Here is a 72,089-nt window from a genome sequence, read left to right as displayed (position 1 = left end):
GTGCCCTAGGAAAAATAGGGAGGCGTTGGTGCCCAAGGTGCTAAATTAATCAGTGAGTGAATGCAGAAATCAAGAATGAAGCTTGGCAAGAGCTTCTGTTTCCATCATAATAGGATCTGTAAATACAATCACAGAACAAACAGAAACCCAGCTCTTTTCACTTGGAAAGGTGAGAAAGGGTGCTAGAAACCACTAAAGAAAGTGGTGCCTGATGGGAAGTTTGGAATCGTGCCAAGATGCCCCACTCTCTATTCTGATATCCTGCAACACCTAGCAACAGATGGTGTCTCCAGGCACTGTGGGATACACACCCACAATGCATTGCTTCTGCTACCAACCCAGGAGCTAAAGATGTGGACACAATCTGTCAACAGAGGGAGCAAGTGTAAACATGCTTTGATGACTTTTTTGGCGACTTCTACGTGTTGACATTAGTTTCCTGGACAAAACCTGGTAGAGTAGACATACACAAAGAGGGTGCCAATGATAATCTGATAATGCCCTGCTATTATCCACAGAAGCACTAAATTAAAGGCTTCCACAAAGATGCCTAATTGAATGTATTAGGAAATGCATTACAATAGGATCTTAAATACAACCACAGAAAAAATACAGAGACTTGGTTCTTCTTCCTACAGATGTCAAAGGCAAAATTTCCATTATCTTCAGAGGGGAAAGAATCAAGGCCACAGTCAGAAATACTGCTACCAATGTCTCTTCAAATTATCAAGGAGCCATAAGCCCTCTGGGCCAGCTTCAAATTGTGCAGTCTCCATTTTTTTATGTCTCAGTAGAAACCCACTTCCAAAGGAAGGAGTCATTCAGATGCTGCACAGATGACAGAATGAGGAGCAATGGTCTCAAATTACAGTGGGGGAGGTCCAGGCTGGATATTAGTGTAGAAGCTATTTTTTGTTTAGCTAGAAGCCATCTTGTATATCAGAAACCATTTCAGCTTTTCTCTCAAGCACGTAGACCAGAGTGAACTTTCTGTCACCCCGTGAGAAGAGGCCTACAGGATGGGCTATTGGTATGTGTTAATTGGGCTGGTTGGGACAGGAGATGTACTCCCTCATACCTGTCCTCCATCTTGTTGATAAAGCTTTGTTTTTCCAAATTTAATTGAGGATTTCTGTAATTGAATGCCCTGACGTCAGACTGTTTGGCTAAGGGTATAAAGATACTAGGATTGATTGTATTAGCAGCTTTACTGGGCCCGACTGCTGGGACCACGTTTGGCTCACTTTGCTTTACTGATCAATAAAGGAAATCAGTTGTTAGCCACCTAAACAGAGAGGAGCGTGTTTTTGCTTCGACATTAGGAAAAGCTATTTCCCTAGGAGGGTGGGAAAGCACTGGGATGGGTTCCCTAGGGAGGGGGTGGAATCTCCATCCCTAGATGTTTTTACGTCTCGGCTTGACAAAACCCTGGCTGGGTGGCCTAGTGCTCATAATCAGTAACAATGCCCCCTCTCTCTCAGGGAAATATGGCCTAGCAGCTGGAGTCTATGAATGCCCCTCTCTCAGGGCTGTGTGGCCTACTGGCCAGAGTCAGTAACAACAACTCTGTCTCTCTCCCAGGGTAATGTGGCCTAAGAAACCACAGTTGGCCAATTACACTGATTTCATGTTTCCTTTGCTCCGTCACATCAGTCATTAGGAAATGGACAGGAACCTAAGGCCTAGCAAATCAATTATAAAGATTCCATTGACTTCCATCCTTGTGTTCACAGAGGGTGTGACCAAGTACCATTGCTGATGTGGAGACTTATGTTCTCTTATACAAGATCATTGAGATCACACTAAACTTGTCTCAACATTGTCCCTTGATCAGATACTGCACCCACCCTCCCTCTTGCCACACCCTCAGGGATAAACTATTATGACACCTGTGTGAAAATGGGCAGATATTTCTTACTTTTCAATACACTGGAAGCCTTCCAGAGTCCAAATGCTGTGTGTTACACTGATTAAGCCAGATAACTAGGTCACAAGATAGAGGAGGAAATGTTCAATTGTGACTCAAAATCTTGGAGACAGAACGGTTGGCTAAATGGGAGATTTACAGACATGAGGTTTAACACCATCTAGCTCATATAATTAGTGCATTTCCAAGCATTTATAGTATTAATTCTCTCATTTTTTAGATTGAGAAACTGAGGCATGGTCTAAGTGACTAGTTCAACACCATCCAGCAGGCCAATGAAAGAGCCAGAAAGAAAGCCTGGAGATTTGCAGTCACATTGCCCTATACACCCGGCAATACATCTTCACTACAATATAATGATTAATAAGGGATGTAAAAAGCACTATAGATTATTCATGTGTGTGGCTTTAAATATATTCCCCCTTCGCAGGAACATGGCTCCATGAGAACTCTCCCTTTTGGTTACCTGCTTACCTGTGTACTTGTTCTACAAAGTGAAGCTGAGTTGGGGAACTGGTCCATCCAGGGGACTGGGAATCAGGGCTATGGAGCTCATTGTTTTTGTGTCACTGACTGGATCCAGCCCGGGACAACAGGAGCACAGCAAGTGAAGTAATAGGCAAGATCTCTGGGTCTGCCCTTTGTGCACCCAGATCAGTCCCAGCTGACCAGAGCATGTGGGATACGGTGGATTTAAACCATTGTTGCGCCCATCGTGGCTGGGGTTGGCCCGCATTAGTCACTGTTAAAGTCATCTAAAAGTTATACCGGGAGGCTGTGGTCCCAAGGGATCATAATGACAGCCGAAGAACTGCAGGGCCAGGCTCCTTTGAACTAGACACTCCCTTTTGTTGGGACCCAGGATCCAGGGTGAAAGTGAAGCTTCCATGTGAGTGGATGTGCAGTAAACCCTGAACTAGGTGGATGAGTAGGGTCAGGACACTTCCAAGCCAGGACACTAATGCAAGGCTGTTCTAGTGCTGGATGGGATCTGAGCTAGTTTCACAACCTTATCTGGATCTCCAAGGCAGCATCTCTCCCCTACCATGTTTACACTCCTTTAAAATGCATGAGCAGACACAGGAAAGGAAGCTCATTTACATGAATTCTTGGGTTCTCTTGTGTGCCAGACTGGCTTCTGGCACTAACTTGCTTTAACTGCTCCAGAGGACAACAGCCTCAAGGTGTCAATACAGCAAATGGGGATTGCTCATGGGGGGTTAGGAAAGCCTTGATCTCCCAGTCACATCCTCTTACCCTGTGGCAGAGAAGAGAGCCATGGTACAGGAGCAGTTGAGCTCTGTATTGTGCCTTGTGCCCATACACTGAGGGATCATCCACTTTCACCCGATGGAGTTGCATAAAGTTGCCAGAACAGAGCCTAAGACTGGAACCTTAGCAGGGACTGAGTCACTCCTAGCAGTTAGGCAAAGTATTTTCTTCATTCCACCTTAGTTTCACTCACTTCTCACTCTATGCACTTAATAATATATCTAATTTCCACAAGCCTGATGTGGTGGTGCTCATGTTTTTCCAAGCAAAATACTAGGGTTTGTCAATTGACCTGTGTTAATGCCCACGATTAACACAGGACAGGATTAACGCGTTAAAAAAAATAATGCGTTAATCGCAGGCGTTAATGCTGTGCTGCCACTTTTTAAGTGCTGTGCTGGCATTTCAAAGGGACAGGGCAAGTGGAGCCGGGGATCAGCAGGACTGCCCAGCTGATCCCCAGCTCCCTGTTGCAAAGGGCTTTGCATTATGAGTCGGGGATCAGCTGGGGACTGATCCCTGGCTCTGCTGTTGCAAAGCCCCTTTGAAGTGGCACTCCGGCACTTCAAAGGGGCTTTGCAATGTGGAGCCAGGGATTAGCTGAAGTCGCCAGCTGCTCCCCGGCTCCACTTGTGTTGCCCCTTAGAAGTGCTGCTCTGGCGCCTTAAAGGGGCAGCGTTGCATAGAGCCCGGGGTCAGTTGGGGACTCCAGATGACCCTGGACTCTGCCTTGCACTGCCCCTTAGAAACACTGCCATGGCACTTCCAAAGGGCAGCGCTGGCCCGTTGAAACGCCGCTGCCGTGTTTCAAAGAGGAGTTGCATGCGATTAACAGCAATTAAATTTTTTAATCGCTTGACAGCCCTACAAAATATCCTTTTCAGAAATGACATAATCATTGCCAAGGCCTAACTGAATTCCACCACAACAGCTGCAGGAAATAATCCACTTGGAACATGAAACAAGAGCGGAATGAAAAGTTTTCCAGGGTGTGGTGAAACGAACACAGTGTCAGACCAAAGTAGTTGCACTGCACTGAGCACCTTTGTCCAAATGGGGGAAAAAATCGTTTACTTAGAGTCATTTTCTCAGTTTCCACACTCCTTTCTCCCCTACACACATTTTTCTGTAGTGCATGGGAAATTATCTAGCTGTGCATAGCATCTTTGGGAATGGTATTCAAATTGTGTGACATTCAACAGTAAACAGGGCACTAGTTTCAGTCCATGACTATTTGCTCTTGCTGAATTTTACTGCGTATTTTGGGTTTAAACGAGTCTCCAATATTTAGAATTTCCAATAAAATACACACACACACACACACACACACACACACACACACACACACACACACACACACACACAGACACACAGACACACACACAGACACAGACACACGACTCATGGAACCATAGGGCTAGAAGTAACTGCAAGGGTCATCTAGTGCAACCCTCAGCCAAGATGCCACAATTTGTTGTATCTAAACCAGGTGTGGGCAATAATTTTTGGCAATTATTGCCCACACTTTATGTGGCAATAATGTGGGCAGTAACAAAGCCCATGGAGACCCTTTTGCCCACCCCGATCTAAACTATACAAGACAGATGGGTGCCTACTCTCCTCTGGAAAACCTCCAGTGAGGGAGATTCCAGTTTGCTCCATTGTTTTAATATTCGTACAGTTAGGAAGGTTTTTTTCCTGAGATTTAATCCAAATCTGCTGTGCTGTCATTTGAACCCTTCACCTCTTGTCCTGCACAATGTGTCAAGAGAGAACAATTTTTTTCTCTATCTGTTTTATGGCAGCCTTTAGAGCTCTGTTATGTCCCCCTTTAATCCACTCTTTTCCAAGCTAAACATACCCAGTCCTTTAGCTTTTGATCATATGGCTTGTGTTCCATCCCTTTGTTGCTTGTCTCTGGATTCTTTCCAGTTTCCCTAGATCCTTTCTATATACTGATGAGCAAACTGGATACAGCGCTCCAGCACCAAGTACAGTTGTGCTCTCACCTCCCATGACTGGCATGCCATGCCTCTGTTAATACAACCTAACACTATATTTGCTTTTTCTGTCACAGCCCCACCTTGCTGACTCATGTGAGACTGTGATCCACCATAACTCCCTGACCATCCCCATTAGTGCCTTTGGTGTTGAATTTCATTGTGTTGTCAATAGCTCAGTTCTCCAATTGATCAGGATCCCTTTGAATTGTAGCTCTATACTCCAAAGTGTTAGGAAGCCCCCAAGCTTTGTGTCAGACTCCATACAAGCCCAAGTGTTTGCACAGCAATTTCACAGATCCTGGCCCTCACCTCCTGAGCCTATGCCAGCAGATCTGGGCCAGTCCCAGGTGTTTAATTGCTTTGTGGATGTACCCTTAGTCCTTCATGCTTCTCAGCAGAGCTGCAGAGGCCTCCCAGTTCTAGCTGTCATGCTGAGTCAGCTGAATAGCTCCCTCTAGACTAGAGTAAAAGGACGGTCTGAACATGAGCACTGCCAGGCACTCTAGTGGTGGGCTATGGCCATGGATCCACCCTCTGCTGCACTGGCTGGCAGACTGAAGCCAGCACAAGGTGAATGTGCCGCAATACCTGCTTCTTGAAATGAGGAGCCACCTCTAAGCACTGTCCCCCCTGCTGTCTCCAAGAAGCACATGTGCACCCTGGTGGTGGAACTGGGAATTGCTGGTGCTTCTGTGGACCTTGCGCCACCTTCTACTTCCCACTGTGGCTGTAGCTCAAAGCCACATTTTCTGTAATAAGTTACAAGCCCATAACAATTCTGCCTTATTGATTTGGAAGATGAAATTCATATCTGCAATGTTGCTTGTTTGCCCTTTGTTCATTTCCTCTGTTTGCTTTCTTTTATTAGCTGGAGACCAGCACAAGTCTGGAGGATCTAGACAGTGTTGTATAACAGCCCCCTCCTGCAGACTTCAGCACACACATGGCAGCACAACTGCACTGGCTCTGCCATCCATGCAGAACACAGAGAGAACACCGAGGAAGCAAGCTCAGCCAAGCATCATGGCAAACCAAGAGGAGGTGTGCACCTAGCAATAACTGACAAGAGATCAGTACGCCGAGAATGAACAACAAAATTCACAGCTAAATGAAAGTAATTAAAATACACAAAATAAAAATCAGAGCTGCCCTTGTTTGGTTTTTTACAAACTGCAGCAAAGCTACAAACAGTAAACGGAAGGGAAGAATTGGCATAGAATCATAGAACCATAGAGCTGGAAGAAGGCCATCAAGTCCGGCCCCTTGCCAGCCTCCTGATCTCCACGACTTTTCAAAGATAATGGCCAAAGGCTCCTCAATGACATTTACCAACTCCCTCAGTACACTCGGATGTATTAAGTCCGGACCCATGGATTTATGTACTTTTAGCATTTCTAAATAGTTCCTAACCTGTTCTTTCCACACCAAGGGCTGTCCACCTTCATCCCATATTATGCCACTTAGTGCATTATTCTGGTAACTGACCTTGTCCATGAATTCAGAAGCAAAGAAAGCATTAAGTACTTCAGAGTTCCCCACATCATCTGTCACTAGGTTACTGCCCTCATCCAGTAGGGGCCCCACATCCAGTAGGGGCTCTGATCACCTTTTTCTTGCTAATATGCCTGTAGAAACCTTTCTTGTTATCCTTCACATCACTTGTGAGTCAATTCCAATTACACTTTCACCTTCCTGATAACTCCCCTGCATTCTCGAGCTATACATTTAAACCCCTCCCTAGTCATCTGTCCAAGTTTCCACTTTTGTAAGTTCCCTTTTTGTGCTTAAGTTCACCAAGGATTTCTCCGGTGAGCCAATCCGGTTTCCTACCATATTTGCTTCTCTTGCTACGCATTGGAATGGTTTCTTTCCATGCCTTCAATAAGGCTTCTTTAAAATACTAACAGCTCTCCTGGGCTCCTTTCCCCTTCATGTTAGCATCCCAGGGGATTCTGCCCATCACGTCTCTGAGGGAATCGAAGTCTGCTTTTCTGAAGTTCCAGGTGTGTATTTTACTACTCTCTTTTCTTCCTTTGGTCAGGATCCTGAAATCTACCATCTCATGATCACTGCTTCCCAGGTTGTCACCCACCTCCACTTCCCCTATTACCTCCTCCCTGTTTGTGAGCAGCAGGTCAAGCTGTGCACAGCCCCTTGTTGGATCCTGCAGCACTTGTAGCAAGACGTTATCCCCAAAATTCTCCAGAAACTTCCTGGATTGTCTGTGTACTGACTTACACATTGGTTTCCCAACAGATGTCAGGGTGATTAAAGTCCCCCATGAGAACCAGGGCCTGAGATCTGGGAACTTCTCTCAGTTGTCCGAAGAAAGCCTCATCTGCCTCATCCATCTGCTTTGGTGACCTGTAGCAGACACCAAACACAATCGCAGAGCCTGTGGAGAGAGCCTGAAAGCGATTACTTACCTCCGTAGGAATGGTGGATTCCTGTGCTGGCCTTTTTTTCCTTCTAGAAGTTACGCAGGGGCTGGAGCAGGAGGAGGCAGGAACCTGTCCAGTAGGGTCTGGAGGTGACCTCTGAGGGCACGGCTCTGCTCCTCCAGCACCTCCAAACTCCGCTGGCGCAGCCGCAGGTCCTCCCGGACCCAGTGGTCCTGGGTGCGGAGCTGGTGCTCCAGGAGCCGCAGGTGCCGCCGCTGGTAGTCCTCCTGGTTCCTGGCGCGCCTGCTGGCCCGGGTGCGGGTGGCTGTTGCAGGCGGGGTGGTGCGCCCTGCAGTCCCAGGTGCTGCGGCTGTGGTGAAACAAGAGCAGTGGTCAGTTCTCCCTGGGGACAAGGTGGGTGAAACCCAGCCCCCCTCTGCAAGGCCAGGGCCCCTGCATGGCACCCAGCTGCTGCTCCATGGTGGGCAAGGCCCAGGCACACGGTCCCTGGGCTCCCTCTCCCCCCACCCTCCTGTACACAGAAGGGGAGCATGATGGCACTCACATGTGGAGCCCTCCCCGGCCTCGGACGACACAGGCGATGCTCTGTGGGGTGCCTCGTGGGTCCTGGGTCCTGGGTCCTGGGCAGGCTCCCTGCAGGCTCCTGGCTCTCGGCGTCCTCCTGCTCCTCCTCCTCCGTGTCTGGGATGGGTTCCTCTGCCCCGAGGTCGATCACCACCCGGGGGGCATGGACAGCATGAGCCCCCAGGATGCGGTCCAGGGCCTCAAAGTGGGGACAGGTCTCCGGGTCAGCCCCTGGCTGGGAGGCCCTGGAGCAGGCATGCCACAGGTCCTTGATCTTGCAGCGACCTGCTCCCGGGTCCGCACGTGGCCTCTGGCGGCCAGGCTGGCAGCCATGCGGCTGTACACTGCCGCGTTCCTGTGGCTAGTACGGAGATCGTGGAGGCTTCCCCCCAAACCTGGATGAGGTCCACGATCTCCGCACTAGACCAATCGGGCGCCCGCCTCTTGCTGGTTCATCCCGTGCCAGCCTGGTCCCGGGAAGAGGGGGAGGGCTGGGTGGCAGCGGGTGGCTGGTTCATCCCGTGCCAGGTGCAGGGTCTGCTGGCGGAGTGCTGGCAGGCTTGCAACTGGCACAAGCACTGTAGCCAGACCGTGGCCGTTTAAGGGCTCCGGGGCCGGAAGGGGGGCAGAAGAGTTTTCCTGGTTTGGCCCAGAGTGGCCACCAGGGCAAGCTGGGGAGGGCTAGCCTCCCACTAGTTCAAATTAAGTGGCTACACAGCCCTTAATTCAAACTACTTAATTCGAACTAGGCATTAGTCCTCATAGAATGAGGTTTACCTAGTTCAAATTAAGCGCTCTGCTAGTTCGAATTAAGTTCAAACTAGCGGTTTGCCTGTGTAGCGCTTATTAAAGTTAATTCGAACTAACGTCTGTTAGTTCGAATTAACTTTGCAGTGTAGACATACCCACATTTATTTGGGCATAAGCTTTCATTGGCTGGAGCTCACTTCATCAGATCCATGCATCTTTAAAGTGCCACTGGACGCCTCGTTATTTGAGTTGATTAGTTATAGTCAAGGAGAAATGCAAATAAGTCTGTTCAGACGTGCTCATAGAAATATGACATATGACACAACTTAATTCCAGTTCCATCAATAGCTCTCATGAGAAAGAGACGGCATCTCTCACTTCACCTGTCTTCATCCCTACTGATGATTATAATACATTTCACTGATCTCGCTTTCATCCAGGTACCTCAAAATGCTCAATAGACATTAATTAGCAAAGTCTCACAAAAACCTGGGAGGCAGAAGTGTAGTGAGGGTGTTACGCGCCCAGGGGCAAAGGAAAAAATTGCTCTCCCCTCTCCCCCGCCTCCGTGATGTGGCAGGGCCCAGAACCTAGTGCACAGCTGAGCCTGACCCTGGGAGGAGCGGGGAGGGGAACTTGTAACGCATCTTCCCCCGTCCTCTTCAGTTTAGGGCCGGGCTTCCACATTCACTAACCCTATGGCGGAGATGGAGGAGGGTCGGGCTAGGAGCAGAGAGGCAGGGAGGAGGCTCCAGCTGCCGGCGGCAGGCAGAGTAGGAACAGGTGAGCCAAAGGATGACAGGGGGAGCAGAATGGGATTAAATTGGTGCCTCCCTAGCATGGTGCCCAGGGGCAACTGACCCCTCTGGTCCCCACGCTACGCCACTGCCCCCCCTCCTGCAAATCTATCATCTTCTGTATGTGCAAGATCTGTGAGAACCATCCCATGAATCTGCAGTTAGTGTCTGCAGTGCCTGTTTCTGGGGGGTGTCTCAATGCTGCCACATTCTCCTCCAAAGAGGGGGCTTCCCAAAGCAGGTCCTTGCTGCTGACCCCCAATGTGTTCACAGGTCCAGTCTCCTTTCAATGGGCCCACTGCCCAGGGCTCATTGGTCTTGGCTCTGGCTTCCATCCCTTCTCCAACCCTTGCAACTGCCCAGAGGTGTTCACCTTCCGCCTTATCCATTCCCACCTTATTGCCTCACAGGGACAGTCTCTACCTCACTTGTCCTAGGGACTATTCTACCAAGACGTAATACAAAGTTTCCATGTAAAAGGACTCAATACCAAGCTAAAAACTTCAATGAGAGAATGATTAATGCAGAAAAGTGTCTACATCTGCTGCAGGGAGACACCTCTGCCTGCCTCCACCCCTCTGCCCCAGAGTCTACAGCCTCATTGCACAGTGGGAGAGGGGAAGGAAAGGGCTGAGGCCCATCCAATGGGACTGGAGCAGTCATGACCAAGCCATGCCCAGGAGCCATTCCATTGCTGGTGCTGTGTTGCTTCAGGCACGCTGAAATGCAGTCACCTTTGGGGTGGGGCTGGACAGCTGTTTAACACCTGCACAAGGGGTTTCAGGCAGGGGGCAGTGCGGGCTGCCTTCCTGCAGAGCCCCTGTCAGAACCGCTGTGCCCTCCTGGCTAGGAAAAGAATAAACAGGAGGATTGGAAATTAGACAGGGAATGAATCACCCACACTAGGCCCCAACTGGAGTATCGTGTCCAGTTCTAGGCACCACATTTCAGGAAAGATGTGGAGGAACTGGAGAAAGTCCAGAGAAGAGCAACACAAATGATGAAAGGTCTAGAGAACACGAGCTGTGAGACAAGGCTGAAGGAACTAGGTTTGTTTGGTTTGGAAAAGGGAAGACTGAAAAGGGACATGAGAGCAGCTTTCAAGTATCTAAGGGTATGTCTACACTACAGCGCTAATTCGAACTAACTTAGTTCGAATTAGTTAATTCGAACTAAGCTAATTCGAACTAACACATCCAGACTAAAAAAATAGTTTGAATTAGCGTTTGGCTAATTCGAACTAGCATGTCCACATTAAGTGGACCCTGAACCGGGGTTAAGGATGGCCGGAAGCTGTGCCGGCAGGGCATCAGAGGAGGACTTAGAGCGTGGAGCTGCTGCCTCAGGCTAGCCAAGGGCTGTGCTTAAAGGGACCCGACCCCCACCCCAGACAGACAGTTCTCAGGGGTGCCCTGCTTGCAAAGCAGTCCTGGCTTGGAGTGCCCTGAGTGCCCACACTGGACACATCACAGCACTCGGCCATCAGCCCGGCTGCACTTGCCGCAGGCTGCCATGTGGGGAGACGGGACAATTGGGGGGTTGCAGGAGAGCTTCCACCCCCAGAAGCCCGCAGAGCCAGCCCAGTCCTCCCCATCGGGGGCTCGTACCCCATTCCTCCTTCACCTCCTTCCACTTACCCTTCCCTAGCCCCCCTTCCTGATGTACAAAATAAAGAAAACGTGTCTTCCAAAATAGAATCTGTCTTTATTGAACAAAACTGGGGGAGACTGGGAAAAGGAGGTGGGAGAGGGGAAGAGAGAGGCTGGGAGAGGGGAGGGCAACTAAAATGATCAGGGGTTTGGAACAGGTCCCATATGAAGAGAGGCTAAAGAGACTGGGACTGTTCAGCTTAGAAAAGAGGAGACTGAGGGGGGGTATGATAGAGGTCTATAAAAGCATGAGTGGGGTGGAGAGGGTGCATACCCTTGTCCCACCTCCTTTGTGCCCCTTCTCTGAGGCTCTACTCCTGCTCACTCCATCCTCCCTCCCTCCCCCACTTTCACCAAGCTGAGGGTGTGGTCCAGATTCTGGTCTTGGATTAAGGGATCTGGAGTGTGAGAAGGGGTCTGAGCTGATCTTGGAGAAGGCAGTTGGGGTGCAGGAGGTGCAGGCTCTGGGAAGGTGTTAGGATGCAGGAGTGCCCAGAGCTAGGGCAGGGGTTTGGGGTGCTGGAGGGGGTTCATGACTGGGGTAGGGTTTCGGGATGTGGGCTCCAGCTGGGCCCTGCTGACCTCTGGTGGCTCCTGGGTGGGGGTGCAGTGGGGCTAAGGCAGGCTTAGCCACTGGCCTTGCACCACTCCCAAAAGCAGCCAGCAAACTCTCTCCATCCCAAGCCCTCTTGTGTCCCCTCTCTTTTCTGTGGAGATGGGATACATAGTGGGAGGGGGGCACCCTGACATCAGCACCCCCCTCTCTCTCTCCTGCCCAGCAAGCAGGAGGCTCCTGAGGGGACAGCTTCAAACAGAGGGCAGGAGCTGCACAGAAGTGTGGGGAGAGGCAGCTGAAGTGCGGGCACTTGATAGCCTCTTGGCTGAACCAGTCAGGATCACCTGTCAGAGGCTCCAAGATCTACTAGTAGATCCTGATCGACTGATTGGTGACCACTGAGCTAGGGCAACTCAACTTTGGAAGCCCTGGGGGCCTCACTGATACTCAGAGAACATGCTGAGGGCCTCAACTTCAGAGTGGTTACATATACAAGCAAATATATATGCAAATACCTTCTTTCATACTGACAGACATGAATCCAAAGATCAAGGCAAGACTACACAACACACAGGCCCCATTTAAGTCCGTTCTGCTGATATTAATCAAATGCAACATTCCACCCACATTACAGCACTTTTCACAAGCAATGACAGTCCAAGAATTTAACTATGCATCTCAACAGAAGACCATTACATTGACTCCTTTTTTGTTTTTGCTCCCACCCGCGGGACCACATAAACCCAAATCGCACCGCGGTCTGCAAACAAACCAGCCATGGACAGCATGCGGCCAGCGGGTCATGTGTTGAGTAGCCCTGGGTGCTTGGTCCTGCTGTAAGGGCAGGGGACTGGACTCTATAACCTCTCAAGGCCCCTTCTAGCTCTAGTGTTCTGTGATTCTATACTGCCCGCATGGGGTTAGATAGGGGCTGGTGCCCCCTAGAGGGGACGGGTCTCCAGAGCCCATCCATACCTCCGTGAGCCAGGGTTCCTAGGTGCTACAGTGATACAAATAATAATGATCATTATAGTAATAAAAGCAAAGTCCACACTGGCAAGATGTAGCACAGTAAATCAATTCCCTGTGCTGTAACTCCTGAGGTGCCCATATTGGTAAGGCACATGTTGTGCAATACCTCCGCAGATGCTGCGCTCGAGATAAAACAACTCAACAAGAAGCATAGAGCTTGCTGCACTCTGGACATAGTGAAACTTGAACTGTTTCCTGTTTTCACTTTTTGGGCACTTCTGGAAATGGCCCGTAATCCCTCAAGTCCCCTCTGGTCCTTGTTTGGAACTGTCTGTCCTAGAGGTATGCACATATCCCCTTTCAGAGCTCTGTTTGGGACTGCCAGCACGCTGGGTGGATTTGCTCTGGGACACAAAGCAAACCAGGTGGAATGCTCCTGCTGTTGAACACAGAGGCAGGAGTGAGTGAGTGAGTGAGTGTGAGAGAGAAAGAGAGAGATGTAATGAGTTGGGGAGGAGGCTAAGCTATCGGGGTTTCCCCTTCCCCCTGCCTCAGGATGGGTTGTTTCCTGGCAGTGCCTGAGCTTAAAGGCAGCATGCTGAAATTCCCCAAAACACATTGTCTCTCTCCCCAACACACACACATACACACACACACACACACACACACACACACACACACACGCACTCAAGCACACCCTCCCTGTCACACTCTCCACTCTTCTGTGACTTCTGTTGAAAAGCAGCTGACAATGTAGCAGGATGACCATGGAGCAATAGGATTGTGAAACATGCATCATGTGACACTGACTGTCCCATGCAGCATTGTAAACCCTTCCCAGAGCACGGTACAGCCAGTTGCACAGGGGGGTAGCTACCACAATACACTGCTCTCAGTAGAGTTGCAAGCGCTGCTAATGTGCTTCACCCTCGCAAGGAGCACAGTGTGGACCTATAACAGTCGTTTCCCTGCAGTCGTTTCACAGCCTGTGAGCAGCACTGTAACTCCGGTGCAGACATAGCCAAAGTACTCTCTGGCTTGATCTCATTAACTTCTAAAGCTAGTAAAGACAAACCAAGCTGTGCTTCAGCATGTGCTAAACTGGGAAGTCAAAGCCTAAGTCTACAATGCCTACAGTGCTCTACACTCTCCCTCCAAAATTTTGCCACACACCTCTAGCTGAGGTACCTATGTCAGCAACCCCTCTGGTATTGGTGCAATTATCCTGATATAAGAGTACATCTGTTGTCCTATGTAAGGTCCTTTGGGCTGTGGGCAGAAGAAGTGTGTAGCTAAGCTGGCAGAACTGCTTCTTTGGCTTGCACTGGACCTCACTAGGGGTCTATACCAGGAGGAGCTCTTTAGTGTAGGCAAGCTCCTGCTCGTACAAGGTATTCCTTAGAAAATCCTTTCTCACCACAGCCTTTTCAGTGCTTGTAGAGATGAACACTGAGAGCTTCCTTCTCCACTCTGCTAAAACAGTTTTACTTCTGTGTGACTCCACCAATGTGAAATGAGCCACACTGGCACAGTCCAATGTAGGAGAAGAGAGAATCAGTTCCTATAGGATTTTTCAAAGTGAGCCTGTCAGGGGGTACACCCCTGATGGGGGCTGCAGCCCCCCTTATACTGACCCGCGTCTCAGTCCGGTTCTATCCCGCACCCAAAGTCCCCCAAAAGTCCAGGCCCCTCTATCAGGGGATATACAGTATCAAGGGCCTAGTCCCCCTGAGAAGCCTCTCCTGGCCCCAGGCCTGGTTATCCGGGGTGGGGCCGGCGTGGTAGGGGGACCCGGGCCCTCCCTCTCCACCGGGTCCCAGCCCAGGGCCCTTTAGGCAGGGTCTATGGCTCCTGCCGGCTCGGCGGGGAATCCGGCCGATACGCACCGAGCCAAACTTTGTATCCCCTGCCCTGGGCTGCTTCCTGCCGCGCCCCGGTTCCCTGGGGCCCATTGGCCTCTGAGGCAGACCTGCCGGGGTTGTGGGTACGCTCCGGTCTCCCGGGGTCGGGGTCCGCTTCCTTGGTGGCAGGGTCCAGCACTGGCAGCGACTCTGGTCCCAGCGGCTGCAAAAACACAACACTGCACTGCACTGCACTGCACTGCACTGGCCTGGCCTCCTCCCTCACCCAGCTGTTTTCCTGCCTGGTGGGCTCCCTCTGCCTTTATACCTGGCCTCTGCTGGGAGCATGCCCAGCAGGGCCGGAAGGGCGGGACCCTCTCCGCCAGCTGGGCCTGGGCTACTCCCTGCCCTGCAGTGCGGGGCCTGTTCGTCCCGTCACAGAGCCAAAGGTCATTGATCTAAGAATAGAAACCTGGGGCCAGATCCTAGTTTAACCCAATGGAGCCATATCAATTTATCCCTGCAGAGCAGCTGGTCCCAGGAGTTCTTATTCCCAATCTCCTGTTCTAATATTTTAATCACCATCTCCTCTTTCTATTACCATGGCTTGTTTTAAATGGACTCTTGCAGGAAGTAATCCAAGATGATGTGGAAACTCATCCTACCAGTCTAGCAGTTGTTGGGATAAATACTGCTCTTCCCCAAATTCCACTTTCTATCCTGTTCTTTCTTTCACTCATCACTGCAAGTTGCTTTCCCTTTCTCAATGCATAGGAATAATCCTACCCAACTCTCCGAAGCACTGTATCTCGAACTTAGCCCTCACTGTCCAGTATTTTTGCAAGCCTTGGTTTGAATAAATTGTACATCTTTGTAATTGCGATAATGAATTCACATAAGTTACAGTCTGCACAGATTTCTGATGAGATCTCATCTACCAGCCCTTTGAAGCCATTTTAGTTCTGTGGCCTTTAGCAACATTTCTAAGGCCCTAAAGCAGGGGTGTCCAAACTTTTTTCAAAGAGGGCCAGATTTGATGAAGTGAACATGCGTGAGGGCCGACCATTTTGCCTGACATTCTTTGAACCATTAAAATTAAATGCAAATTAACTATTTTATGCAAAGTTTATTGCAAACGGCATACTTTTCATTTCGTCACATGGATGACATCTAAACAGGTGTTAAATCACTCTGCCTTTCATATCTGAAGACCAGATGAAAAAAAATCCAGGAAGCTGAAATATATGTCAGGAACATTGTAAAGTACATTACATATTATTGGTAATAAAGGTTGTCTGTCAACTTTTAAGTTCAAAAAATATGAACAGGAACATAACACCAAGTATACATGTTGTGTCAAATATATTTATAACTGATTTAGACCAACTGACTAACTGAGATTTTACAATGTATTCATCTCAATACATATGGATTCGTTGGGGACCATAAAAGATAGATATTGCCAAATTACCTGTGGGGCCATATTAAACCGGAACACGGGCCGCAATTGGCCCGCGGGCCTGACTTTGGACATGCCTGCCCTAAAGGAAAGGAGCATGGCTATACTTCACTGCCTGAAAATTTGTTTTTAAAGAAAAGGAGCATGGCTATACTTCACTGCCTGAAAATTTGTTTTTAAAAATGGTACTATATGTATTGTCGTCCCAAGCTGCATTCTGCCTCCTTTTGCACCTGATTGTCTATTGTGCACTGCTTTGTGCAGTCATTGACACCAGTACAAAGTGAATGTGCAGTGGGTATAAAGGTTACCTGATTAGCATGGCAGCATTTTACACCCCCAATGCGCTGGTATAAATGTTGGCACACAGTGAAGAGTGGTGGACAATCAGCCTCCATGTTCTTAAAACTCTTTCAATGTTATTTATTTAATTAACCAATACTCACTGGTGATAACATTTGTTGTAATTTTTGCTAATAAATTTAATCAAATAATTGTGGATAAATATTTTCATTATTCAGCCAGCTGTGGCGGTGTTTTTGCATTCCATTTGGAGTTGAATAGTTTGTCTGTATTGCATAATGCTCCTGATTGGAGCTGGTCAGGATTTTCCATCCAAATAGGTTTCCCTGGGAAAATGATCATCGACACCAAAAGTGAAATGTTTCACAATTTCGACACATCTCCGGACACAACAAGCAGGAAGGTTGTACGCCCTGGGAAGTGGAGAGCAATTGTTCCACAGTGCACTCTGGCCACTCACTGCCATTCTCCTACACCCATAGGCTGGGAACAGGGCTGGTGCTGTGCCCATACACAGGTTCCAGAGGGTCATTCTACTCACTGCAAAATCTCTTTACAAGATCAGGGTGGTTTAAAAGGGCTCAGGCATGACTGAGAGTCTGTCCCCATATTTCATATTGTCTCCATTCATCCACCAATGATAATCCCATTCGCATTACGTTTTCATTGACCCACCGTTCCTGCCCACACACCCAGCTTCCCAATTTACATGATTCCTAGGAAAGCTGAGGCTGCCTCCTAGCTTCTTCTGGTTTCTGTGAAAGTAAAGCCTCCTCATCTGCTCTGATCCCATCACTCCATGAGAGTAGAGTGCAATGAAATAGTTTGTATTTGGTTTTAAGTGATAGCATAATAGAAAGTTATTATAGGTTTAATGCTTGAGTCTCAATTTGCATTTTTAAAAGTCACGATCTCATCCACTCTTGGAATACTGCATTTTGTGTTTACTGCTGAGAATGATTCCATGTTTGATAGGTTATAATTAAAGTAGGCACATTAAGGATTTAATAGCGCTTCTTATTGTTACAAAGGATTAAAGGGGTGTTCGAATTTATTCTTTCACTTAATGACTTTGATTAAATGAGAATAGTGAGATACTGGTTCAGTCTCTGACCTTGAGAAAGTGACATGGCACCTCCGTGGATCAATCAATTCCCAATGTAAAAAATGGGCTGTAGCACATCCAGGTCAATGGTTTGACTTAGACTTACTGACCAGGGGCCACGTTGCCCTCTTATGTAATTAGATGAGCAGTGTGTGCTGTGTTCCCCCTCTGGGCCTGACTCCCATCCATGCTATTGGTGCGCTGTCGGTGACTGCAGCCCCGATGTCTGCGACACTGCAGAGAACAGAGCCACCTTTCAGTGTCACTAAGAAGCAGCCCCTTGATTCTTACTAATGTGGGATCTGATCTTGTGGGGTGCTTAGCACTTGGCTCAGTGCTGACTGACTGCCACGGCAGCTGGGACAGGTGAGCACTTCGCAGCAGCCAGCTCTCACTAGCCATTTGTAATTACTGGATGCCAACACATTTTGCCCACGTCGCATTGTTTCTGCTCCATGATTGGATTATTTGAAACGTATTTGCGTAGGGGGAATAATGGGTGTCATTAGTGACGGTGCAATCCACGCCTGCTCAAGGAGCGCCTAGAGCCGTGGTCACCAACCAGTAGATCGCGATCTACCGGTAGATCTCAGGGGCTCTAAGAGTAGCTCTTGAGCCCGCTCTGAACTGCGCACCTGCACAGTACATTTACATTAGATTTCCTCATGTAATGTAGGCGGGGCTTCAAGGAAGGGGCGGGGCAGTAGATCTTCACCTGTTCTGAGACTTAAAAAGTGATCTTGGGTGTAAAAAGGTTGTAGACCACTGACCTAGACCATACAACAGAGGCTCATGTGTTGCGCTGTAGAGCTCCCAAGTTTGATCCCAACCAGAGTCCATCAATTTTACAATGATATGTAGCCAGCGCTGTGGCTGGGGAAGTATGGTGCCTGAGACCACACCCCCTTCTGCCCCAGATCCCAGCCCTTCCCACCCTTGACCTGCCCCCTTCCTCTCCTTTCCCCAAGCCCTGCCCCTGCTCCATCTCCACCCCACCCATTCCCTCTCCTGACACCATTACACCCAAGCTCCGTCATCTGAGCAAGGGGACCTGGGGGATTACAGAGGGGGCTTGGGGCTGGCAGCAAAGGTTGCCCCCCCCCCCCCACATTCACTGTGGTAGGAGGAAGTGGAGCAACCCAGCCCCAGCCTATAATGCTCCCCCAAGCCCAGGGCCCAGCTGCATCGCTCGGGGGAGCAGAGGGAGTGGAGTGGGCTGAGGTTTAGTGCTCTGACCCCCACTTCTGGGATGAAGTGGAGCACCCTGGATGGGAGAGACTGGGGAGGAGCAGAGTGGAGCAAGCTGCTGGGTTGCTCCACTTCCCAAGGCTTCCAACACCACTGGTCGGACTGGGAGTGGGTTAGCACCTGCCCCTGCTGCTGGTGTCAGGCCCTTTCGTAATTCCCAGGCCATCTGGGCCTCGCAGGGTCCCCTAAAGCATGGGGCCCTGAGTAGCCACCTTGAACAGCAATATGGATGGGACGGCCATGCACGTAGCCAATACCAAACGCACACATGCCCTTGGCTTTTATGCAAACCCAGAAAGGACACAGAGTCTCCAACATTCCTGCAAAGAAAGCTGTAAAATTCAGCTGTTGCCCAGATTTCAAAGGGCACACGTATCCCAAAATGTACTCCAGCTAACGGCAACTGTAATACAGGCAGTCGGATCCGCACGTACGAACGGAGCTTTCTCGCCCCGGAAGTCGGGGCGAGAAAGCCCCGTTTGTAAGCTGCTCCGGTGCCCCTGGTCTGCTGGAGACCGTCTCCAGCAGACCAGGGGCACCCAGACTAAAGCCGCAGCCGCGGCGGGGTCCCTCGCCTCTGAGGCTTTGCCAGAGCAAAGCCTCAGAGGCGCGGCACCCCGCTGCCACTGCGGCTCTGCTCCCCGTGTCCCTGGTCTGCTGGGGGGGGGGGGAGGCGCAGCTAGTGTGCTCCCCCCCCCAGCAGACCAGGCTTTTGTTTGGACTCTGGGGCAGAGCAGCTGGGGCGCTGCCGATTGGTCCTGCAGCGCCCGTGGGCACTACTGGACCAACCCGGCAGCACCCCAGCTGCTCTGCCCCAGGTCCTGATTCAGCCGCTGCTGGTCAGTTTCAGCAGCGGCTGAATCAGGACGCCTGGGGCAGAGCAGATGGGGTGCTGCTGTGTTGGTCCAGTAGCACCCCAGCTGCTCTGCCCCAGGCGTCCCCAAGTCAGCTTCTGCTGAAACTGACCAGCGCTGACTACAGGAAGCCCCAGGCAGAGTTGCTCTGCCCCGGGCTTCCTGGAATCAGCTGCTGATCAGTTTCAGCAGCAGCTGACTTGGGGACGCCTGGGGTTCTTAAGTTGATTCTGTATGTAAGTCAGAACTGGCGGTCAGTTTCAGCAGTGTCTGAATCTGGACGCCAGTTCCGACTTACATACAGATTCAACTTAAGAACAAACCTACAGTCCCTATCTTGTACGTAACCCGGGGACTGCCTGTATGTGCATTCAGCCACGTATATCTATCTCATAGAGCTAGAAGGGACCAAAACCAGTCCCCACCCTCATGGCAAAACCAAGTACCATCCCAGACAGATTTGCCCCAGACCTCTAAATGGCCCCCTCAAGGATTGAGCTCACAAGGCTGGGTTTAATAAGTCAATGCTGAAACCCCTGAGTTATCCCTCCCTCTTTGAGAGTAAGAAACCAGAACATCACCAAGTCAAGGGCTAATTTGAAAGACAGGCTTTTACAGACAAGGTCAAAACTAGATGGGAGTTTCTGCTAATCAGAATGGGAGAAGGGGACAGATGAGTAAACAAATGAGTCTGAAAACCTGATATTAAAAGTTTAATATGTAACAATCCAGGGCTATGTCTGCACTGGCACGTTCTCATGCAAAAACTCTTTCAGAAGAGACCGTCTACACTGGCATGTGCTTTTGTGCAGAAGCATCCATGCCAGTGTAGACGCTCTCTTGCGCAAGAAAGCTCTGACGGCCATTTTAACCATCGGGCTTTCTTGCGCAAGAAATTCATGTTGCCTGTCTACACTGGCCTCTTGCGCAAGAACAGTTGCACAAAAGGGCTTATTCCTGAGTGGGAGTGTCAGAGTTCTGGCGCAAGAAGCCCTGATTTCATACATTAGAACGTCAGTTTACTTGCGCAAGAACAAGTGTCGACAGTTTTTGCACAAGAGTGGCCGCTTTTGCGCAAGATCACGCCAGTGTAGACACACCCCAGGAGGATTATTGTTTTGTAGAAAATAGTTACAAAAATAGCTAATAAACTATTCTTTGGAGCAGTCCTCTGATGTTATCTTGAAAGGGGTTTTCCTAACACTCTTTCTCTAGAGTGGATGAGCAACCAGCCACTGTGAACCTGGTGTTAATTATTCACTACATTCCAGATGACGGGTAAATATCTGGACTGTTAAACCTATTGCTTATGTTTGTGTGTGTAAATCTAATAAACTGCAGTGTTGAACAAAGGTATGCTCACTGGCATTACTCCTTAGTCAGACAGAATTGCTGCGTTCCTGTAGTTTTATTCCTTATACTGCCTGGAGTGAAATAACTAAGTTTCCCCTGTTGGGGGTTTTATAACCACCAGGTAACACATTGGGTGGCACCACTGAAATCCCATAATTTGAGGGCTGATGTGTAATTTAAGGAGCACAGGCCTTAGCATGTCTGCCTGCACAATAGTCCTCCAAGGAGCAAAACAAAAGCGTTGTGCTCATGGTTGAATTAAACATCTGTTCAGACTTCAGAAGCATATTTACATGCTCCCCTCACTTACGCTGGTGTAAATCAGAAGCAACTCCACTGAACTCGATAAGCCAGATCCCCAGCTGTTGTAAATCAGAATAGCACCATTGGAGTTACACTATCTGAAGATAAAGACCCTAAGTCAATGGAGCATAACCAGGTAAAGGGAAGGGAATATTTAGCCACGTGTGTGGTGAGCTCACCAGCTGAGTGGTGTGAGGAAGCTACCTCTGTTGCTTCCCAGGATGTCTCTGTCACATGGGAAGACTTAGTTGCCAGAGGCTGATAAACACTTAGCAGCAGTATTTAATTAAAGGGGTGAATAAATATCTTTGCCATAAAAAAGCTGTAGCTGCACCTGAACTGGGCTGTGACTTGGATGCAAAACTTCCTGCATAGCCCAAAATCACAAATGGCCAGATCAGCTCTTTGGCAAACTGCAAAATGCCAATGTCCCTGTTGCTAAACCAATGTCTTCCCGTGCACTTGGAGCCAAGCTGCCAGCTGGTGTTAACTGGAATAGTTCCACTGCAGTCAATCCAGCCACACTGATTTGCACCAGCTGGCTCACTGCATGGCATGCTCCCATTTTCTGATCAGCAACATGGCTGAGCTGCAACAGTCTTGTATTAAATTATTCATCTCCAATAAGGATTTAATTAAAATTTCATAAGACAATTGTTGCATGTTTGAAAGCTGGCTGATTGTGGAGGAAACATTTGTCAAGATCTGACAAGGCTGTAGTGAGATCTTTATCTGTTATGGAGCTTGTTGACCTCCATGAATAATTTTCCATAAATAACCAGTTTGGGGACATAATCTTACAGTCTGTGCCCAGGCAAAAAATACCACTGCCTACTAGTTAGTTCGAGTCAGGACTTGGCTACTTTTTACCAGCAACCTAAACTAGATGGCTGCGTCTAGACTGGCAAGTTTTTCCGCAAAAGCAGCTGCTTTTGCGGAAAAATTTGCCAACTGTCTACACTGGCCAATTGAATTTTTGCAAGAACACTGACTTCCTACTGTCTGAAATCAGTGCTTCTTGCGGAAATACTATGCTGCTCCCATTTGGGCAAAAGCTTTTGTGCAAAAGGGCCAGTGTAGACAGCTCAGATTCGTTTTGTGCAAAAAAACCCTGATCGCGAAAATGGCGATCGGGGCTTTTTTGCGGAAAAGCATCCGTGCCAATCTAGACACGCTTTTGCGCAAATGCTTTTAACAGAAAACTTTTCCGTTAAAAGCACTTGCGGGAAATCATGCCAGTCTAGACTTAGCCGGTGAGTGTCTCTTTTGACGTAATAAGAAAAGGATGAATGAGGATAAGGTACTAGCAACCTACTCATAGGGACTCCAGCTCCCCATTCCAGCCCTTTGAGGCAGGAGAATGGCATAAAGGGGTTAAGTAACTGCTCAAGATCATACACACAAAGTATGTAGCAGAGGAAGGATATGTCTACACTACCCCACTAGTTCGAACTAGGAGGGTAATGTAGGCATACCGCACTTGCAAATGAAGCCCGGGATTTGAATTTCCCGGGCTTCATTTGCATAAACTGGGTGCCACCATTTTTAAATCCCTGCTCGTTCAAACCCTGTGCTGCGCGGCTACACGCGGCACGAACTAGGTAGTTCGGACTAGGCTTCCTAGTCCGAACTACCGTTACTCCTCATTCCACTAGGAAGCCTAGTCCGAACTATCTAGTCCGTGCCGCGTGTAGCCGCGCGGCACTGGGTTCGAACGAGCAGGGATTTAAAAATGGCAGCGCCCAGTTTATGCAAATGAAGCCCGGGAAATTCAAATCCCGGGCTTCATTTGCAAGTGCGGTATGCCTACATTACCCCGCTAGTTCGAACTAGGAGGGTAGTGTAGACATACACGAAGAAACGGAACCCTTGCCTTCCAAATCACTGGACCATCCTTCCTCTCTGCTGAAGAGGAAGTCAAGAAGATTAGATTCAATTTTTGGCTATGCCATAGACTCACAATTTGACCTTGGGCAAGTCATGTCCCTGTTCCATGCCTGAGTTTCCCCATCTATAAAAAGGAGACAGCCATACCTTAACTTGTGAACTGCCTGAGGCAAAGGATGTCTCTTTATCTATGTTTTTATAGCACCTAGCAGAGTGGAGCCCTGATCTTGACTACAGACTGTTTGAAATAATAATAATTAATACTTACCTTTATTGAGTGTTTTGAAGTCTACACTTGTCGGCAGAGCACTCAGCATTATTATAAGTGAGATTATGGTATAATTAATTACCAAAATATATTTGAATAGTGATGTATGAAAATATGTATCTTCTGCAGAGCTGTTTGTCTTTGTGTTTGTTATTAATAATCCCTCAGTATTTATTCAATATGCAAGGACTCTTCACAGCATCATAACAGGCTGTTGGACTGAAACAATTTTCCACTGGCCACATGGAGAGTGTGGAGGCAATAAGCCCACAGCGATAAGCCCTTAATATCAAGGGAGACCATATTGCAGCCTCCGTGCAAAACAGTGGTCCTCTGCAATGCCCCTTGTGGACTTCTCTTACGCCCACAACTGAGGAAAGCCCACAAAGATGACAGCTCTCACAATATACCTTTCAGTCTCATTGGTTCTTGGCACGGGGCTTATGGTTCCCCTGTGGGACCATGGCCATCTTCCTTTCTTGTATGGTTGGTAGGAGGGAGAACTGGAAAGCAGTCAATGTTGTAGCACAAGGTCAAAGTCTGGAAAAGCTTGACATTCTCAGCTGCCTCTCAACCTGAGCCACACAGAGCAAAATGCAGCATTACCTGCTGGGTCCTGGGACTGTAGGCCATGATACGGAGGAGAATGGCTGCCTGTGCACGTGTGGCCCAATGGCTCAAATCAAGCCATCAATGTTACCCCATGCGGTAGCCATATCCCGCTGCCCCTCCCTGGCACAACACTCATACTCAGCATTTTATTTTCAGAAATTCCACTATGTGGCTGCCCACTGAGAGCAATGATGGCTGCATAACTAGTGCAGTTCTGGACTGGAAGCCCACCGTTACAACGGGCAGCCTGACAGCCGCAGTGAACACCCCCCAAAATACAAACCGCCAACGCTCTGGTGCTCATAGGCTGTTCTGGGCCCCAGTCAAGGGACGACACTGGTTCTGACACTAATACATGGCTCTTTAGGGTTGCACATTTTCATGTTCATGAGCAGGGCTGGCCTACAACATTTTGGCACATGAGGCGGGGAGTCAAATGCCCTCTCGCTACACCAGCAGCAGACACAATTTTCTATACTCTGCGTCCTAGTGGTACTTCCCTCCCCCCCCCCCCCCCACAGTCTGGCACCTGAGGCGGCCGCCTCAGTTCGCCTCATGTAAGGCCAGCCTTGGTCATGAGGGATGGCCAAGAACCTGGGGACTAATGGGTTAATTGTACCTAGCCAGGTAGCAGTCAGCCAATAGAAATGCAGATAGGAATTTCAAACTGGGACAAAGGGGTTTTCCCTTTTTTGTCTCTGAGCCACTTTGCTCTAGATACTGAGAGAGAAAGAAGACATGTCTCTCTTCAAGAAAAAGACTCTTCATAATTTGTAAGTAGGGTAAAGTATAGATAAATCTATTAGGTTTTATTTTCTGTTGGGGGACTTTGGATCTGATGTCTGTGCTGTTAGAAATGGGTTTTCCTCCCTTTTGTAACTAAGTTTTGGCCCATGGGAGCCCCCATGAGTATATTAATTGGCGACTTTTTCCATCTAGTCATTATGCTTGCAACAGGAGTATTGTTTTGATAATAAAAGTTCTTTCCTTTTTTATTAACCTGGTATTGGTTCATTTCTGTGTCCTGGAGTATTTGTCTGTGGGATCTGCATGCCTCTGACTAGGAGATAGCAGCCACAGAATGCAGTTTATATTTTCTCTTTCTTTTTCAAGCTCTTTGGAGAAAAGAGCTTGGGTGCCCTGGGGTTGGTTTCAAGGGTCCACCCCTGTTTGTGGGTTCAAAAGCACTTGATGGTGGCAGCAGATTTTATCCCCAAAATCTAGGTTTTTAAAATTTTGGGGGGAAGTTTTATACCAAAGCCTGGAAAGATATTAACATAAACCTCAAGCATTTGTGAGAGTAGAAAACTTAGATTCATCAAATTCTTTGGAAAAGAACCTTCCTCCACATCCAAGGATGCACAAATGGATGGGAAATTGTTTCTTATGTTCCCAGTGTGGAAAGTCAGCAGAAGAATCAAGCCACAGTGCAACTTAATGGCATCAGGAAAAATATTTCATGTGATGATACAAAGAAAGGAGAAATGGAGCCTGTGGGGCAGATCTGAAACTGGTGTAAATCAGTGTGGTTCCATGAAAGGTAACAGAGGTTTGGTTCACACAATTTTATTTGAGAGGTTTGGAACAGCTCTTATTTAATCTAAACTTTTTCATCCTTGTGCCTGACCATGTTTATTGGCTCAAGCAAGATTCCTGCTCATTGGGGGAAATTCACCATAGCATCGGGTTGAGGCATGATTTAATCGTGTGAGAAGTTCTACCCTTCTGCTTTATGGGATTGGATTATGAATATAAATATGCATAACTCAAAGATGCTTTGGACAAAATACCTCATGTAATTTATTAAATTCAATGTTACCATCTGCTGCATCTGTGTATCTTATTTTGGTGCATGCATCCTTCTTGTATGTAAACTTAGAAATAAGAGGAATGAGATTGTTTATGGTTTTAAAGCAAATGACAGAAGAAGCCTTAATGACTGGGCAATCAACTCAATGACTTGTTAACAGCCTTGTTTGCTCTTTAAGTCTGAGCAGTGGTTGGTCCTAGGAAGACATGTGACTATGCCATCTGGTACCAGTTTGGCCAGGTAATTCTCCAGGGAAGAGGGGACAGAGAACATCTGTCTCCATCCCTAGAGGTGTTTAAGTCTCGGCTTGACAAAGCCCTGGACGGGTTGATTTAGTTGGAATTGGTCCTGCCTAGAGCAGGGGGCTGGACTTGATGACCTTCTGAGGTCTCTTCCAGTTCTATGATTCTATGATTCTATATGATTCTATGATTCTATAACAAAAGATTCCCATCCAGGGAAAGTCTATGAAAACAAAGGGAAGCTATCAATCTTTTTGTCTTTGGCTGGCATGACACACCCAAGAGGAGAGCTAGGGACCCAAGTCAGAGACAAAGATCATCTTTGACTTGAAAGCATGCCTAAAATGAGAACAGGTTTTAGGGTGAATCTTATAAATATTTTCGAAAGTTTGTTTGTCCCGAAAGATCACTAAAATGGTAAGAGCTAGAAACACAAAATTTTGAACAGATACTACTGATTTCCTAACTTAAAGAACTGGATTGGTTATAGATCAAAATCAGTTCCCCCAGAATCCCAATTGTGCCCACTGATAATTAGCTTTTAGTAGCGCCTGGTCATAGGCATTTGCTGGACTCTTCTATTAAGCATGTCACATAAACTGCAACTATGAGATCCTTTCCCTATGATAAAAGAAAAAGTATTTCCAATAAAATGTTATGTTAAAGTAATTTACATAGTTCATTCATTACACCTTTTGTAGTCAAGAAATGAGTTAAATGTAAATGAGTTTTGTAAGCACATCACTAGCTATGTTAATTACTTAAAGTAATATATAAGAGAAAAATATTTCCAATAAAATATGCTATATTAATGTAATTGACGCAGTTCATTCATCACACCTTTTGCTATATTTTCCCCGGGCGACGCTGAGTATTTCTGCTAGGGTATGTCTACACTACCCCGCTAGTTCGAACTAGTGGGGTAATGTAGGCATACCACACTTGCAAATGAAGCCCGGGATTTGAATTTCCCGGGCTTCATTTGCATAAGCCGGCCGGCGCCATTTTTAAATGCCGGCTTGTTCGAACCCCGTGCCGCGCGGCTACACGCGGCACAGGCTAGATAGTTTGAACTAGCAAGCCATTCCAAACTATCTGTACGCATCATGGAACGAGGTGTACAGATAGTTCAGAATGGCTTTCTAGTTCCGACTATCTAGCCCGTGCCGCGTGTAGCCGCGCGGCACGGGGTTCGAACAAGCCGGCATTTAAAAATGGCGCCGGCCGGCTTATGCAAATGAAGCCCGGGAAATTCAAATCCCAGGCTTCATTTGCAAGTGCGGTATGCCTACATTACCACCCTAGTTCGAACTAGGGTGGTAGTGTAGACATACCCCTAGTTTGTAATAAGTATTAGTGTATGAAAAATTATGTGGCTTACTTTGATCTGTCTCTTTTCACTTGCAATCACTTAAATCATGCTGTTTGTACTAAATAAAATATTTTAGTTTACTATTAAGTCCAGTGTAAATAATTGTTACTTCTCTTTCACTGATAAATAGGGTATGAGCTTTCTTTGTGTAAAACATTTACTCAGAGAAAAACACATTTATTTGGGTTTTGATCCCTTTTAAGGGTTGGTTTTCTGGGTTCTGTGCCCTGGAACTTCATTCTCCCAGGACTGAAGTGGTTAAGTGTCTGCATTGCTCTTCAGGGGGGATGGTTACTCCAGTTCTGTGCCTTGTCTGAAAGAGACCGAGAATCTGACCCAGCAAGACAGAGCAGTATGGAGCCTCAGAAAACAAGAAGGTGAGTGTCAGTGGCATAATCAGTACACCGGGAAACAATCCCAAAGGTTCTTCTGTGACTGCACCCTGTCACAAATCCCAGTTCAGGACACTTGGTTAGGGCTTTCAAAGGGGCCTATGAGAACTAAGGGCCAGGGAAAAAATTTTCAGAGTCATACAGTATGTCTAGACTGAAAGAACGCGTCTGCTTTTCCGGAAAAAAAAACCAGAAAAGCAGACACGTTTTTTCAGCATCCCTGTAAACCTCACTTTATGAGGAAGAAGGAATATTTTGAAAGCGAGTTTTTTCCCGACATTTGGCCCTGTGTAGATGGGCCAAATGTCGGAAGAGCATCTTTAGGAAGAAAAGCAGAAAAAGATACACAAATTGTGTTTCACAATTTGTGTATCTTTTTCTGATATAAGTCTGCAGTCTAGACAGAGCCATAGAGCAAGGGTGGGCAATAATTTTTGGGGTGGGACCTGAAGAGGAAGAGGTGGGACCTAAACAGGAAGGGGTAGGGCCTAAACAGGAAGGGGTGGAGCTACCCCCACCAGACCATGATTGATCTGGGGGTGAGGGAGCCTCTTTGCCCCCCTTCCCACTAGGCACCCATGCCCTGGAAGAGACCAATCAGGGTCTGGGGGCGGGGGAGCACGGGAAGCCTCCTCCCGCCCTGTGAGGATCACATGGCACTTTGAAGCTCCGCGGGCTCCTTGCAGGGCTGGGGCAGAGTGAAGGAAGCTTCATGCAGCTCCCCTGCCCCCAGGCCAAGATTGGCCTGGGGGAGGGGGAGCATGCGAAGCTTCCTCTGCTCTTCCCCCCCCCTCCCAACCTGTGAGCAGCACGTGGTGCTTCAAAGCACCACATGCTCCTGGCAGGATGGAAGGAGGTTTGGCAAGCTCCCCCACCCTCAGGCCAATTAAGGTCTGGGGGTGGGGGAGCAAGCAAAGCCTTCTCTGCTCTGCCCCCTCTCTGAGAGCCATGCATGGCACTTTGAAGTGCCACGCGCTGTTTGCAGGGCAGGGGCAGAGCGGAGAAGGCTTTACTTGCTCCCTGCCCCCCCCCCCAAGCCCCAATTGGCCTGGGGGCCAGGGGAGCAGCAGGGTTTATGCAGGCCCGATCCACCCACTTGGCAGGCCAGATCTGGTGCACAGAGGCCCTTTTGCCCTCCCCTGCCATAGAGCATAAGGCCAGAATAAGCCACTAGGTCACTCTAATCTGATCTCCTGTTTAATACAGTCCACTACACCTCACTCAGCCACTCCCACATCAAGCCCAGCCACCAGAGTGAGCCCAAAGTATAACCCTGCACACCTGCCACTGCACACACAACCCTTGCAGACAAGTGAAAAGCATGGAGAAGGAAATGGCACTGCAGTATTTGATGGTAGGATTTTTGCTTGTTCTGCAGTCTACAATCTGTATTACGCACCTACTGAACAGCTGGGATTTGTATCCATGCTTTCAGGGAGCTGCTTTTTTTTCCTAGTTACATCAACTCCTTCCATTTCTATTGCAAAATGGTTGCAGCAAAATGCTCTTCAAAGACATTGAAAATGCTATTCCTTTTTCTGTCACTTTTCAGGGTTTCGTTTCATAACCACTGGTTACTGCCCTCCTTAGGTGTTGCACCAGATACCATTTCTTCACAGTTGGACCCAGCATTGTCAGCACAGCTAGTCAATTAAAGATCAAACAGATTTGTGAACATATTGACAAATAGAGGGCCTGATCCTTAGCTGGAGTCAGTTGGAACACAGTCATACAATGGAACCCTGAAAATTACACCACGTGCTCAGACTGTCTGATTTTGTGGGATCATCTTGTTGGGGGTTCTTAAGAATCCAGAAGACCTCTGAGGGCTCCTGAAAAGTCTACAAATACTGAGTCACAGATTCTTGAAGGAGCCATTATTTATTCAGACACATGTGATTCACTATTGGCTATGCTCCTGGTTTAAAGTTCCATCCAGTAAGGGAGAATAGCAGGAGTGACTTAGGAAAGGAATCCCAGGAGAAAGAGTGAGACAGCCTAAGAGAAGCGAACAATCTGCTAGGGATGTGAATGTTTCATTGATTAGCTGGTAAGCCTCATCCCTTAATATTACCAGTTGAGGTTAACTGGTGGGGACTTGCTTCTTGGTATTTGTGCTAGAGATGGGGATGGGGGAGGAACTTTTTTGCAATGCATTCTGTTACTGAGGGTCTGTCTAGACTACATGGCTCCGTTGACAGAGCCATACAGATGAGTTTACTAGACATAGGAAAATGAAGCGGCGATTTAAATAATCGCCGCTTCATTTACATCAAAATGGCCGCTGCACTTTGCCGTTTTGGCAGCACAGCGGGGCAGTCTAGAAGCACCATGGTCGACAAGGGAAGCTTTGTCGACCGCTCCGGTAAATGAGGTTTACTGGAGCAGTCGACAAAGGCTTCCCTTGTCGACCATGGTGCGTCCAGACTGCCCCGCTGTGCCGCCAAACAGCTGATCAGCACAGCGTGGTGGCCATTTTGATGTAAATGACGCGACGATTATTTAAATCGCCGCTTCATTTTCCTATGTCTAGTAAACTCATCTGTATGGCTCTGTCAACGGAGCCATGTAGTCTAGACACACCCTGAAAGTCTAGTCTGCAGAGAAGCTCATATGCAGCCTTCAAGACAGGGCTATAAATTATAACGTAGAAATAGTCCCCTGTGCAAGCAGAACCCCCAGGGCAGCCCCCTTTGCCTCAGACTTTACCATTCCTTCTGTGTAGCTCCTCTTGGAAGTTCAACACAGACTTTTTCACCCACTTAAACTTTTATAGGGCAAGCAAACGCCATTTGCTCTTTCAGGGAATGAATTTTGCAAAGCCGTCGGAGACCCAGCACAAGCAGTTCAACTCGCTAAAATAAGTTGAGTTTGGGTTTTGTCCTCTAGCAATCAGTATTCAGCTGCTCTGCAGAGAAACAAGACCACTTGCCTCTACCTAGCAAAGGTGTTGAGCAGCCCTAATCTTGACAAAATCTAAATAGAGGTGTATCTAGTAAACTGGAAGGGAAAACAATGCCTGTGGCAGTGCTGCAGAGTCCATAAATCTGTATGCTGATAAATTACTTCAGAAAGTGCACCTCCCTGACACCAAATCCTAATTCACAGGGGGGGAGTGAGCAATAATTATTGCACAGGCTGCTGTTATCGGGACCCAGACAGCCCATATTTCTCTTTTATTGCCATCAGTTTTCAGGAATGCATCCATTGGAAAAATCTTTTCTAAATGTTGAATTTACTTGCTGCCAGGTGAGATTCACTGACACTGGGTAAGTTTATGACACAATAACTAACATATAGTTAAAGGATGCCTCCTGTGCTGTTTCTTCCTCTCTACAAGATATGATGGAATGAACTCAGGAGAGAGACTCCCAGCACTACTTACCTTAGCGACTCAAACCCCACCAGTCTGGCTTCACAACTCATGAGACTGGCTTTACAATCAGGAGGGGTTTTTTCTAAAGTGATCCATTTGGGCTTCAGTTGCCAGCTGTCTAATCACACAAACCCAAATACCCTTCCCCCACCCTCTTCCCCAAGGCCCCGCCCCTTCTCTAAGGCCCCATCCTGCTCACACCATTCCCTGTCTCTCCCTTGCTTACTCTCCATCACCCTCACTCACTTCACCAGGCTGGGATTGGGGCTGAGGGGTTCAGAGTGTGGAAGGGGATTCCAGGCTGAGGTGTAGGAGGGGGAGCAAGCTATGATAGGGAGTCTGGGTGTTAGAAGGGCTCAAGACTGGGGGTTGGAGTATTGGAGGTGTTCTGGGCTGGGGCAGAGGGTGTGGGTGTTTGTTCTGAGAGAGAACCCAGGGCTGTGGCAGGGAGTTGGTACCTGGGAGAGAAGACTCCAGGAGGGCAGCGCTGACCTCCGACAGCTCCCTGTCAGTGATGATGAGGGTCTAAGGCAGGCTCCCTGCCTGCAACTGGCATGTCCTTGCGTGCCTTGTGAGGGGGGCCAGGAGGCCTGCAGGCACCACCCCTGAAGCTCACATTGGCTGCAGTTCCCTGTCCCCCAGACATGAAATCCAATACAGCATGGAACCTGGGAGGAGCACAGGTTGCAGGAGAGAAGAGTTTGGAGGAGGCACTAGGCAGTCTTTGTGCATACACATGGCAAGCATGCTGGCTGCAGTTTGCACTGTGAAGAGCTCTGTCATGATTATGAGGATTAGACAGCAGCCTGGAGATTAAGGGGTTAACTACACCTAGCCAGGTGGAGTGACCAATAGGAATGTAGGTGGGACTTTTCAAACTGGGACAAAGGAATTTGTTTTTTTTCCTTTCTCCCCTTTTGTCTCTCTGAGAGTTCTCTGCAGCTACAGAGAGGGACAAGCATGTCTCTCTCTCTCCAAGACTTCATTCTCCATTTTCTGTAAGTAGGATAAAGTTTAGGTAGTTTCGTTAGGCGTTATTGTTTTAAAGGTTGGGTATGAGATCTGGCACTGTTTAAAAGATGTTTTGGCTTTTCTTTGTAACTAAGTTCTAGGCCCATGTAGTTTCTCCATGAGTATATTTTGTTACCGTCCTATCTAGTCATCATGCCTGCAACAGGAATATTGTGGTAATAATAAAAGTTCCTTCCTTTCTTTTTATTAACCTGGAAGTGGTTAAGTGTGTGCCCTGATTTTTATTTTAGGGTAAGATTTCCCAAATGATCTTTCCCCTGGTTTCTTTAGCAACATTTGGGTGGTGGCAGCGGAAGTTTTATTCCCAAGATCTAGGTTTTTAAGATTTTGGGGGAAGTTTTATATCAAAGCCTGGTAGGTAAAGCTTTGGGGTACACTTGCTGGCCCCCACTTCTGCATTTATCATGCCAGAGTGGGGAAGGAGCCATGACAAGCTCTCTTAAGGGAGACCCAGTTTAATTTCACCAGCCTGTAGGACTTTCATGTTATTACCCAGCAAACCACACTTTTGAGAGATCAGAGCCTTGGGGTTGCTGTGTGCAAGGGGATTTTTTCAGGTTGGGGGGGTTGGTTTTTTTGTTGTTGTTCTTATTGTTGCCAATATTTTGAGGAGAAAGACAGACTCTTCACTTTCCTGAAAGAAATGCCTTATACTGTGGTGCTTCTCTTTGATACTTAAATAGCAGGATGTCAAAATTCTCTCCAAATATTTATTCAGGCTCACAACCGCATTTCTTCCCCATTGCTCCATCATAGCCCTCCCCACCCCAGCCTGTGTGGCACTTTGGTATATTAGTAAAATTGTCCCCATTTTGCAGATGGGGAAACAAACTTGTAGAAAATTGAGGTTGAAAGATACCTGGGGGGATCATCTAATCCAACCATCTGCTTAAAGCAGGACCAACCTCAGCTAAATCATCCCAGACTGGGCTTTTTCAAGATGGTTGAAACAAAAATACCGAACAGCCCCCCCCCCCCCCCAAAAAAAAACACCGGGAAAAAATTCTGTTGAAGGGGGGGACCAAAATGGGGGGGGGGAACCAAAGTTGTTGAGCAAAAGAAAAAAAAAGGACTCCAAGGACTTATTAAGCCCCCCAATATTTTTTTTTAAATGAAACAGCATTAAAACAGCATGTCCCCTATAAGTGTAAGGATAGCAACAGGGGAACGGTTGAGCACTAAGACCCAGGGGAAGAATTGCTTCCCCTAGGTCTTTTGGCCGGCAGCCACTTTGTGCCAGCAGCCTTATGAACCAGGTAAGCATGGGGGCTGGGGTTGGGGTGTTGGGAGCAGGGGAGGTCTGGGGGTGTTGGGAGGCCGGGCACTTGAGTGTTTGTGGGGTTGCCAGGTGCCCGGCATTTTCACCTCCTGTCCGGGAAAAAATTCAGAAAATACCGGACATTTTAGGTGTCAGATATTCTCTGAATATTTTTACTGGACAGGAGCCAAAAATACCGGACTCTCTGGGTGAATACCGGACACCTGGCAACCCTATTCAAGCCTCACCTTAAAAACCTCTAGGGATGAATATTCCACCACCTCCTTAGGTAACTCATTCCACCCTCCTTGGGAAATCGTTTTCGCTAATGCAGTGGTCACCGACCATGGATCGGGATCTACCAGTAGATCTTGGAGCCTCTGACAGGTGATCCCGACTGGTTTGGCCAAGAGGCTGTCAAGCGCTGGCACTTCAGTTGACCCTGCACCCACTGTCATGCTGCTCCTGCCCTCTGCTTTAGAGCTGCCCCCTAGGAGCCTCCTGCTTGCTGTGCAGGGTGTGGGAAGGAGAAGATAGGGGCTCGTGTCAGGGTGTCCCTCCTTCCCCACTCTGTACCCCATCTCCACACAGAGAGAAGGGGTTGGAGGGAGGTTGGCAAAGCAAATCTCTGTCACTCTCACATACTGTGTGTGTCTCTGTCAGTCTCTCAAACACGCACTGTCCTTCCCTCTCCTCTCCCGACCCAACACGCTTCTGGGGCTTTGTTGTTACTTCTTTTACTGCTTGCAAAGTGGGTTAGTTTTGGTTTTTGACTGGTCTGTACATTTCATAATTTTCATTTCTCTCTTATGCTTAAATGTAATTCTTTGAGTAGTGAGTTCTAAGATGTGGCTGCAGTAATTATCCCTCTGGAAGTGGCTGGTATGTCCCTGCAGCCCCTGAGAGAGACAGACCGGGGGGGTCTCTACATGCTGTCCTTGCCTGCAGACACCACTCCTGACACTCCCACTGATCAATAACAGGGAATTGTGACCAGTAGAAGCTGTGGGCTCAGTGCCTATAGATGGGGGGCAGCACATGCCACCATGGAGCAATTGCTGTAGATGCCATCTGCTTTCAAGAGTGGTGCAGGGCCAGTGCAGGAGTAAGCGTGCCTTAACCCTGCTGCTCCACCACCTAGAAGCCATCTCAGTTAAATGGTGACACTCAGAGCCTGCTTCCTGACCACACCTATGTCAATAAAAGTCACTTCCTCACATCTGCTGGCAATGCTCCTACTAATGCAGCTCAGTATGCTGTTAGCCTTCTTACCAAGAAGATTACACAGTTGACTCATATCTAGCTTCTTGTCTACTGTAATCCATAGGTCTTCCTCTGCAGAAGTGCCACTTAGCACAGAAGAATCTCAAACACTGCTTACAGGCTGGGGACTGACAGGCTAAGTGCAGGACTTTGTATTTCTCCTTGTTGAACCTCATCAGATTTCTTTTTGTCCTTGTGATGGATAGGAGGAGTGCTGGCCAGCACTCAGAGTGTGTCTAGACTATACAGTTTTTTTTAAAAAAGCAGCTCACTTTTTCCTTCCCTCATTTCTTGATGCTCTTACTAGGTATTTTAGTGTAAACTTTGTCACTTTTAGGTGCCTCAGTGACTAATATAAAACACTGCTACCAATTCTACACACTTTACATTCCCAGAGAATGTGATCTCCCATTTCTTTGCCCTTGCATGTCACACACAGCCCATATCTTTGTATTTATTAATTAAGGACAATTTATTGTTTAAGTCATGGTGTCCTGAAAATATTCAGGGTGCAGCTATCTTGCTCTTTCTCTCAGATTCTTGCAGAGCAGAAGCAATTCCAGTTCTAGAGCATATTGCATGAAATAATTTTCCTTTTGCTCCTTTCATAGTATCATAGAATCCCAGGGCTGGTAGAGACCTCAGAAAGTCATTGAGTCCAGCCCCCTGCTCAAAGCAGGACCAACCCCAACTAAATCATCCCAGCCAGGGCTTTGTCAAGCCAGGACTTAAAAACCTTTAGGGACAGAGATTCCACCCCCTCCTGAGGGAACCCATTCCAGTGCTTCCCCATCCTCCTAGGGAAATAGTTTTTCCTAATATCCAACCTAGACCTCCCCCACTGCAACTTGAGACCATTGCTCCTTGTTCTGCCATCTGCCACCACTGAGAACGGCCTCTATCCCTCTTCTTTGGAATCTTCCCCCCTTCAGGTAGTTAAAGACTGCTATCAAATCCCCCCTCACTCTTCTCTTTTGTAGACTAAATAAGCCCACATCCCTCAGGCTATGTCTACACTACAGGGGGTTTTGCGCAAAAGAGAAGTCTTCTGAAAAAACTTCTTCCGAAAGAGAGCGTCTTCACAGCAAAAGCGCATTGAAAAAATGATCTGCTTTTTCAAAAGATAGCATCCACATTGATTGGATGCTATCTCACATTTAAGTTGAAATTACTATGGATGGAGTGGCCACCAGGGCACCTGTTCTTTTCCCTCTTGCCTCTTCTTTCAAAAGAACTCCGTCTTCTCCATCCACACACACCTTTTTCCAAAAGAGCTCTTTCGGAAAAAGGCTTCTTCCGCATAGAAAGAGGTTTACCAATGTTGGAAAAACCCCTCTGTTCTTTCGATTTTCTTTCAAAAGAACGCGATTGCAGTGTGGATGTAATTGAAGTTTTTTCGGAAAAATGACCATTTTTCCAAAAAAACCTCTGTTGTGTAAATATAGCCTCAACCTTTCTTCGTAGGTCATGTGCTTCAGCCTCCTAATCATTTGTGTTGCCCTCCATGGGACTCTTTTAAATGAATCCACATCCATTTTGTAAGGGGGTATGCAATATTCCAGGTGTGACCTTACCAGTGATGAATAAACAGGAATAATCCCTTCTCTAGATCTGCTGGCAATGCTCATCCAAATGCACTCCAATATTCCATTAGCCTTCTTGGCTACAAGGGCAAACTGTTGGCTTATAGCCAGCTTCCTGCAATTCCACTCTCAGGGTATGTCTACACTACCCCGCTAGTTCGAACTAGCGGGGTAATGTAGGCATACCGCAATTGCAAATGAAGCCCGGGATTTGAATTTCCCGGGCTTCATTTGCATAAGCGGGGCGCCACCATTTTTAAATCTCCGCTCGTTCGAACCCCGTGTAGCGCGGCTACACGGGGCACGAACTAGGTAGTTCGAACTAGGCTTCCTAGTTCGAACTACCGTTACTCCTCGTGGAATACCTGTAAATGCCTGTTTACTGAGAGATCTCTCTGTCATTTCCCTCCATTTTTCCAGCATTTTTTGCTACTTTATCTGTCACCTCATTTTCTGCTATCCTAATATGCACTAGGCTATTTCTCTCATCTGTGCCAGTTCCATGGTCAGACACGGCCTGCAGGATCACCGAGAGGTACCCCTTCCTGTTGATGAAGAGGGAGGCCTGGTGGCCCGGGGCACGGATGAGGATGTGAGTCCCATCGATTGCCGCCCCCCCTGCAGTTGGGGAAGCCGAGGGCGCTGTATCCCTGGATGATACGATCCCAGGTCGGTGAGGCGGACGACTCTACGGAGCAGCACCCTGTTGGTGGCCTTCACCACCTGCAGAGAGACACACAAAACCAAGGGTCATTGTGGTGCCCGTTTGGCTGGGAGTGTTCTTTCCCTGCCACTGCCCCGCGCTCCACTCCCAGGAGCAACCCCTGCTGCATTCCTGGCCACCGCAGGCGGTCTGTAGTGCCGGGGAAGGCACTTATACCACCTTCCCCCCTGTTTTCCCTAGGGCAGCCCCCGTCCTCCTTGCAGCCCCCCCGTCTTGGCCCAATGGCCACTGAGTGCAGTACCTGCATGAGCACTGCTCCGACGAAGAATCTCCCCACGCCGAACTGGTTCCCGACGGATCGGTAGCTGTCCAGCGTGGAGAGCTTCCAGAGGGTGATGGCCACCCGCTTGTGGAGGGGAATGGCGGGCCTCATGCGTGTGTCCCATTGCTGCAGAGCAGGGGCGAGCCACTCGCAGAGCTCCAGGTAGGTGTCCTTCTTCATCCTGAAGTTCTGGGTCCACTGTTGGTCTCCCCAGCGCTCCAGGATAATGCGGTCCCACCAGTCGCTGCTGGTGTCCAGATACCAGATGCGGCAGGGCGCACTGGCATCCAGGCGCCGCTCCTCCAGGGCCCCCAGGGGGGACAGAGGGAGGGCCAGGGGGCCGGCCTGCAGCAGAAGGTGCCAGGCAGCCTCCAGCAATTGCTGCCAGGCTTGCAGCAAGAAGTTTAACATGAGCACCAGAGTTCCCAGGCGTGGCTCTGGCTCCATGGTGGCGAGTGCTGTGGTGTCCCAAACGAGAGTGACCAAAACATGCGGAGAGGAAAACACTTTACTGTCCCTAGGCGAGGTAGGCAAGCAAGAAGGAAGGCTGAGAACTGGCTGTCCAGGGGGTTCCCTTTAAGCACGAGCCTCAGACAGCAACCACACAAAGCAACTACTGACCTGATGCCCTGCTGGAACCGGTTTCAGCTGCCCTTAAATGCAAGCCAGCGTCCAATCAGTGTGGACTCGCTATTTCAAAATAGCAAAATGCTATTTCAAATTAGTTTTTGGGTCTAGATGCGTTATTTCAAATTAGCTTATTTTGAATTAACTAATTCAAAATAAATTAATTCGAAATAGCGCTGTAGTGTAGACATACCCTAAGAGATTTCATTATTCTAAGTGCTGGGAAGCAGAATGCTGTCCCCAACCTTCCCAATTTACTTACCTTTAGACCAATCCTTTTATCACTGCTATATTTAATATCTTTGTTTCCTTTTCCCTCTTTTATTTCCATATATAGTTCCATATTTATCCACCGCTAATGTGTTTTCCCCTGGCTATATATGCTAATTTATTTTAGGTCCTTTTTTTTTTATAGTTCTTTGTCGATACAGGTTGGACCTCCCTCATCCAGCACCCTGGGGGACGTGACTGGTCCCGAACAAGGGGATTTGCCTCACCAGGGGAGGTCCCTCGCAACATGGCCTGTGCTGCCCTGCTGCCCCAGCTATAGCTCCAGCCCTCCCCACTGCTGCCTGCCCGGCCATGGCTCCCCAGGCTGGAACTCCATGGTTGTCCCTGGGACCAGAGCTCCGTGGCCAGAGCTCTGTGGATGCAGCTGCTGACTCCTCTGCACTCCACAGCTAGGGCTGGTGCTCCAGGGCTGCTGCTGCTGGCCCCCCACACTCCACAGCCAGAGGGATCAGAACTTCCTGCTGTGCTGCCTACCCCGCTGTACCCCCCACCCCACATGGGGCTCCCGGCTGAATCACTGGCCCTTCCTGCTGGATCCCAGGTTTTGCCAGACCAGCGAGACCTGGGTAAGAGAGGTACAACCTGGACTCTAATTTTATTAACGTGAGGCATTTTTGTTCCTCCACCCTCCATGCTGTCCAATGAATTCCCAGCATTCTTCATATATAATGTTTAGTGTTTCCATGTTCCCTGTTTCCTATGACTTTTGCCCACATGGGGTAAGTCCTATAATTTCATTCTTAAGGCGACAGGCTTTTCACCAGCAGCTATCTGTGTTGCACACAAAGGGGTTGTGCTGAAGGCACTACATGCAAAGGGTAATGCCTGGGCTTGGTCTTGGTCTTAGGTTCATTTTTAATGCGGAATTAAATGTTTGGCATCTGTATTTAATGACTGATCTTGTTAATTCACTGTAAAGAATTACCATTGCTTTCTTCTCCACACCCCAGCTGGTTCCAGAAATATTCTAAGTAGACTGATTTACCTTTAGTTTTATCTACAGTGTTTTCAGTGTGATCCTTCCGGGTTAGCTTGCTGTCAAATGCTGCACCCAGGATTTTGTAGCTTTTCTCTAGACCTGTTTGCTGTCCATATGTTTACAATCCTACTTGATTTTCCTTTTATTGAACATCATTTCTTTATCATTGAGAATTGAACATTTAAAGCCCCACATGTTACCCCATTCTGCACTTTTTCCAAGTGCTTCATTAACTTTCTTCTCAACTATTTCCTGAAGCCTGTTTTTAGCCCATATGGCACAATTGTCTTTCAATGAGAAGTTCCTATTCTTGTACTCATCCTTTTTGGGAAATCTTTTATCGTTACATTGAATAAAATAGGACTGATGACATTCCCCTGTGGAGTGCCATTTGTGGTTGAAGATATGCTAGAGTAGGTTTTCCCCACTTTGACCTAGTTCTTTTACATAAGAAACCATTTATCTACCCATATATTCTTCTTTTTATGCCCACAGATTGTATTTGATGCAAGAAGCCCTCTCTCATGCTTTTTCATTATCCAGGAAAGTCATTATGCTATATTCTTTATTTCTTATACATTTTTGTGCTTCCATCTCTACTCCCACTAAGGGTATGTCTAGACTACATGGCTCCGTCGACGGAGCCATGTAGATGAGTTTACTAGACATAGGAAAATGAAGTGGCAATTATTTAAATGTAAATAATCGCTGCTTCATTTACATCAAAATGGCCGCCGCTCTGTGCCGATCAGCTGTTTGGCAGCACAGCGCAGTAGACTGGATGTGCCGTGGTCAACAAGGGAAGCCTTTGTTGACCGCTCTGGTAAACCTCATTTCACAAGGCATAACGGAGCGGTCCACAAGGGCTTCCCTTGTCAACCACGGCGCATCCAGACTACCGTGCTGTGCCGCCAACAGCTGATCGGCACAGCATGGTGGCAATGTTGATGTAAATGAAGCGGTGATTATTTAAATCGCAGCTTCATTTTCCTATGTCTAGTAAACTCATCTACATGGCTCCATCAATGGAGCCATGTAGTCTAGACATACCCTAAGGCTGTGTCCAGACTCAGGGGTTTTTTCGGGAAAAGTAGCCTTTTCCTGAAAAAACTTCCCCTGCGTCCAGACTCAAGCCGCGTTCTTTCAAAATTATTTCGAAAGAACGCGGCTTTTCTTTCGATGGCGGTAAACCTCGTTTCACGAGGAAGAACTCCTTCTTTCGAAAGTTCCTCTTTCGAAAGAAGGCGTTCTTCAATGTAAATAGGGCTTCCTCGAAAGAGAGCATCCAGACTCGCTGGGTGCTCTCTTTCGAAAAAGTGGCTTGCTCTTTCGAAAGATCCGCCTGCAGTCTAGACGCGATCTTTCGAAAGAGGCTCTTTCGAAAGATGCTTTCGAAAGAGCCTCTTTCGAAAGAAGCCTGCAGTCTAGACATAGCCTTAGTGTTCAGCTCTTCTCCTTCCTCTTCTGAATGCCCTTTGCGCTTCGTTTGCAAGCCCATTTCTCTCAAGGTGTGTTGTTAATCTTTCAGTCACTACTCTAGACCCTGACATGATGTAAGGCGAAGTGGACTGCGTACATCAGGTCTTGTTCACAGCTAACTTGATTTTCACACTGAGACTACAGCCTAATTTTTCCGCTCCCGTGCTAGCTCACCTTTTCCCCAGATACATTCCCCATCTTTGCCTGGTGCAGAATTTTTGCTTTTTGAAGTTTCCACATACATAAGTTCCATTACTATGATATCCTCATCTTCGTTCTACCTCTTCCAGTTCCCATCATTCACTTCAGCAGTATTTTGTTTCTCACATGGATTTCTATGCTCTGATTTTCACCATTATTAACACTAAGAGATATTTCTCCTAGGGTAGGTCTACACTACAGCGTTATTTCAAAATATCTTATTTCAAAATAGTTAATTCGAAATAAGTTATTTTGAAATAACGTGTCTACACACAAAATGTATTTTGAAATAGCGTTTTGCTATTTTGAAATAGCACGTCCACACTGAGTGGACGCTGAATCGCATTTAAGGCCGGCTAGAACCAGGTCCAGCAGGGCATCAGGTCGGGAGTTACTTTGTGTGGCTGCTGCCTGAGGCTATCTGAGGCCTGTGCTTAAAGGGACTCCCCCTGGACAGCCAGTTCTCAGCTTTCCCTGCTTGCTTGTCTATCTCGATGAGGGACAGCAAAGCATTTTGTCTCTATGTGCTCTGGTTGCCCTCACTCGGGACACCACAGCACTCTGCAGCATGAAGCCAGAACTGCCCCGGGCACTCTGGTTCTTCTCCTGGACATGTTGCTGCGAGCCTGGCTGCACTTTCTGCAGGCTGCCATCCGGGAGGTCCATCGGGGGGCTGTCAGTATCCAGGAGGCCCTGCGGGAGAGTTCCAGCCTGAGGAGTGATAAGAGCCTCCCTGGTCTGCCCCACTGGGGGCTTGTGCCTCATTCCTCCCTCACGTCCTTCCACTTACCTCTCCCTAACCCCCCTTCCTGATGTCAAGTAAAATACACCTATTTTCATGAACACAAACGCTCTTTATTTAACAAAACTGGGGGGGGAGAGGGAATGAAACTCTGGTGAGACTGGAGAAAGGAGGCAGGAGAGGGGAAGAAAGAGGGTGGAAGAGGGGAGGGGCAAACCTGGGAAGAGGGAGCTGGAAGGGGGAAGCAAGGTGAAGAAGGGAGAGGGGAAGCTCAGGTTCAGGGTTGGGGTCTCGCCAGACCAACTTGATTTTCATGCAAACCTGCTCCTAGGTTCACATGTGGCCTTTGGTGGCCAGGCTGGCTGCTATCCTGCCATAGACAGCCACGTTCCTCTGTCTGGTGTGGAGATCACGAACGTTGGGGGCATCCCCCCCAAACCTGAATAAGGTCCATGATCTCCACCCTGGACCAGGAACACACCTGCCTTCTCCGGGCCCTGGCAGGCTCCTGGGAGCTGGCAGACTGCTCCTGGGGAGCAGTGGAGGGCTGGCTGCCAGTGGCTTGCTGGCTCATGTTTTGGGGCCACTGGGTCAGGGGCAGTGACTGCTGGCTCTGGGCTGGCAGGCTTGGAGCTGGCACAGGCACTGCTGTTATTTTGAAATAACTTTGCTGTGTAGTCATAACTCTAGGGCTTTCACTTTTCCCCCTCAATTTTTCATGCCTTGGCGTTCTGCAGTTAAGCCAAGCATCGACTTCTTAGCCTGTATTCCATTTATGGTCCTAACCTGCCTATATACCCGAAAGGCTTTAGTATCTTTATTTTCCCACCATACTTTCTCCAGCTTTCTTTTGTTTTGTCTTTTTATAGCCCTTTGCACAATTGCCTTGTTTCTGTTATATTCAATTAAATCCTCACTATCGACTGTAGTTTTTACTTTCTTATATGCCTTCTTCCTTTCCTTAATTGCGTTTTTATGTTCCTCATTCCACCATGGTACATGGTTTCTACCTTTAGGGTGACTTTATATCTTAGGCATTGCTAACTTTGCTGCCATCGTAACTACTTTAGTTATATTGCTACTCAGCTCCTCAGTGTCACCAGTTACACAATATTTTCATTACATTTTCTTCCAAATAGTTCCCTGTTTTCTTGCTTTTTTACATTCCAAGTGGGGGTGCTTTCCTCAACATTGCCTTTATCTTGATGGTCTATGCACCCAGGGAAGTGCTCACTTCCTATTTCCTCCTCTTTGCTGACTTTATAGCTACATTTGCTTGTGATGCTACTTGATGCAATTTCCAGGTCTAGAATTGGCAGGTTCATTACATCTGGTATTTTTACCATCGTACACTATTGCTAAATTATTTGTATCAATGAATTGACCATTTGCCTTTCTTATATTTTTTTCCTCTTCCCCATAATCTGCTATGGCAATTTATGTCTCTCTCTATATTATATACTAGAAGATTTACTTGGTGCAGCTCAGGTCCTTAACTCATTTTTTTGTTTTTGGGAAATAAAATGGTGGAATGAGAGCTCAGGATGCAGGTTGCCCGGCTGGGAGGAGACTATCCCAGCCCTCTCTCATAATCACTGCTTTCTAGGTTGCCACCCACATCTACTTCCCTTACTAGTTCCACCCTTTTTGTGGGCAGCAGGTCAAGCTTTGCATGGCTCCTGGGTGGTTTCATCAGCACTTGTACCAATAAGTTATCCCCAACATTCTCCAAAATCTTCCTGGACTGTCAGTGTACTGCTGTATTGGTCTCCCAAGAGACATCAGGGAGGTGAAAGTCCCCCGTTGGACCCAGGGCCTTGATTGTCTAAAGAAGTCTTGTGTACCTTATCCATCTGATCTGGTGGTCTATAGAAGACGCCAACCACAGGAAGGAAGACAAGCCTCCATCTTAAGTTCCTTGACTGACCAGCATGGGATTTGAACCCACAACCAGATGAGCTATCTGATTAAACTTTTAATCATTCTTGTGGCTCTTCTTTGAACATAAATGCAAATGAGATTAAGACAGATCCTTGACAGAGACCTCTCCTCACTGTAGTTGTAACTACTTCTCATTACTCTTGTGCTACCTTTGTACATGTCCATGTTTGAACATATGTTTCTGCATGATCTCAGGCACCAGCATATCTGTTCTCTAGGAACTCTGTCACAAGCCTTCTCTAAACACACAAACACTCATACTATTCCCTTGTATTGCTCCTGGAATTTCTCCTACAATACTTGGACAGCAAACATTGCATTGTTGGCCTTCTTGGCACAAACCAAAATCAGGTGCTGCCTAATTGATGCTCAGGTTCCTCACATAATTTTTCTCAAGAATTTATTCCAGCCATTTCATAGTGTGACTCGTCCATTTGCATTCTTGTACATCCCCTTTGTGCTGGGAGACATGCACTTCTTTCACTCCTCAGGCACGTTTTCAGTTCAGGAGATTGAATTGAAGATGTTTGTCATCATCACTACTTCCTCACAGTATAATGAGTTAAATTCTCCTATTGGTCCGTCTGTTCTCACTGCCTTCTGATGTTTTATCATCCACTCTCTGCCTGAGTCTCTACCACAATGTTAGTGTTGTGAAGTTGTTGACCATGCCTGCGTCTGACAGTGGTTTCCTCAGGTTCTTTTCACTGAGTAAAAGTTTCTCTTAAAACTGCAGTCATCTCCTAAGAATTTTGCCATCTTCCAGCAGCATTCTTGCTTTTTCCTCTATGAAACCCCTCATGTCGTCAGAGCTTCTTTGCCGAAGTGCCACTGAACTGCATGTTACCTTTCTTCTTTCCTTCATTTGTCATCCTACATGTCTCACATTGGGTTTCTGCAATGGCTGGTTTTGACTTTTTCTTTACCAGCTTTCATTCCTCATAACTTTCCACTCTTCTCACTTTCTTCTATCATTTGAACCTTTCTTGCCTCTTCTTTGCCACTTCCTGTATATCACTGGACCACCTCCCTGTCTCTTCCCATGACATTTTCCCACTGTTGACTGGGTTGCCTCTCATAATTGTCTCTCCCTGGAATTTAGCCTTCTGCTTTCCTTCTCATCCCAGCCTCTCTTCTGTTCTGAGAAGGTGGTGTGTACACTACCCTCCTCCAAGGACTTCTCTTGATTGGCTGGAAGACAGTGGAGCTCTGCCTGCCATTACTCTCCGGATCTTCTGTTGCCAAGTGCTGGGTTTTTTCCCTATCCAGCTCCTAATTCTCTAGAATCATGTCCTCTCCTCTGCTGCCTAGCCATTTCCTTGGCCTTTGTTTATTCCATCTCCCTGGAGTCTTCTGGCCCCCTCTGCTCTTAATGAGTCAATTCACTATGGGTACATCTACACAGCGGGGCTATTTTGGGATATGGGAACTATCCCGAAATAGCTACCCTACGTCTTTTAAATGCACCCATTATTTTGAAAAATATTTCAAAATAATGGGTGCATTTAAAAGACCATTTCAGCCTCCCAGTAACCCTCATTCCACGAGGGCTAAGGGATGTGTCAGAATAGCATGTTATTTTGAAATTTGCTGCTGTGCAGATGCACCAAATTTCTAAATATGTTATTTTGAAATACAAAATTAAGATCAGATGCACACTTTACGTAGCGCAAATTGCGTATCTTATTTCGAGTTTAGGGTGCTGTGTAGTTGCCTATGCTATACCAACATAGAGGTACAGGGCTCTGTGTGTGTGTGTGTGTGTGTGTGTGTGTGTGTGTGTGTGTGTGTGAGAGAGAGAGAGAGAGAGAGAGAGAGAGAGATTAAAAAACCTGGGGTTATCAAATACAAAAACCCTCTGACTTCTTTCCAGTCATCCCTTTCCTTCAACCAACATTCTCTTCCCTCCCCAGCATTGCTGGTAAGTGATGCTCAGGTGGGCAGATTTGTAGGAAATGGGACTTTAACAGTCTCAGAACTGCTGCTGCTGTGTCATCCATCTAGCTGCCAGCAACTGCTTGCATTCCTGAGCCCCTGGTCCCTTTCACCCTAGATGCTTCCAGAAATCTGTCTCTCTCTCTGGTTGCTCTTCATATGATGATTAGGTTTGCACTGGGAGAGAATCCTCCCAATTCAGCAACACACACACAAATGCTCACCTTTGCTCATCTGCAGGGGGAGAGAAGAAAGCTGTAGGAAGCAGATAAGCCAAGCGGAGAGGTGTAAAATGGAAAGCTGCGAGGGGAAGGGCAGAAATGGCCAAAGGGATGTAACTTTTTTACCTCTCACCAGTTTCTGTATTTTGAAAGTGTGTTAAATTCCCTTTGGGGTACTAGAGGACTATGTAATTAACGATGGCACTATAAATAATAATAATAATAATAATAATAATAATAATAAGCCACACAATAAGAGGGGCTGTGTTAACATAGTAATAACTCTTTCCTCAGATAATAAACTCCCAGGCTGAATATTTCTATAAACAACTCAACCACCAACTTTGGAATTTATTTAGCTGAGGATTTGGTTATTACACCTCATAAATAAGAAGTATCCTCAAGTTACCATTATAATAAAACTGTTACAATGCATTGCTTTTTATATAGGAATTATGGAAAGCACTTTAGTGTGACAGAAAATTTATTCACTGGCTTTTGCTACATGTTCAAGTGCAAAACTGCTGTACTTTGGGTTCATACCTATCTAGCTTGATTGGTACTGCTGTGATGGTCCTGGGCTATGCAGATAAATGAAGTACACTGTATGTCATTAACCGGGTACTTTGGAATCCTAGAGGGAGAAAAATGCACATTTTTATTATATTCTGAATGAATAGGAAATTTCCCCATAGTCTAGTTAACTTTTTTTCATCTTGTAAGGTTGAAGAGACAACAATATGTACCATACTAATAACCTGAGCTGTGCAAATAACTAAGTTTTTGGTTCACTGGCAGTTCAAAAAATTGTTTTGACTGAATCAGAACCAATGTTTTTTAGAATTTTTGGTGAACTGAAAAAGTTGGAAATATTTCATGTCCGGTATTGGCCATGAAAGCAAAGGCATCAAGGGTGAGTTTTCCCACTGCTGAGGAAAAGGCAGCAGTGAAGTAGTGATAGTTCCATGATTATGACTCAACTCCCACCTCTCTTCCCTTCTAGGTGATCCCATACCGGTGGTCTAGGTTGGGGCTTTCTCCAGTTGCAGGTGTTCCTCTCACAGCCACTGGGCCAGATAACAAATGTGAGACTGACTTTAAAGACTTGTGGTGAAGTCTCTCACATGAGATGTGAGAAAACCAAGCTTAAGGGATTTGAGCCTGGACAAGATAAGACCAGGGAGTAGAAACAGGCCTTCCTGAGTATACCTCTGGGACTATGCTACCCACTAACATCAAACAAACTGGGATTTAGCAGCTCTGGAAAGGGGAAGAAAGTGGTAAAGGGACACTTTTCTATTTACCCAAAGGGGATTAGAAACTTCAGAAAATGACAGAAATCTGTTCTTTACAAAAACTTCCAAATAAAAACATTTTCCAAAACATTTGAGAAACTTCACAATTTTCTTCTGCTGCCTTTCTTCCTCCAGCTCTGACACAGATGGACAAGCTGATGCCCCAAACGTTTAAGTGATGGTCCCAAGATCAGAGTGAAAGAAGGTGGGTGAGCTAATATCTCTTATTGGACCAATGACTGTTGGTGACAGAGAAAAGCTTTTGAGCTGCACAGAGCTCTCCTTCTTAAGATCAAGCAGATGATTTAGTAGTGAGGGTTAGAACAGGTCCTCAGCTCCCCACTTTGAGGCTCACCAGCCTCTAGCGGCAAGTACTCAGCATGTTGCAGGATTGAAAACAAAGAGACCAAACCCCTGAGATCAATAGTTCCCAATCCAAACCTTTTACCCTGTTTTCAGATGTATTGCTTTCTGTGATCTCAGCATAGAGGGCACCGTTTTAAAATGGTGTTCTCTGCACAGTGTGACCTCACACACACCGTAAATTTGAGGTCACACTACATGGAGGATACATTTTGTATAACTAAGGGTACGTCTAGACTACAGGGTTTTGTCGACAGAAGTTTTGTGGACAGATACTGTCGACAAAGCTTCTGTCGACAAAGAGCGTCTAGACTACATTCAGTTCTGTCGACAAAGCAAGCTGCTATGCCGACAAAACCCTGTAGTCTGGACACAACCCTAGATGCAATAACACCTTCTGTCGACAGAACTCTGTCGACAGAAGGCGTTATGCCTCGTAAAATGAGGTTTACCAGCGTCGACAAAACTGCTGAGTTCTGTCAATGTTATGTCGACAGAACTCAGCGGTAGAGTAGACTCAGGTATAGTTTTGTCAACAAAAGTCCACTTTTGTCGACAAAACTCTGTAGTCTAGACACACCCAAAATGGTATCTCATGCACACCAGCAGTGTCCTTCATGTAGTGTGACCTCACATGTGCCATGACAGGTATGGAGAAAGTGAATAAGGAAAAGTTATTTACGTGTTCCCATAACATAAGAACTAGGTGTCACCAATGAAATTTGGTTTAAAACCAACAAAAGGACATTTTTCTTCATGCAGCACTCAGTCAACTTGTGGAATTTCTTGACAAAAGATGTGGTGAAGACCAGAACTTTAACAGGGTTCATGAAGGTTAGGTCCATCAATGGCTATTAGCAGGGCTTGACAAACAGCGGCGAAATCTACTCGCCAGCCCCGCACTGCGCATGTGAAAGACCCTCATTGCGCATGCGTGCGCCACCGGTGAACGGAGTGACCGGCTGAAATCTAGTTACCACGGGCAAGTAGATTCACTGATTTGTTGAGCCCTGGCTATTAGCCAAGATGGGTAGGAATGGTGTCCCTAGCCTCTGTCAGAGGCTGGAATTGGATGACAGGAGAGGGATCGTGTGATGATTCCCTGTTTGGTTCATTCCCTTTGGAGCATCTGGCATTGTCCACTGTACTAGATGGACCTTTGATCTGATCCAGTATGGCTGTTCTGATGTTCTTATGTTCTTAAGTGCAAGGTCACTCTGGGTACGTCTAAACTACATGCCTCTGTCGGCAGAGGCATGTAGATTTGTTTGTTCAGCAAAGGCAAATGAAGCCGCGATTTAAATGATCGCGGCTTCATTACATTTACATGGCTGCCGCGCTGAGCCGACAAACAGCTGATCGGCTGTTTGTCGGCTCGCGCGCTAGTCTGGACGTTCCCCCTGTCGACATCAAAGCCCTTTGTCGGCAGCCCCGGTAAACCTCATCCTACGAGAAATAACGGGGCTGCCGACAAAGGGCTTTGATGTCGACAGGGGAAATGTCCAGACTAGCGCGCGAGCCAACAAACAGCTGATCAGCTGTTTGTCGGCTCAGCGCAGCAGCCATGTAAATGTAAATGAAGCTGCGATCATTTAAATCGCGGCTTCATTTGCCTTTGCCTATCTGTCTAATCTACATGCCTCTGCCGACAGAGGCAAGTAGTCTAGACACAGCCTCTGTGGAGAGGATCTCGTTTTACTATCCCGCACAAGTGGGATTGCCATAATGCCATCTAGTGATAGAGCAGCCCCATTTGGGGTTGTGACTATTGTTTGGGAACCAAATCAGATCACAAATAATCATACGACTCACAAGTAAACCTCCTGCTCTTCTCTGGTTGCACAACTCCCAGGTCCACAGTTGTTTGTAGATGTATAGGCCGTATAGCTACTGGAACGGTATTGGCTGGGTATGTGTCTAGAGACATAACTTTTAAACTGGAAATCCTTTGGTAGTTACCCTTGCAATATTTACAGGAAACATTCACCCAAAATGTCCACTAGACATTGTGATGGACCGGGCCAGGTCAGGGCACTGCTAAGGGCGTCAGTTCAGGGCAAATTGCTCAAAACCAGGGCTACTTACAGCCCTCGACTAGAGACCTTTCCCAAATAGGCCACAAACCAGTCACACAGAGTGCTTCAGCTGCCAATTTGGCCAGCAGAAAGCCGCACAAGCAAAACCCCTCAGACACCTCAGCTCTCCCTGTGCCACAATCAGCCCTGGGCCTTAAGCACAGTTAAGAGGTTATAAAACCTGATCTCACCTGATCTCACCAACTCCGAACAGATCCTCCCAGTTCCAAATTACTAGCCACAGTCCCCAGTCAATTTACACTTTAGATCTTTCCCGCAAGGTCACTCTGGGCCAATCTTTTAGAATCTAAAATCTAAGGGTTTATTAATAAAAGAAAGAAGGTTGAGAATAAGATTGTTAAGGAGAATACATTAAATACATCAATTACCAAGTTCTTCATGCGGGCTCTTAGCAGAGATGTTACAAACTTCTAGCTTAAAAGTCTCTGGTGTACATCCTGTGTCAGGATGGGTCAGCAGTCCTTCCCGGCTCTCTGTCCCTCGCAAGGATGCATCTGGAATCAGTAGCAAGATTGAAGACAAGATGGAGACAGCCTCATGGCACTTTTATATTCCTGGTGTACCCCAAACTGCAGCTGGTCACATGATCAAATGACCTATCTCTGTTTCACATGCCAGCAGCCATGAGGTATTGGCTGGTCTTCAGTCTTCCAGATGCATTCCTCAAGTGTATATTGGCCTCTCCAAGAGCCATTGTCCATGAAGCAGTGCTAGTTAGCACAGCCATTCACTGACCAATCCTTCCTCACGATAGGCAGTCCAGGCCCATTGCTCACTCCTAGACAGAACATTTACAATACAAGAACAGAGCCCATATTCATAACTTCACATACAGAAATCACACAAGTACATGAGTATCATACAGAGAACCAGTAGAGCATGAGCTTTTATTTGATACCTCACATGGCCCACTTAGTACCGAATTTGGGGCAAACACCACCTGTGGGTGCACCAGTGAGCTGTCTGCTCACTTTAAAATCCAATAACGTGACAGATGTCTAAAAGGAGATTTATTGTGCAATGACAAAGCTCTGTCTCTATGGCAAACACTGTATAAATTAATGGCCTGCCACTTACGGTCTTGCTTTGCTAAGCTTTTCAAACATACTTTATGCCTGACAATAAAGAGACCAAACATGAGGAAGAACAGTGGATCTGAATGCCACAACTTGCATAATAGTCAGGAGGCAGACGTGTGAGGAGTTTGTAAGTAGTTAATAAAATAGACTACATAATGCAATTTGTGTGTGTGCCTTTTTATTGTGGTCCAGTGGATACTATTCCGATGGGGGAGTTAAAAAACATGATTTCCATTTCTAGCTGTGCCACTGAAATGCGTGATCTTTGGCAAATCATTTAAATTCATTGTGCCTCAGTTTCCTCATTCATAAACTGGTTTTAATGATATTTACCCTCCTTTGTGAGCTGTGAATGAAAAGCACTTTATAATCAAGAGCTGGCTGGAAAATTAAAAATTTTCCTGGCAGAAATGTTGTGGAAATTGGGCCTATAACTCTACCTGGAAGATCATGGGTTCAACTGTAAAAAGTATGTGAAATTTCATAAGATGTCTCAATAACCAATACAAAGAAATGTTGAGGGGAAAATGTAAGAAATACAGAAAGACTGAATTAGTGGAAACAAAAAGGCTCTTGAGATAACTCAAGGTTGTGTTTAGATTATGCCTGTTAAAGAAGTTTGGGACCAGAAATCAGTGTAGTACCTGACTGGTCCCAAACGAGAGAATATGCCAGACCAGGGGAGGTTCCTCCCAACATGGCCCATGCTGCCCTGCTGCCCCAGCTAGAGCTCAAGCTCTGCCCCACTGCTGCATGCCTGGCTGGAGCTCCCCAGACTGGAGTTCCAAGGCTGCCGCCAGGGCTGGAGGTCCGTGGTCAGAGCTCCGGGGTTGCCACAGCCGGAGGGTCCAGAACTTCCTGCGGCTCACCTTGCCCCTCCACACAGGTCCCCAACACGGGGCTCCTGGCTGAGTCGCCGGCCCCTCCTGCTGCTCCTGCCCCACGGCCCACCCTCCCTATGCCTGGGCTCTGTGGTCCAGGAACATCCATGGTCCTGACAGATCCTGTTGCTAGACCAGAGAGTCCTGGTTAAGGGACCTGTAGTAACAGCTCAGCACTGGGACCCAGGAACTGACTCTGCAGCTGATGCATTGGGAGTTGCCTATACTCCATTGTAAGCCCAGGTCTGTGGAGCTTGTGGTGCTGATATTTGCAAGCCCAGACTTGAGAGTCCATGTTGCATCATAAACCTGGGTTTGCAATTTCTATCACATCCATTCTCACTGTGGCAGAGCGTCCGACTTGGGTCTGCAGCTTGAACTGGATCCATGCTGCAAAAAGACAGGGGTTGTACCCAAGTCTCAGTAAGGCTATGTCTAGACTGCAGAGTTTTAAAATTGCGAAACATTATTTGCATATCTTTTTCTGCCTTTTTTTTTTTTGGAAGAGGCTTTTCTGAAATTTGGCCCATCTACACGGGGCCAAATTTTGGACAAACCTCCTCTTTCAGAACATCCCTTATTCCTCTCACCAAAAGGAATACAGGGATGCTGAAAGAACACACCCTCTTTTTCAGAAACTGTTCTGAAAAAGCGGACGCGTTCCCTGGACACAGCAGAGCTTTTCTGCGATACAGAAAAACTCTGCAGTTTAGACATAGCCTAAGACTCAGACTCTGACCCCCCCCCCCCTTGTCTGTGGCCCCAAAAGTTTTCCATTAAAAGCATTTGCGGAAAAGAGCATCTAGATTGGCACGGATGCTTTTCCGCAAAAGCATTTTTTGTGGAAAAGCATCCGTGCCAATATAGATGAGGTTTTGCGGAAGAAAGCCCCGATTGCCATTTTCGCGATCGGAGCTTTTTTGCGCAAAACAAATCTGAGCTGTCTACACTGGCCCTTTTGTGCAAAAGCTTTTGCTCAAAAGGACTTTTGCCCGAATGGGAGCAGCATAGCATTTCCGCAAGAAGCACTGATTTCTTACATGAGATCGTCAGTGTTCTTGCGGAAATTCAAGCGGCCAGTGTAGACAGCTGGCAAGTTTTTCCGCAAAAGCAACTGCTTTTGCGGAAAAACTTGCCAGTCTAGACACAGCCACTGTGTCTGTGAGCTCAAAAGGAAAAGGAACAAGCATCTGTTGCTTCCGCTGCAGAATTAAGCCCTCCAGTTGGTAGCAGTAGTAGATTCAAATCCTCAGGTGACCAGCCACTAGAACACAGAATGATCGAGTGGCACAAACAAACATGCTCTCCTGGAGTACTTAGTTTAGTGCAGACTAATGTTGTGCAATCCTCTTGTTAAAGTATTGGCAGAGCATCACTCATTTGGGCCTTAGAAGTTTTTTCAAACACGTGTTAGAATGAAATCTTTGGATCTGAGTGCAGCCAGCCACGCCTGTAAAACAAAAGACACAACTTCCTGAGCACATCACAGCAGGGTCATCACCAGGCCACAGGAAAACAGAGGAAGGTGAGCCTGTTAGTGACACTGCTATTTCAGACTGTAAATAAAACCCAGAGCTGCGGAGCTGTGTTTGAAGGATGTGAGAAGAGCAGATTCCCTTCTCTCATATCTTACCCTTTTCTGTAGCCTGATGCTTTGTTTTTTTCTCTGATTTTTTCTTTTGTCTTTCCAGTCCGGACAGTTATTCATAGAAAAGAAATGTTAACTTCACAGCTATGCCCAGCTTCCCAATTCTACTGTATGCCTGGCGTACAGCAAGATATCTGCTCCTTTCAGCTTTCATTATTGAAGTTGTCTCCTTGCCCTACCCCCACACCATCTCCCTGGTCTTTCTCAGGGTCTGTTGAAGAGACTGAGTTGTCCATATTTCGATTAATTAATTCCGATGAGATCAAGGGCCTCTTGCGCTAGGTGCTGCACAAGCATACCACATGAGAGGGCTCCTATCCCAAACAGCTTACAGTCGAAACAGGCAAAGGGCAGGATGGGAAAGTGCACAAAAAGGTGAGGTAACTAGCTCATGGTTACATGGGCAGTGCAGAGACTAGAACTCAGCCTCCCGGCTGGTTCACTTGCCAGAATTCAACGGCACGTGGCCATGATCTCGGAGCTATGAATGAGAATTGTGACCCAGTTGCATTAGGCACTACATATGTACATCTTAAAAAGTTAGTCCCTGCACCAGGGTTGTGAGAAGACACAGCAACCCCTCCCCCAAAACCCCACACATTACCATGAGATTTACCAAATATTTGTTCTAGTGGAATAAATGTGTTAAATTATAGATTAGAATCAGTACAAAGAAATCTTTACAAATGTTTAAACAAAAGACAGGACTATGTAGCACTTTAAAGACTAACAAGATGGTTTATTAGGTGATGAGCTTTCGTGGGCCAGACCCACTTCCTCAGATCAATATGTGGAAGAAAATCAGCACAACCATGTATACCAAAGTGATACAATAAAACAAAAAAAAGTGAACGCATGTGAAATTGACAAATCAAATTTTAGAACAGAGTGGGGGTAAGGGGCGAAGGTAAGTTTCTGTGAGGTAGTGACATAGGGGTGATAATAGGGGAAGCAGACAAAGGTGGGTGGCAGGAATGAGGGAGCCATGAAATCAGGGCATGTTTGCACAATAGGTCATTGTCTCATCTTATTCCCACTGTGAATCATTTCCATCAAAACTCAGGCTACATTTTCCATCATTTTGGCTTGGACAGTCTTCCCACCACCCAGATGTCACTTGTCTTTTTATGCCGATGCCTGAGCACATGCTGAACATTAAACATGTGAGCAGTCCCACTGATCTGAATGCCAGCCAAAATCAAGCATGGCCTCAAGTGTTTTGCCTGGTTTCCCTTGGTTTGTGAGCTCTTCAGGTCAGGGACTGTAGAATTAGTCAGGGCCACACTGAAATCAATGGGAGTGTCTGGGCATGTCTACAGTAGGAAATTATTTCAAAATAACTTATATTAATCCGAGGCAGGCTCCATTATTGTGGACCTCAGCTTAGAGTCCCAGGAAGCACTGGGGAGTTATTACTTTGAATGACTCTGGGGAGTAGTTATTTCAACATAGTGATGGCTGAGTGGCCACACTTATTTTGAAATAAGCATTATTCCCTAAGGAAAGCAGGAGTACAGATTTCAAAATAACTAGCACATTAGTTCAAAATAACAGGCTATGTACTGTGGATGCACCACTTGTTATTTCAAAATAAGGGGGATTACTCTGAAAAATCTCTGTGGTGTAGACCTGGGCTCTGTGTTTGTTCAACACTTAGTACAATGAGGTCCAAATCCTGATCATATTTGCCAATTGTAAACTCTCTGGGCAGTGCCCATTGTTTTGTTCTGTGTCTATATAAAGCCTGGCACAACAGGACCCTGGTCCATGAGAGATGCTTTTGCATGCTGTCACAGGCCTCCTACTGCTTCTGGTCATGGTGTGCCAAGCTGTGGGCCGTGGTGTCAATTTTCTGCAACACATTCTATAAAAGGGTCATTTTCACCAGTGGCTCAAGCTGGAGAACTTGGAGGCAGTTCTAGATTTCATAGGCCTCACCGGAGGCACTTTGAACCATGGGCTTGCCTACTTTGGGCCAAAGCTAGGGTGCAAACTTAGCCCCTGGGAGGTCTGAACATGCCCCAAAATTAGGAGTAGAGTGAGGGGTGTGATATGGAAAATGTAAAAGAAAACAGGGAGAAAATTTTTGTTTAAATTTTCCACAGAGAATTTTGGGAGACATTCAAATACCACAAAAATTTGGCCAAAAACCAAAATATTTTTATTTTAGCTATAGGATATTGGGAGTGGAAGCTTGACTTTTGACCAATAATTAAAATTTTCGTTGAAAGCAGACACTTTTCACATGCATACACACACACACACAAATTATGTCAAGGAGCCAATTTTCTATTAAAAACAGTTTTCTGGTTGTAAATCTTTAACCAATCCTAGGTGTGTACTAACTCTACCACACCGTGAATGTTAGGTTCCATGGTCCTGTGTGTATTGGGAGTCTTTTTTAATTTCCTGCCAGCATTTTTCAATAAGCACTAAAAGCTATAAAGAAACACAGTCTGTTAAGGCTGATGTGAACTGCTGAAAGGGCACAGACTGCAGTCACCTGGGAGCAAGGCTGGATAGAGGTTGCCAGCCAGAGCAGGTTGCCTTCTCATCATCCCAATAAAGGAGTAAATGATATTTAGTGGGAATCTGGATGCTGCTTTGTTTTGGATCAGTCCTTGTGAACCACAGACCACAGCCAAGCAGCCATCTCTTTGCTCCTTAATAGCAGATTCTCACAGCCCACCCAGCCTCTCCTTAGCATCATTCAGTGTGGGAGATTAGTGCAGCTGCCTTCATCAGAGCACTGAATTTTAAATTTAGGAGTAGTTCTTCCTGTGGATCTTAGTGCCAACATATTGGGTACGTCTAGACTACATGGCTCCGTCGATGGAGCCATGTAGATTTGTTTGTTCGGCAAAGGGAAATGAAGCCTCTATTTAAATAATCGCGGCTTCATTTAAATGTAAATGGCTGCCCCGCTCTGCCGATCAGATGTTTGTCAGCAGATCAGGGCAGTCTGGACGCTCCTCTGCCGACATGAAAGCCCTTTATTGAGGGCATCCTACGAGGCATAACGGGGAAGTCGATAAAGGGCTTTCAGATCGGCAGGGGAGCTTCCAGACTGCCCCGATCTGCTGACAAACAGCTGATCGGCAGAACGGGGCAGCCATTTACATTTAAATGAAGCCGCGATTATTTAAATCGCAGCTTCATTTCTCTTTGCCGATCAGCCTAATCTACATGGCTCCATTGATGGAGCCATGTAGTTTAGACACACCCATTGATAGGGCCCTAATCACTGAGGGTACGTCTACACTAGCCCCCTAGATCAATCTAGGGAGGCTAATGAGGGCGACCGGAATTGCAAATCAAGCTTGGGATTTAAATATCCCGCACTTGATTTGCATGTTCCTGGCCGGTCGCAGTTTTAGAAATTGAGTAGCCCGAAGTAACTGCCCACACCTACATGTGGCAGTGAAACGGGATTCCGATTTAAAGCCCCTAACTCGAATTAACTGGTAAACCTCATTGCAGGAGGACTACCAGCTAATTTGAGTTAGGGCTTTAAATCTTAATCCCATTTCACTGCCATGTGTAGATACGGGCAGTTACTTTGGGCTAGTGAATTTCTAAAACGACGACTGGCCAGGAACATGCAAATCAAGCGCAGGATATTTAAATTCCGGGCTTGATTTGTAATTTCGGTTGCCCTCATTAGTCTCCCTAGATTGATCTAGGGGGCTAGTGTAGACGTACCCAGAGATATCCAATCTGTAAGTCACACTAACCTTGAACATCTGACAAAAATGAAACACAGTAAATATGGGGGGAATATTCATTGAATAGTTTATCTGAAATATTTTATTAAATCAGTCTAATACATTCATTAATTTAATAGCCTTTGGCCAGCTGGAGTGATCAGTTACAAATTCAGGACAAATACAGTATGTGATAGCAAACAACTCTAGGAACAATTCATAAAAACAGTCTGTACAATTGAGACTAGCAAAACATGTAGGCTATGTCGACACTGGCAGCTTCTTGCGCAAGAACTCTTTTGCGGAAGAGTTCTTGTGCAAAAACTCTTCCACAAGAGAGCATCTACACTGCCATGGGCTTTTGCACAAAAAGCCTCTGATGGCCATTTTAACCATAGGGACTTCTTGCGCAAGAAATTCATGTTGCCTGTCTACACTACCCTCTTGTGGAAGAGATCTAGCGCAAGAGGGCTTATTCCTCGTGGGGAGAGGATTAACTTTTCTGGAAGAAGCCCTGTTCTACAACGCTGTACTGTAAATTTACTTCTGGAAGAACGCTCATGCAGTATAGACAGCCAGCAAGTTTTTGCGGAAGAACATCTGTTCTTGTGCAAGAAGCTGCCAGTGTAGACATAGTCGTAGATGGTATCATGAGCTTTCGTGGGCATATCCCACTTCTTCAGATGACCAGAGGGTTGGATATCCAGAACTAAAATAAATAGGGGAGAAGGGGGAGAGGGGGTAAACAAGAAGATTTAGTAGGTATAAAAAATATATCAAGGGGAAAACCGAGCTAGAATGTAACAGGAAAAACAAATAGTCTATAAACACCTAAAGACTGGATTGTCAAAAGAGGCAGATAAGAACCATTAGTAGGCAACAGAGAAGAGGAGTACTAACACCAGATACCACACAGACAAAGAATCATTGGCACCTTCATTGTTTGGTAGGTTGATAATGTCCCAGCCATCTGGTATCTTTATTTAATCCATTATCAAAAGCAATCTTTCTCCGAAAGCATACCACTGAGACCCACTATTGCAAGGAATTAATCCCACCATCATTTCTGACTGAAAGATCCAGGCAATGAACTTGTATCATTTGATCGCTCCTCTGGCATTAAATCTTTATTTGCCTGAATAACTAGGATTCATCATCTCCGGTGGCAAGAGTGGCAGCTGATGTGTTGCATCAAACTAAGGCACCTTTACATGATTAACTCCATGATAGTCTCTGGCAGAGCCCTTCGGAGAGCTGTTTCAATATTCTACTTGGAAAAGACCAAGAACTATTAATAGCCTGGAAAGTTGTGTGTGCTGTTTGTGGCAGGCAAGAGGGTTTCATTTGCCTTACAACTCCTCAGTGTGACAAATAGTTCCATCATGTATTGGAACTCCCATCCAGCAGAAGGAAGAACTTTCTTGGGCGCAATCATGGCGATTTCTTAGGGGCAGTGCTTTTACAGAGAGGCAGCAAACTCAGAAGGGGCATAGGGCCTCCAATATGTGAGTGGATTTCTTCTTGCCATTGTAATTCCATGCCACCTAATGGCTCTCCATTTATTTCATAGCTTTCTAATTGCATCCACAACTGCTGCAAGTAGTTCCAATGAGCCCATGTTAAATTCCCAGAGATACCACCTTGTGCATGAAGCAGAGGACCAAAGGGTTCTGATCAGGAGCATTTTCACAGCCCTGCAGGTGCAGAGTTATTATTTTTAGCCTTTTTCCCTACCCCAATTGTATAAAATATTCTTCCTAACAGTCTGCGTGGGTGTGTGGTTTTGCAGTGCATTCTTAGAGAAAAAGGAGGTGCATTCCACTACAAAGATAGCTGTATTGCAAGCATGGGTGCAGTCATTCAATCAAAAATAAAGCCTCTGCCTTTCTTTCTGGAAATACATTTTCTGTGGTTCCTCTCTTCTGATTGAAGCAATGCAGAAGGAACTAGAGAGTTGCTCTTTGTACCCAGGATCAGGTAACACAAGGAAAGCATAACAGGAAGTTGGATGTATGCAGGTTGCTAGACTTTATCTTGGTCACTGCCTGCTTGCAGGCACAAGTCATCGCAATAATCCTTAATGTAGAGAAAACCACATTACAATGGAGAAATACCGTACTTTAACAACTGGCACTTTTTTTTTCAAATATATGTGTTCAGTTGATAGCAAACTGCTGCAGGGTTCAGTGAAATACTACACAACACTGTGTATTTATTGACCAAAGCGGAAGACTATGTCCAAAGAGTACAAAGGTTTATTGATTTGTTTTCTTGTAGCAGGTAGTTTTCCTTGCGAGCCATGGCATGATCATGATTTGTTTTCATCTCTAACTTTTGTATGTCTATTGATTTAGAACAGGAGAGAGAAAGAAAACTTGAAACCAGGTCCTCTGATCTGTCATCCCTGTGCTAGCCAAGAACTTGAGTGCTTTGAGGGAGATTATAAATTCATAACTACTTTGAATTAGGTATCATACCTAGACTGCAATCGAAAATCTTCCTGGGGCATTCATTAAAGAACTAATATGTTTTGTCTCCATTAAGGAGGAAACTCAGTATGTCCCATTGCTAACCTGAATTTTTATACTTTTATGTATTCTCAGCATCAGGCATTTAACTGCAGACTTCTCCATGCTGCATTGGGAATAGGTTTGAATCTCTAACCAATTTCCTGTTGATCTAGAGCACAGGAGAATTAGCAGATGCCTACAGAAAGCTGAAGATCCAAAGACCTCTGCTTTCCAGGAATACGTGACTGTTCTGCAACACGGAAGAGTGACTGGAGACCTGAGGTAATAAGGCTGATTTTTTAAGAGGCAGTACACTGTCTGCACTTTGCCCAGGCATTAGCTCCTGAGGAAAAGCAGATAAGAACATAAGAACGGCCGTACTGGGTCAGACCAAAGGTCCATCTAGCCCAGTAGCCTGTGTGCCGACAGTGGCCAGCACCAGGTGCCCCAGAGAGGGTGGACTGAACACAGTGATCAAGCGATTTGTCTTCTGCCATCCTTCTCCAGCCTCTGACAGAGGCCAGGGACACCATTTCTATCCCCTAGCTAATAGCCTTTTATGGACCTAACCTCCATGAAATTATCTAGATTCTCTTTAAACTCTGTTATAGTCCTAGCCTTCACAGCCTCCTCTGGCAAGGAGTTCCACAGGTTGATTACACGCTGTGTGAAGAAGAACTTTCCTTTATTAGTTTTAAACCTGCTACCCATTAATTTCATTTGGTGTCCTCTAGTTCTTCTATTACAGGAACTGATAAATAACTTTTCTTTATCTGCCCTTTCCACACCACTCATGATTTTATAGACCTCTATCATATCCCCCCTCAGTCTCCTTTTTTCTAAACTTAAAAGTCCCAGTTGCTTTAACCTCTCTTCATATGGGACCTGTTCCAAACCCCTAATCATTTTAGTTGCCCTTTTCTAAACCCTTTCCAAAGCCAAAATATCTTTTTTGAGGTGAGGAGACTACCGTATTTTCCGGCGTATAAGGCGACTGGGCGTATATGAAGACCCCCTAATTTTCTAGCTAAAAGATAGGTTTTCGTCTTATACTCGCCGTATAAGACTACTCCCCCTTAAGAGGCCAACCGGCAGCGCCCCAGCGCCCCGCCGCCACTTCGGCTTTGCTCCCGGTGCCCCTGGTCTGCTGGGGACTGTCTCCAGCAGACCAGGGACACCGGGAGCAAAGCCGCAGCCGTGGCGGGGTCCCACACCTCTGAGGCTTTGCCAGAGCAAAGACTCAGAGGCGTGGGACCCCTCCGCCTCCCCGGCTTTGCTCCCGGTGTCCCTAGTCTGCTGGAGACGGTCCCCAGCAGACCAGGGGCACCGGGAGCAAAGCCAAAGTGGCGGTGGGGTGCCGCGCTTCTGAGGCTTTGCTGTGGCAAAGCCTCAGAGGCGCGGGACCCCGCCGCTGCTGTGGCTTTGCTCCCGGTGCCTCTGGTCTGCTGGGGACCGTCTCCAGCAGACCAGGGACACTGGGAGCAAAGCCTCTGAGGACACCGGCAGCGGGACAGCCATGGTGCGTCTGGGCTGCCCCGCTGCCGGCTTCCCCCGAGGCTTTGCAAAGCCGTGGAGGGGCTCGGGCAGTGGGGCAGCCGAGGTGCGCCTGGGCTGCCACGCTGCAGGAGCCCCTCCACAGCTTTGCTCCGTGTCTTCCTGATCTGCAGACCAGGGAGACGCGGAGCAGCTTTTCTCGCCCCGGAGTACATGGGCGGCAGGACCGCAAGGTCCCGCAGTCTGTGTCCTTCGGGGCGAGAAAAGCCCCGTTCCTACCTGCAAGTCGGGGACTGCCTGTATACCCAGCGTATAAGACGACCCCCGATTTTTGGGGGATGTTTTTTAGCATAAAAAGTTGTCTTATACGCCTGTATTCTTCCAGTGTGGAAGAAAAACCAAGCTCTTTGATAGTGTTCATGAAAGAGAATGTTATATTTTCAAAGCAAAAAGGTCTGGTTTTCAATTTAGGTCTTTTTTGATCCAGGACTAGAGAAACCTGTCTTCTCATCGAAAACTTTATTGACAATGATACAGCTCTGTGAAACTTTTCAATTTTGACAGGATCTTTTAGTGAGATACATCTGATTGAAAACATCCCAGCCAGCTCTGCTCTACTGCTACCTAAACCCCCAATGGAAATTCAAATGCAGAACTCTGCGAACGATCACCTGGGGTGCACTGAATTTCAAGCCCTTGTTGTGAGCAAGATACAAGAAGTCATTCTTCCACTCTACTCTGCACTGATTAGGCCTCAATTGGAGTATTGTGTCCAGTTCTGGGCACCACATTTCAAGAAAGATGTAGAGAAATTGGAAAAGGTCCAGGGAAGAGCAACAAAAATGATTAAAGGTCTAGAAAACATGAGCTATGAGGGAAGACTGAAGGAATTGGTCTTGTTTAGTTTGGAAAAGAGAAGACCGAGAGGGGACATGATAGCAGTTTTCAGATGTCTAAAAGGGTGTCACAGGGAGGAACAGGGAAAATTGTTCTCCTTGGCCTCTGAGGACAGTACAAGTAGGAATGGGCTTAAACTGCAGCAAGGGAGGTTTAGGTTGGACATTAGGAAAAAATTCCTAACTGTCAGGGTGGTCAAACACTGGAATAAATTGCCAAGGGAGGTGGTGGAATCTCCCTCTCTGGAGATATTTAAGAACAGGTTAGATAGACATCTGTCAGGGATGGTATAGACGGAGCTTGGTCCTGCCTTGAGGGCGGGGGGCTGGACTCGATGACCTCTCGAGGTCCCTTCCAGTTCTATGATTCTATGATTCTATGATTAGGAAAAACTTCCTGTCAGAATGGTTAAACGCTGGAATAAATTGCCTACGGAGGTTGTGGAATCTCCATCACTGGAAATATTTAAGAGCAGGTTAGACAGACACCTGTCAGGGATGATCTAGACAGTGCTTGGTCCTGCTGTGAGGGTAGGGGACTGGACTTGAGGACCTCTTGAGGTCCCTTCCAGTTCTAGTGCTGTTTGATGCTATAAGACCAATTTCATCCAGGACAAGTAATGGAATGACATTACTAGCAGGCCAATTGGCAATCCTCAGAGATGTTCTTTGAGCCCAGAAGAGACTGTAGTAATCATTAAGTCTGACCTGAATAACATGAACCAAAGAAACTCAGTCAGTTATCTGTGCATTAAAAGCTTAACTTCTGATTGAGCTGTAGTAGATTTTTTAGAACGTCCTGATCAAGCAAAATCTTGCAGTAATAAAATAATGACTGTTCTTAGGAGGAAACTTTCTTCAAGAATTATGTTTCTCATATATAAAATTATGGCGACAGGAGACAGTAGGCTAGTTTGGCGCATCAGTAGGGATCACTTACCCCAGCTGGGGTTGTCCCCAATTTAGCCACAGTGAAGTGCATGTTACAGCAGATAGAATCATCAGGCAGTAATAGTGAATGGGACAAATCACCTAAGGGTATGTCGACACTATAGGACATAGTTGAATTAAGATGCACAGTTTCAGCTATGTTAATTGCTTAGCTGAAGTCGAAGAATCTTAACTCTGCTTTTAACGCTGTCTATGCAGCAGGAAGTCGAAGAACGAACGCTCTTCCTTTGGCTTCCTTTACTCCTCATGAAAGCAGGGTTACTGGAAATTAGCTGTCTTAACTGGACCACTAATTTGAACCCTGGAAGATCGACGACAGCAGCTTTGATCTTCCTCTGTAGTGTACACATACCCTAAGGGTGTGTCTACACAACCGCCTAAACTTGAAATAAGACACAATTTGCACTACACAAATTGCGTGTCTTATCTCTAATTTATTTTGAAATAGTTTATTTTGAAATTTGGTGCGTCTACACAGTGCCAAATTTCAAAATAATGCCCTTATCCCTCGTTCAATGAGGTTTACCAGGATGGTGAAATAGAACACCCATTATTATTCGAATTAACTGGTATTCCTCCTGCAATGAGGTTTACCAGCTAATTCAATTTAGGGGCTTTACATCGGAATCCCGTTTCACTGCTGCTTGCAGACATGGGCAGTTACTTCAGGCTAGTCAATTTCTAAAATGGCGACCGGCCAGGAACATGCAAATCAAGCGCAGGATATTTAAATCCCAGGCTTGATTTGCAATTTCAATTGCCCTCATTAGCCTCCCCAGATCAATATAGGGGGCTAGTGTAGACGTACCCATACATTGTAGACTTACCCTAAGGGATTTGGCACCTCTCAACTGTTAATTTTAATAGACAAAATCACACAGATTTTCAAAGGCACCTATTGCTCGAATCCTGCTAAAATTTTTGGGAATTTGGCATCCAAAACGTCAGCGTGGCTTTGAAAATCTCAAGCCATCTCATTCCCTAGAAATTTCTTAAAATTGTAATCAGTTCTCTATGGGAAAAAGTCAGAATCTCTGGCTATATCTACACTACAGCTGTTTTTGTGCAAAAACTTGGGGAGCATCCACACCTCAAATGGGCAGTTAAACGGCAGAACAGAGAGCTTTTTCCGCCATAAGTAAACCTCCTTTTCTGCGGCATAACTGCTTTTAAAGCTACAGCTATTGCGCCAAAAGGCAAGTGTGGACTCTCCAGAGGGAAAAACCTCTATGGGAAAAAAGCACGGGTGAATGGCAATTAGAGCTTTCTTGCACAAGAGCATCCAGCAGTGTGGATGCTCTCTTGCGCAAAAGCACATCACTTTTGCGATGTGCTTTGATGTGTAGACGTGCTCTTGCTCAAGAAGTTTTTGCACAAAAACTCTTGCACAAAAGGCTTCTTGTGCAAGAAGCCTGTAGTGTAGATGTAGCCTCTGAATTTTATTTCTAACCCACAATTTCACGTTTCTTTTCCCCACCCATTTGCTGCCCTCAAAATGAGGCTACAGTGAGACCTAGACTACTTCACAGAGCTATCTTGAGGTATAATTAATGCTTCTGTAACCCATGCCCATGCAGTGGTGCTTTATTCCCTTCTAATGATGGCTGAATCACAGATGGAAGTTGATGACACTCTTGCAGCCTTTGCTATTAGAGATGGGTTATTGACAACCTCTCCTTTAAGATACATGGAGCCAGGTTCAATTCCCCACCGCTGCAACCCCACATGGGGTGGGGGGGAGGGAGTGTAATAGTTGCAAAGAGTTTGGAGATTCTCTGATGACATGTGCTATTTGAGTGCTAAGCACTCTGTTACTATCTTCTGCATGGTTTGAGTAGTAGGCAAACACACCTCTATCCAAGAATGTTTTCATGTAATTGGTATCACCTGTGGAGAGAAAGTAATCATTTCTGAGATGGGCACAAAGGATATAAACAAAATGTGCTCTTCTGTTCACTGCTGCAAAGAAGGACAATCTTAAGCTTCCTTTGCTAAGACACCACGTATTTTCCAGCAATCAGAAAAGACTGATTTCCCATCATTATGCTTATTTTTGTGTGCTTTGAGATTGTATTCTATTTCAATTAAAAATCCATGAAAATTGTGGCTGTGCCTTTTAATGTGATATTGTTAATTAAACTGTGCTCTCATGTACCAAAGTCTTACAAAATGTCTTGGAAAAGGATAAAAAATAATAGCAGGAATAAAATTGGGACAATTTATCTAACAGGAGATGAAAAGGCTTCTTGTTTCCTTTGTGGATTTAGATTTCCAGAATTAAATGAGTGTGAAGTAATAATATTTTTCAGCATAATCATTATCACTTTACTGCAGTTAAATGTATGCAGCACTTCATTGTCATTATACTTAACTCACCTAATTCAGCTCCCTTGCTTGCCATGCAAAACAGCTCCACAACTGTGGATCCTGAAATCAGCCCGCCATGAACCAGCCCATCACTCCAGTTGCTGAAGGTGTATCTGGTGCTGAAGATAATTCTAGATTCATGGTGAGAGATGGTTGTGTCGGGGACTCGAACCCGGACGGCCTCTGTTCGTTGTCTGACCGCAAAGAGACAGGCAACACCAGCAAGATCCAATCACAAGCTCTTTATTGAATGGTGCACACAACAATAGAGAGCGGCCCGTCTCCAAAGTGAACCAGCCCCGATTTCATTTACAGGTAGGCTTATATAGACAGTTCCGTCGCGTCATAGACTATTCGCCCAAGCAACCCACCCTCCTTTATTAGTTAGAAACCTCTAATACTCATGCACACCTGGCCAACTATACATCATGGCCTTACGCAATTCATAATGCATCAGCAATTTCTTATCAGCCCAAAAGACAGGTACTGGGCAATAAGGAGACAGTTTGTTATGGCCAAAGGAGAACATAAACAGGGAGTTTGGAACAAACGGGGAGAGCAGAAACAGGGAGTCTTCTTATCAGTTCTCAAAACAAACTGTTCCTCATCACAGCAGGTACAAAAATGCAGCTTCTTGCTTATCTTATTTTGCCAACTTGAGCAAGCGTGTAGGGTGCGTCCCTGCTTGAACCTATCTCCAGTTCTGTCCAGGGACTACCCAGAAACCTTTGTTACATTTGCTTTAGCATAACTGCACTAGGCCTATTTTTTCTAGGGCCTAACAGTTGAAAAACACTTGTTACACCATAGGCCATTGTGACAGGGTGCTGAGTAAGGAGGGTTTACTCTGCCCCCTGCTATTCCAGCCCTAAGCAAGGGGACTAGACTGGGGCTGGCTGAATAGCCCTGTGCCTGCCTAGTAACAATATACAACAGCCAGCCTAATTAGCCAGATGCTATAAAGGCTGGGAAGTCTAAAAAGGAGGAGGAGGGAAGAGAAGAGCTGGGCATAGCGAGGAGCCTGGCAGTTTGGTAGTGAAAAATCTGTACAGAGATAGCAAGATAGCAGTGGTGAGAAACATCTGAAAATAAAGAGGACTGGTGTTTGCATCAACCTGAGGCATCCCTGACTGAGGGAAGCATGGGCAAAACCCAGAGAAGCCCAACTTGTGGGCCAAATTTCGGAAAAACCTCCTCTTTCAGAAGAGCCCTTATTCCTCGTGAAATGAGGAATACAGGGTTTCTGAAAGAGCACGTCTGCTCTTCCGCAAAAAATGTCGGAAGAGCAGACATTCCCTCTACATGGCAGAGTTCTTCTTTGAGTGTTTGCTTAGGTCCATTCCGTCTAGGTGTGCATACGCCGTGCACAAGTTCTGGAAGCTTTTTACCCTTAGCAGCACCTGTTGGGCCTGCCCCTGGAGTGGCGCCGATATAGCCATGCATATAACCCCCTACTGGCCCTCCCCCCCTTCAGTTCCTTCTTTCCACCCCAAACAGTTGCTGGAAAGCTTCGTTTGCGATCACAAGTGCGCCCTGAGCTACCTAGTGTAAATAGTTATGTAAATAGAGTAGTTTTCAGTTAACTGTTAAATGATAGTTGTTAGTGATAAATAATATTGTCTCGAGGGGGAGGGATGCCAGGGCCCCAAAGCTTCAATCCCTGCCGGAGATGTTCAAAGCCCATGCCATGTGGAGATCCTCACAAGGAGTGTCTTAAGTGCTTGGGAGAGAGCCATCTGACAAATTCCTGCAGAATCTGTAAGTCGTTTAAGCCACGCACCAAGCGAGAGCGAGACTCCAGACTTAAGTTTCTCTTAATGGAGTCTGCATTTCAGCCCTCAGCATTGGACCCAGTACCATCAGTTAGAAGCACGTCAGGGTCGACGACGGATACCAATTGGGCACTGAGGCACTCAGCGGCACCGGGGCACTGTACAGCACTGAGGCACCAGTCTCAATCCCCGGTGCCAGCGACTTCTAAAAAGTCACAAAGAGGAAGATCACCCACCAGGCAAGAACAGGGAGAGCATCATGGGGCTTCCTCGTTGTCATGCCAGCATCTCAGTCTGGCACGAGCCAGCACGCCTGAGGACCAGGATCTGTCTATGGAGGAGGTCAGGTGACCTTCCTCTCCAGACACCTTTATGGTGGCCTGGGAGCTGATAGAGTTAACAGCTTCCCCAGCTCTGGCACCGAGGGGCACGACCAAGGGAGAGGACAGGGACTGCCTCGGTGCCAGATCAGCCACGGCACCACTGACTGCACTGATTCATCTGTCCTCCTCACAGAGGATGCCCCAGCCAAAATTGCTCTTTCCCTGAATAAGATGGTGGCAAAGATCACAAAAAACCTGTGGCATACCCCAGCCTCCACTCCCCCGACTCAGAAAGGGGTTGAAAGGAGGTATTTTGTGCCACAGGCAAGGCATGAGCATCTGTTTGCCCATCCAACCCTGGATCGGTGGTGGTTCAAGCAGCCTGCCAGAGAGAAAGGCAGGAGCAACCAGGGCCCACTCCAAAGAGCAAAGAACCCAAGATATTAGACCTATTGGGGAGAAAAGCGGATGCCATGGCAGGTCTGCCGCTGAGGATTGCAAATGAGCAAGCAATGCTCAGCAGATACGCTTATAACTCATGACTGGCAATGAATAAATGTAAGGCCCAGCTCTCTGAAGGCTCCCAGCAGGAGTTTGCGGCCAACGCTGAGGAGGGCAAAGTAGTGTTGAAGACGGCCCTTCCAGCCGCTCTCAGCGCCATGGACTCTGCGGCAAGATCGATGGCCACAGGCATAGTAATGTGCAGATGTTCGTGGCTGCAAGTATCAGGCATCCCACAGGAGGTACAAGTGACTCTAGGATTTGCCCTTTGAGGGTTCCGGTCTTTCTGCTGAACAGGCTGGTAGCAGATTACATAGTCTGAAGGGTTCTAGGGCAACTTTGAAATCCTTGGGCATCCACACGCATGCGCCGCAGCGCCGTCCACTGTTTCAGAGACCACAGAGAGGCCCCCAGCAGGGGCCCAGATATGTCAGCAGGAGAAGAAATAGGCCCAACAACAATAACAGAGGGCCTAGGAGGGAGTCACAGTCTAATGTGGACCAGAATCAGGGACACCCCCCAATAAGTCCCAGGGCCCAAGATCAGGCTTTTGAAGGAGCGCCCGGGGACGGAATACCAGTGTGGAAGCCAGAGGTTGTTCCCTTTCAGTGTGCCTGGTGCTCCATTACGTCAGACAGTTGGGTTCTAGACATGGTACAAAGGGAATATTCTATCCTATTCCATACTTCCCCACCTTTCCACCCCCATTCCCTGTCCGTCTTCAGGGACCCCTCTCATGAGAATTTGCTTGTTCAGGAGGTCTCTTTGCTGCTGGGGTTGGGAGTGATAGAAGAGGTCCCAACATCATTCAGGGGAAGGGGTCTTTAATCCCAGTATTTCCTAATCTCTCAGTGCAAAGGTGGCCTCCGCCCCATCCTCAACATCTGGGGGCTCAACGCCTACATACAGAAATCACAGTTCAGGATTGTGATGTTGGCTGCCATTATCTCCTCCCTCAATCTGGGAGACTGGTATGCTGCCCTCGACCTGAAGGAAGCATTCTTCCACATCTTGATTGCCCCACACTACAGGAAATTCCTTCATTTCAAGGTGGGCAAGAACCATTTCCAGTTTGTGGTGCTACCCTTCAGTCTATCCACAGCCCCCAGGGTATTCACCAAATGCATGACAGTGGTCGCTGCCTTCATGAGAAGGAAGGGGTTACACGTTTATCCCTATCTAAACGACTAGCTGATCAGAGGCTGGTCCAAAGACCAAGTAATCTCTCATATCAGATTGGCCAGAGACACCTTCGCCGACGGGGGTGATCTTAAATGTGGAGAAGTCTGTTCTCACACCTACTCAGGTGATAGAGTTTGTGGGGGCATGGTTGGACGCTACAATGGGGTGGGCGTCTCTCCCCTGGACCAGGTTTCTCACCCTGCAGGATACAACAACTGCAGACCATCCCGATGACGATGGAGAGAAATGCTTGAGACTTCTAGGCCATATGGGGGCATGCACATACGTGGTGCAGTATGCCAGGCTCCGCCTTCGCCCCTTCCAGAACTGGCTAGCCAGGGTGTACAGGCCAGCTTGCGACCACATAGATATGGTGGTCACAGTTCCTCAGGAGATCTTGTTGACCCTGAACTGGTGGCTCGGAGAGTACAGAGTGACCTGTGGGGTCCTGTTCACCCAGGCTCCCCCCTCGATCCAGCTGGTAACGGATACCTCCAATACCGGATGGTGAGCCGACATGCGGGATCTGAGGACACAAGGTATGTGGTCTGCAACAGAGAGAAGCCTTCACATAAATGTCAGGCAACTAAGGGCAGTTTGGCTGGTGTGCTAGGTTTTTACGACCCACTTATGGGGCAAGGTTGTTTTGGTGTGGACAGACAATACGACGGCGATGTACTACAGCAACTGTTGGGGGGGGAGGGTCGTTCCTCTCCCCTGTGCCATGAGGCATGAGCCCTCTGGGACCTGTGTATTGCACAAGAGGTACATCTTCAGGCGACCTACCTCCCAGGGTCCTCCAACACTCTAGCAGATCACCTCAGCCGGGCCTTCTCACCGTATGAGTGGTCCTTCAAGGCAGAGGTGGCACGATCTCTTTTCCAAAGGTGGGAAACCCCCTGACTGGACCTGTGCACAGCACAGACCAACAGGAAATGTCCAAGGTTCTGTTCCTACAAGGGCTTGGGCAAGGGTTCAGTGGGGGATGCCCTGGTAGAGAAGTGTCCGAGAGGGCCTCCTTTACGCCTTCCCCCCCTTCCCTGTAGTACATGAAGTACTCTTGATGGTCAAGAGATATGGGGTGACACTGAGCCTCATAGTCCCAGCGTGGGCCTGTCAGCGCTGGTACACGACCCTGGTCTGTCTGTTAGTGGAGCACCCCACTCCCGTGCCGACAATCCTGGATCTGCTGATGCAAGATCTCGACCAGAGTTGGCTTTGCCACCCAAACCTGCAAACCCTTCACCTGATGGCCTGGAAAATCAGTGGCTGCGGGGGCAGGAGCTCCTTTGCTCAGACCCAGTGAAACTGGTGTTGATGGAGATCAGAAAACCTTCGACCAGGGCAGCATATCGAGCTAAATGGAAAATGTTTTCGGTATGGGTCACTGGTAAGGGTGGGGATCCTGTCTGAGCCCCTATCCTGTTGATCCTAGACTACCTACTTGATCTTAAGGAGCAAGGGTTGTCTACCTCATCACTCAGGGTGCACCTGGTGGCCATTACGGCCTTTCACCAGGGCTATGGGGACAGGTCGGTTTTCGCTCACGAGATGGTAAAACAGTTTCTAAAAGATGTGGACTGTTTGTACCCCCAGGTTAAGCCACCCATCCCACAGTGGGACTTGAACTTGGCGCTCTGGGGCCTTACGAGACCCCCATTTGAACCCCAGGCCATGTGTTCCCTGTCACATCTTTCATGGAAAGTAGCGTTCTTAGTCACCATTACCTCAGCGAGGAGGGTGTCCCAGCTGCGAGCTCTGTCCTCAGAACTGCCATACTTAGTGATCTCGAGGGATAAGGTGACGCCAAGGCCTCACCCAGCTTTCCTCCCCAAGGTGGTCTCCATGTTCCATATGTCCCAAGAGAGTTTTCTGCCAGTGTTCTACTCAAAACCGCATGCAGACGAGAGGGAGAGAGCACTCCACACAGTAGATGTTAAGAGAGCTCTAGCCTTTTATTTTCATAAGTCCACTCAGCTGTTTGTCTTGGTGGCAGACAGGATGAAGGGTAAGCCAGTATAAGCGCAGTGCTTGTCATCTTGGATAACATCTTGTATTAGAAGTTGTTATGATGTTAGGGGCAGTACAACCCCGCCTCTTAAGGCACATTCTACAAGAATGTGTGCCAGTTCTGGGCGCCACATTTCAAGAAAGATGTGGAGAAATTGGAAAGGATACAGAGAAGAGCGACAAGAATGATTAAAGGTTTAGAGAACATGACCTATGAAGCCAGGCTTCATGAACTGGGCTTGTTTAGTTTGGAAAAAAGAAGATTAAGGGGGGACGTGATAGCGGTTTTCAAATATCTAAAAGGGTGTCACAAGGAAGAAGGAGAAAATTTGTTCCTCTTGGTTTCTGAGGACCGGACAAGGAGTAATGGGCTTAAAGTGCAGCAGGGGAGGTTTAGATTGGACATTAGGAAAAAATTCCTAACTGTCAGGGTGGTCAAATATTGGAATAAATTGCCAAGGGAGGTGGTGGAATCTCCCTCTCTGGAGATATTTAAGAACAGGTTGGATAGACATCTGTCAGGGATGGTGTAGACGGAGTTTGGTCCTGCCTTGAGGGTGGGGGGCTGGACTCGATGACCTCTTGAGGTCCCTTCCAGTCCTATTATTCTATGATTCTAAGAGCGCGGTCCATCTCAACAGCCTTTGTAGCCCAGGTATTGATCGCAGACATTTGCAGGGCAGCTGCTTGGTCCTCGATTCACACGTTCACCAAACATTACTCCATCGCACAACAGTCTAGGCAGGATGCAGCAGTGGGCAGGGCAGTTCCTCTGTTTCATCTTAGGTTTCCGACCCCACCTCCAGAGGGGTTTAGCTTGGAATCACCTAGGCGGAATGGACATGAGCAAGCACTCGAAGAAGAAAAACAGTTATTTACCACGTAACTGTTGTTCTTCGAGATGTGTTGCTTATGTCCATTCCGAACCCACCCAACTCCCCTTCGTCGGAAATGTCCAACAAGAAAAAACTGAAGGGTAGGAGGGCCAGCAGGGGGTTATAGGCGTGGATATACCGGTGCCACTCCAGGGGGCTCCCTGGCTCGCCCAACGGCTGCTGCTAAGGGTAAAAAGCTTCCAGAACTTGTGCACAGGATGCGCACACCTAGACAGAATGGACATAAGCAAAACGTCTCGAAGAACAACAGTTACGAGGTAAGTAAC

The 72,089-nt window shown here is 47.1% G+C and overlaps 1 long non-coding RNA gene across 1 annotated transcript; it reads left to right on the top strand.

Annotated features, from left to right (window-relative positions):
* Window positions 1-32,241: 32,241 nt before the first annotated feature.
* On the top strand, window positions 32,242-60,125 carry LOC112547668 (uncharacterized). The gene is made up of 3 exons (XR_016347898.1): window positions 32,242-32,315; window positions 47,286-47,355; window positions 59,605-60,125. It is a non-coding gene; the product is annotated as an uncharacterized LOC112547668 (long non-coding RNA).
* Window positions 60,126-72,089: the final 11,964 nt, after the last annotated feature.

Source organism: Pelodiscus sinensis, chromosome 26, assembly GCF_052426305.1.
Source record: "Pelodiscus sinensis isolate ZL-2025 chromosome 26, ASM5242630v1, whole genome shotgun sequence".
Taxonomy (NCBI): Eukaryota; Metazoa; Chordata; order Testudines; family Trionychidae; genus Pelodiscus; species Pelodiscus sinensis.
Note: the sequence above shows the minus strand (reverse complement) of the source record. Positions and strands in the feature narration are given on the sequence as shown.